We start from the raw sequence: 72,089 nt of genomic DNA, 5'->3' as shown, positions 1-72,089 counted from the left end.
AAAGTCTTTGTATCTTGGTTTTCGCAGATCCAATCAGTGACAGTAACTTAGGAAAGTGGAGAATTCCTGGGTTTGATTACATGAACTATGAATTACGTTGCTGCTTAAAGAAGGTGGCAGCGAATGTTTCCTCACGAGACCTCAGGACTGTGTTGTCTTATCTGCTTGTAGTATAGCTGCTTGTTCTGCTCATCCTGACGCTGCAGCTCATTAGGAAGTAGTGGGCAAACTGGCAGTTTGGCCAGCCTGAATAACTGTTTTGTAAATTCCCTTCACACATACTTACACACACACAAGGGTATTTGACACCTTCCCCTTCTAATTAGCGACCTATCATTACATTTGTCCCAAAAAGCTGTAAAAGTGTCAAGTTATTGCCAGGGTTCCTGTCGCCTAATCAATTTGTCAATCTTTAATCGGTTTTATGAATTGATGCTATGAAATAAATGCAACGCTAGAAGTCCAAGTGCAGCAATGAGATGGCAAATTGAAAAAAAATCCAAACTGAAATCTCAAGTGCAGCAAGTACATGATTTAGACTCCCGTCAGGCGTTTACAATTCTGAAGGCAGCGGGATAGAGAGAGGTCTTAAGAATTGATTGTCCATTTCCCTGACAACTGGCTCTGTTCACTTTAAGTAAGAATACAGTCAGGCTTAATATAGAAAGATTACCAGAAGTCAACATTGTGGCTGCAAACTATATACAAAAGACACAGAGAAAAGCTGCAGCTTGAACATTTTTGAAAAATTCAAAAGGAGCAATCCTGTTATTCGGTTGTATTCTGTCGTACAGCACATCAGCCAAATTCATCCTTTTGCAAAATCTACCACCATCTGTCCCTCTGTGTTCCTATGCTGGATACCAAACCTGTCCATCACTTCTTCATCACCTTCATTGCCTGCCACAATATATCCATTGAAGTCTGCACAAATTACCATTGTCTCACCTCTGGGGGATATTCTGCATACCTCATCTAACTCACTCCTTCACCCTCTCTTCTAACTTACATCCCATCTACAGGGAATAGCCACCAACAACATTGAGACCAGAACATTCCTAAAAAGCTCCTCCTTAAAGATACACTATATGACCAAGAGTATTCACTCACCTGCCTTGACTCACATATGAACTTATGTGACATCCCATTCCTAATCCATAGAGTTCAATATGACGTCGGTCCTCTTTACAGCTATAACCGCTTCAACTCTTCTGGGAAGGCTGTCCACAAGGTTCATGAGTGTGTTGATGGGAATTTTGACCATTCTTCCAGAAGCACATTTGTGAGGTCACACACTGATGTTGGATGAGAAGGCCTGGCTCTCAGTCTCAGGCTCTAATTCATCCCAAAGGTGTTCTATGAGATTGAGGTCAGGACTCTTTGCAGGCCAGTCAAGATCATCCACACCAGACTGCCATCTATGTCTTTATGGACCTTGCTTTGTGCACTAGTGCACAGTCATATTGGAAAAGGAAGGGTCCAGGTCCAAACTGCTCCCACAAAGTCGGGAGCATGGAATTGTCCAAAATGTCTTGGTATGCTAAACCTTTCAGAGTTCCTTTCACTGGAACTAAGGGGCCAAAAACAAGGCCACACCATAAACCCCCCTCCACCAAACTTCACACTTGGCACAATGCAGTCAGACAAGTAGCGTTCTCCTGGCAACCGCCAAACCCAGACTTGTCCATCAGATTGCCAGATGGAGAAGGTTGATTTGTCACTCCAGAGAAGGCGTCTCCTCTGCTCTAGAGTCCATTGGGGCATGCTTTACACAACTGCATCTGATGCTTTGCATTGCACTTGGTGATGTGTGGCTTGGATGCAGCTGCTCATTCTATGCTCATTCATTATACTCATTCTGTGAAGCTCTCTGTGCACTGTTCTTCAGCTAATCTGAAAGCCACATGAGGTTTGGAGGACTGTTGGCGAACTCTTTGCACTATGCGCCTCAGCATCTGCTGACCCCGCTCCATCAGTTTACGTTGCCTACCACTTCATCGCTCAGTTGCTGTCCATCCCAAACACTTCCATGATCTTATAATACAGCTGACAGTTTACTGTGGAATATTTAGGAGCAAGTAAATTTCACGTATGGATTTATTGCACAGGTGGCATCCTGTCACAGTTCCACGCTGGAATTCACTGAGCTCCTGAGTGACCCATTCTTTCACAAATGTTTGTAACACTAGTCTGCAAGCCCAGGTGCTTGATTTTATACACCTGTGGCCATGGAAGTGATTGTAACACCTGATTCCAATTATTTGGATGGGTGGATGCACCTTCTTTTTTGACTCACTGTAGCCAAAGTTCCACGGGTACCCTGTAGGTTATCAGCACCAATGGCGGTCGATGTTAACCCAGGCCTAGATCAACCCAATACGAGTGTTGTAGGTTTGATTTTTTTATTTGGTATCTGCAAAAGTTTTACACCCGATACCCCTCCTGCCGCAACCCTCTGCGTTTATGTGGGCTTGGGAATGGCTCAGAAAGACACTGGCTTGTGCCCCCCTGAGGCTGCAATATCATTATTATTATTTATTTACTCCAGATTGACAAACCTTTAAGGCAAACCATCATGGTGGTGGAAAAGCAGCAGAAGACAGCGATAGTGATGGAAGTAGTGATCCCGAGTGAATGCGACATAAGAAAGAGTATGAGAGAAATAACAGGGTCTGAACTATGAGTAGAAGATGTGGGATGTGAAAGCACAAATGGTTCCAATATATATATGTGTGTGTGTGTAACAGGAAGGGAACTTCAATTTAAGATTATTTTATTCATTTATCTTTGTTTGTTTTTCCACACTCGTGGTCTTCTTATTCATCTTCAAATGCCTCTCCGACGGTTAGCAAGTGTTTGGAATGTATAAGAGGCCTAAAACTACAAAACTATGGGGCAATCACATGGGAAAATTGAATGACATTTGCTGCCAACAATGTCCATGGTAGCAGCTAACATACAATCTTCCTACCTTATATTATCACTTAGGTGAAACTTCCAAGTCCTTGTCAATCCCCATCCAAATGGCAGCCTTTCTGTTTGATCATGCTGTTTGATGTGTTTTTTCTCTGTCTCATCGATGAATCAATTTATCATGTCTTGCCCATGTTACCACAAAGGTTTTTCCCCTGTACATTGAGTAAAAAAACTTTTTTTCGTCAGTTTGAGTGGAACGGGTGGATGAAAGATTGCAACTTTTTATCCAGTTTGCTGGTCAAACTTATTTTCAAAACAAACAAAACTTTAAAAACTTGGTCCAATAAACATGCGGCAACAGATTTTCCAATCCTTTGAAAGTCCTTTGAAAATCCTTTGTAATTCATGAAGTCCTTGAAACATCATGAAGACTGATTTTCTTACCAAGCAAAACATCTTCCATTGGCTACACAAAACCTTGGGGTTGTTAAGGAAGTATCAATGAAGATACTTGAATATTCTCAGCTTGTACAACAGTATGTTAGGAGTGAGTGTAACCCTGAAATACCAAGTTATGGTTGATATTACAGAGCATTTGAATAATCTGAACAAAATGTGACAAGGGTGCAAAAAAATTCTCTGAGTGTTATGAGTACATACGTGCATTCAAATTAAAGCTCACATTATGGGAGAAACAGCTTGCTGTCTGTGAGATGTGTGCGTATCTAGCGTCAGTGCTGAAATGAGACTGTACAAAGACAGGATTGCGAGATTGCTGTGGAAATTTGAGAGATGATTTCAGGTCTTTAGCCAACTCAAGACATAGTTTGTGCTTTTCTCAATCACTATCGCCAATGCTTCTGATTTGCTTCTGATTTGCCCTCCGACATACAACTTGAAAGGATTGATTATTTGCCGATGTGGGCTTAGAAACATTTTTTCGATATCTCCCACCAGGCTATTCTGAATTAACAGCACTGGCTGGTTGTGTGTGTTTGGGACAATCTGCCTTTGTAACCAGGTGGTAAATGGTAATGATTAAATTAAGAAAAACCTTCTGAACTGTCTTAGAATTCCTTTATTGCATTTGCTGCATTTTTTATGTTGGACAGCAGGGGGCGTATTAGCGATGGCGTGATCGTGTTATTGCGGAATTTCGGGGTCAAAATGTAAAGGTTCAGACTAGCCCTGCTGAGACGATAGCCAAGGAACGGAGATGGTGAGACAATTTAATAATCCTGTAAGGGGACTTATTGATACAATATGAACACTTTGTGGTAAAATGTGATGTTGTTTACTGTAAAAAGCCCCTTTCTGTTTGTTAAATTTGGATAGGATTGCTGTTTGTAAAAAACTGTCTGTATGCCCCCAAAGTTGCATACAAAGTCCGTGTGCTAAGTGCCCTGCCGTATGTTCCTTGTTTCCTTGTTCATCCTTATTTTAGTTTTTACATATCTTGTAAATTGTTGTTAGTGTTTTATTTTTATTTTTTTGGGGGGAAATAAGGGACTCACAAAAATTCATTTGAAGTTTCAGTATGCACTTTTCCCCAGCTTCCCAAGTTTCTCAGTAATGAACATAAATAGAACAATGCTGTGCACAAAACTCGCACATAAGCACTTAGCTGACGCTCTGAAATTGTCTGCTACTCAGGACATGATGCCTGATGTTGATGCACTTGTAGAGGCTAAAAGATGCCAAGTTTCAGGAGCATATAAATAACAGGAATGAATCCTGTAAAACTCTGCTTTAAATATTGTTTGCATGAGGAAAAACAGCTGCAGCTAAATGAAAAATTGCTGTAAATTCTGTAGAATTCAGTGTTAGTCAAAAGATTTTGGTTGAGTGGACTACGTTTTCTAATGCATGCCATCCATGTTGTGATTTATATTTTTTACATTTTATAGTTTACTTTCTTAATTGTCTGTACAAAAAAGCTGCTACGCAAGATTTAAATGTGTGTAGAGTTAATTTAGGTTTTCAGAATTGCTTCCCAGATGTGGTAAAAAAAAAAATGTTCTTATGAGTTTAATTTTTTAATTTTTTTTTGCGGGACTATTTTAAGTTCCACTTTTTGCCATTGTACAATCACTGTGATCAGTTGTCTTGTGAAATGCACACAAATAAATGTTAAAGCGAGTGTTTGTGAATGTTACACTGTGTTTTTGAAATTGCACTTATGTTTCTGAATGAATCAAAGATGGTTCGTAATGTATTTTTTAAAGGAACACTTCATGACATATTATTATTATTATATAAATATTTTTGTAATTAACCTGTTCTCCTTTACAGTAAAGGAACAATTTGAACTTAGTTTTACTTCTAGGTTATTAATAATGATAATTTATCCTTTATTAATCCCCTATTATTAATTTGGCCATATGTAGCCCCTGGACGCCAGTTTAGACTATATGCAAGCATTTAACAAAAAAATAAACACACGATGATGACAAAGTATTAAATAATATAACCAATACAGTAGTTAGTGTTTTTACAGTGAAGACAAGCTCTAGACTTTGCCTAGAGCTTGACATTAGACAGCATTAGTTCTCATTTGACATGCACAAACAAAAACAAAAAACCTGTGGGAGGAAAAAAAAACCATTTGATTTTTTTTTGTTTCAACTGCAATTTTGAAATGGAACATCACATGTCACATGCTCATCTATTGAAACCCATAAGATATGACAAAAGATTGCCCAGGTCATTCACCGGCATTTTATACTGTGTCACAATCCAGACAAGCAGGTATGTGCCTGCACTCACTGCCACATACCATTTACACGGACCATCGGCAAGCTTGTCACATTCTTGCATTCCAGGAATGTTCAAGGCGAACCTACCTCTGTGCATTTCCTAGTAATTCTGCTTCTGCCTTAATCCTCTTGAAGTGTCAAGATGAAGGGGAAGGGGGTTCACTGCAGAAGAACATTTCACACACTGTCAGATATGCAGCTAAATTGTGCTGCTTTCCAGCACAGGAGAAAAACATAATGTGCAATTTCAAGTCCTTTCAGTGTTTTGCTCTGCATCCACTATAGTGCCGCCATAGTGCTTCCAGCTGATGAAGCCTTGTGCTTTTTTAATGCCATGTTCACATGATGGGATTTGTCACAAGAATAAGCTAGCAACTGAAAGGAGTGTCTTGTCACTGTCACAGCAGTAATTACAAGCAGGATATGAGCTGTCACTTGGAGTACACAGACTTTTTAACATTTCTGGTGGATGGGAATGTTTACAGTGGTGGCTCACTTGTGCAGCATATTCCCTATGAGGATGTAGCTTGCCAGCAAAGAGTGCCTGAAGTAGATGAGACATAATCCCAGCAGCAGCAGTAGCTGCAGCAGTAGGGAAAGATGGTTGGTTTGACCCTCCTCTGCTCAGTAGTGTGTTGGGATTATTGGATGATGGAGTTTCACTGTCCTTCTCCAGGACACATTAAGTCGCAGTTGAAACAAAAATTCAAATACTTATTTTTTTTTCTTTTGTTTATGCATGTCAAATGAGAACTATTTATATAAGGCAAAGTCTATCATTTAATTCTTTATCATCATGATGTCTTTATTTTTTGATAAAAGCTTGCATATAGTCTAAACCAAGGACAAATTTATATCAGTTATAAGTTTATAAGTGTAAACGTATGGATTACATAAACAGTCATAATTGAATTAGCACTCAACTCTTGATGATAATACAGATCGCAATAAAATACAGATATGTTGTTCTTCTCGGCTGTCTCTCATCAGATTTGTGGATTGCCGTTGTATAGAATTCAGAGTAATCAACAAACTGTCACTAAATTACCATTATATTTATTTGTTTTCTTAAACTGGCATTTCTTGCTTCTGTTAATTAATATATTTAACAATACCAAATTGTTTTTACTCATGGGGCTGATCAAGTGTAATGTACTGATTGGTACACAGTGGAATAGATTATGACATACATTGAATTTTGTATCAGTCTTTGTTTTCAGTCCTCAAATACTGACTACTAAATTCACATCTAATGGGTTATCTACAATAATAATGGAAAAGGAGGTCTCAGAGAAATTGAGACACGTTGTCTTTTACATCCTTTTATCAAGTGTCTGATATTGAAATGTAATGCTCCATTAGGAGCAATTTATGTAATATTCTTCTTTTCATGTTGGCAGGAAATAACTATCTTATATGCTTTCACAATTGAGTGATTCATGTATTATATCCTATTTTTGGAAAGTTGAGATATCAAATATTTTTGCTTGAGTAAAATCAAGCTGGATGCCTCTTGTTTTCGTGTTGCTCTAATTTCATATAAAAAAAATCCAGAGTAGTCTTTCCAGAGAGAATGAGCTTGCTGGTCAAGATCTTGCCATTGCAGTTTGTTGTCAGCAGATAGTATGGGACGTATCTCACACACACCCACACACGCACGCACACACGCACACACACACACACACACACACACACACACACACACACACACACACACACACACACACACACACACACACACACACACACACACACACACACACACGGCCTCAGCCTGGTTTCAAACACCAGTTTTAGACACTGTACCAGGTGCAAACACCCTCACATACAGTACATCGTCAACAACTCAAATGTGTTTAACATGATCTTTTCATATGTTTGCATTATAACAAGACAAGTTTTTATATTCAATTTTGAAAACTTTTTAATAGGCAAATGAAGAGAATGGAGGTATGCCGTTAGGGCGAGAATAATCTGCTTGACATCTAAGAGTGCAAGTTACCAATAGCTTGAAGAAGACTTACGTATACATGACATATACATTTCTTTTGATAAAGTAAACACGGTGGAAATATGAAACATCATAACATATAAATTAACATTTGAAAAAATAAAACAAGGGCAAGGAATTAAGTAAAAAAAAATTCTTGAAAGAAATCCTTTAGCGCTTTACAAGGAATGGTTTAAACTAATATAACAGATGCTCTAAATCTACTCTAATCAATTTATTATCTTTAAATCTGTGGAATTTGAGTAACTGAATCCCTGTATTGTACATTTCATAACTTCCTTCCCTTAAACAATCTATCCTACTGATTACATATAAAAAAAGTAATGAATGAAATGATGTCTGCCTCTGTATCAGGATGTGAAGACAACAAGGTAGTTCACTCTTTTACCTCCTTGGTTAACTAGTATGTTAATCAGCAGTCTTCTCTGATTAGAGGCCCTCTCATTGCATAATGACAGAACTGTGTTGCTATAATTTCCTGCAGTTTTCAGTGGACTAATAGCCATGTAAGTCCATGCGACGTGTCATTAGTTCTATACCCGTTGCCCAATGAGAGGCGGCTCTGTCATCTCAGGCCTAAACCACAGGGCAAGAAGGGTGGCGATCACAGTCTCTCCAGCATTCTGTAGCCCCAGTGTGCCGCCCATCCACCCTTGCCGTGCAACTACCACATGTTGTTTGACAAGGCTCTGAAGGAGGTAACTTGTACCTGGAACTTAATAATAATAATGAACAAAATACTATAAATTTGAAGTTTGCTGGAATCACTGAACAAATTAATTGCACAAAATCAAAGGTAGGAATAAAGGAATTTGAAAAGAAAATACATTTGTATAAAAAAAAAGAACTGAGAATGAAAGACCTGTTAATATCAGTTAATGTATGTACAGTATATATATCTATCTATCCTTCACTCAGGGTTGCGGGGGATGCAGGGTACACCCTGGACTGGTTGCTTGTCAATTGCAGGGCCGCATACATAGACAAATGGTCATTCACTCATTTAGGGGGTATTTTTCTCTTCTTTTTTTTTCTAATTAACCTGCATGTTATTGGACACAAAGACACAGGAAACATGCAAACTCCACACAGAAAGGTCCCCTTGTGAGACTTGAACCAGGGTCCTTCACACTGTGAGGCCGAGACACGAACCACTGCACCACATGTATAGTCAGGTCAATAAGTATTTGGTACCCCTGTGATTTTGCAAGTCCTCCTACTTAGAAATCATGGAGGGGTCTCAAATTTTCATCATTGGTGCATTCCCACTGTGAGAGACAGAATCAAAAAGCAAAATTGGAAATCTCCTTTTATGATTGTTTTGTAGGGTCAAATAAGTATTTGATCCCTTGAATCAACCAATTTTAATATTTGGTACAGAAGCCTTTGTTAACAAGTCCAGAGGTCAAACGGTTCCTGTAGGTCTTCACCAGGTTTGCACATACTGCAGCAGGGGTTCTGGCCCACTCCTCCAAAAAGATCTTCTCCAGATCTCTGAAGTTTCGGGGCAACATGGAGTTTCAGCTCCCACCAAAGACTTTCTCTTGGATTTAGGTGTGGAGACTGGCTGGCCCACTCCAGAACCATGATATGCTTCTTACGGAGCCACTCCTTGGTTTTCCTGGCCGTGTGCTTTGGGTCATTGTCATGTTGTAAGACCCGACCCCAACCCATCTTCAATGCTTTGACTGAGGGAAGGAGTATTATCTCCCAACACATAGCCCCGTTCATTCCCCACTTCATACAGTGCAGTCATCCTGGCGCCTGTGCTGCAAAACACTGGGGGATCACGGGGAGATCAAATACTTCTTGACCCGACTGTATATATGTACGCGTATGACCATTTCCGAGATAAAACTATATATTCAATAAACTTTTAAAATGAAATCAACAAAATGTGAAAAAAAAACATTTAAGAAAAGAATTTTAAAACAGTACATAACTGAAAATTGGTTCTAAATTACTTTGAAAGTAATTGGAAATTGATAAAAACAGGGTAAAATTAGGCAGAAAAGAAATGCTGAAGAATAGTGAGAAAACACTTACATTTGATCAAAACTCTTGAGTCCACTTGATCCAGTAACATGGCGGAATTACTGGGGAAATGGAAACCAAAGGGATGGACTGCGATGTGGGCCGCTGATACCCACATCATTCCATCAGAGTTGTACTCTGAGACACACTGCTCATTCCTGAGCATGATTGGATGATTCATAATTATCAGCAGGATGATTAGCGAGGACAGCATAGCGTATATCAGAGCTCAGGCTAATCTGTTTTGATTATTAGCCTCTAAGCCTCAGTCTCCACGCTGGGCCAGTGATGGGAAATCACACTCATGCTCATGTTTGTATTAATCTATCTGTGCTTACATGTCAAACTGATAATGCATCAGCACTACTTCTCATCAGCACAAGTAGTGCTCAATAATTTGTGCAGTTTCTCTTTAACAAGCGTCAAGTTGCACTTGCATTGACAAGATTTTTATTAATGATGTATTAATTACTAATAGATATTAAATCATGAATTAATTAAATTTATTTATTTTACCATTTTATTCTATTTTATTTATTTTATCTATATTATACATTCATTAATGGGATCAAATGATATCCAAACTAGTTTTCAGGTTTCAAATTATATACATAATTATACTGTACATCACCAATTGGTTTTCGTTAAAATTATAGACACAACAGTTCTAATTTGACAAGGTTTTTCAATGCTGTATTTTTCAAGGGAGAGGGGGACTCAAGCATTTTTCCGTCAGCTACATAATCACTTCTAAAAATTAAATGTTTGTTTGACATCTCTGTAACATGCAATGACCTTTTTTGCACCTAGCTGTTAAGGTGCATCTTAGCATTGGGTTCAAACTGTTTTGACAATGGCATCTTTTGAATGTTTAGATATCAGAATCAATATAGCCTGTATTTGTTATTGCAAGACACAATAAGATTGGAATGCTACTCCTTTTGGTATAAAAAGCAAGGAAAAACACAGCAAATTTGCCTCACAATATAATAGATAATGAGATGAGATGAGTGATGAGAAATTAACCTAATCATCGCAATTCTTCTTCTTCTCCTTTCGGCTTTTCCCTTCAGGGGTCGCCACAGCGAAGCAACCTTCTCCATCCAACCCTATTCTCTGTATCCTCCTCTCTCACACCAACTACCTTCATATTCTCTCTCACTACATCCATAAATTGTGTCTTTGGTCTTCCTCGAGACCTTCTGCCCGGCAGCTCCAACTCCAGCATCCGTCTACCAATATATTCTCTATCCCTCTTCTGTACATGACGGAACCATCTCAGTCTGGCTTCTCTGACCTTCTCTCCAAAACATCAAACATGTGCTGTTCCTATGATGGACTCCTTCCTGATCCTATCCATCCTGGCCAATCCCAAAGAGAACCTCAACATCTTCATCTCTGCAACCTCCAGCTCTGTCTCCTGTCTTTTTGTCATTATAACTGTTTCTAGGGCATACAGCATGGCTGGTCTCATGACTCCCTTGTACACCTTTCCTTTGAATCTGTCTGATAGTCTTCTATTGCATAGTACCGTTGACACTTTTCTCCACCCATTCCAGCCCGCTTGAACCTGTTTCTTCACCTCTTTTCCACACTCTCCGTTGCTCTGTACTGTTGACCCTAATTACCTGCACCACCCGCAGGTGGGTTGTGGTCTACAATAGTCACCTCTTCTACCCTTGCCTCTCTTCCATTTTCCACATTCATCAGCTCTTCAAAGTACTCTTTCCATCTTCCCATCACTCTTCTGGCATCTGTAAATATATTTCCCTCTCTATCCTTAATCACCCGGACCTATTGTTGTCACGGGTCACAGGGGCAGACTCGGGCAGGGAACCACACCTTCAAGGCTGAAATCAGGGTTGAAGCGCTTTATTTAGGTAGACAGGGTGTCTCAGGCAATTCCCTGGCCCCGAGACAGAGTCGCACAAGGCTGGGTCTCACCAGGACGGGCCCCAGGCAGGGTGGCAGGACGGGCCCCAGGCAGAGTGGCAGGACGGGGTCACGGCAGGATCTCGGACAGGGTCCGGTGGTCCACCAGGGGGTCCCGGTCTACACTCAGGGTCCGAAGGTCCAGAGGGGGCTCTCGCAGGGTCGGGGTCCGGTGGTCCACCAGGGGGTCTCACGGGGTCAGGGTCCAAAGGTCCAGAGGGGGCTCTCACAGGGTCAGGATCCGGTGGTCCACTAGGGGGTCCCGGTCTACACTCGGGGTCCGGTGGTCCACCAGGGGGTCTCACGGGGTAGGGTCCAGTGGTCCACCAGGGGGTCCTGGTCTTGACAGGCGTCATGGGGATAAGCATGGCAAAGGGGAAGTCCAGTAACCACGCCTTGGTCCGGCCGTGTCAGGGGTCATGGGGATCCACAGTGGTCAGGGTTGTTGGGCTACCACAATCCCCCGGCGCCAGGCAGAGCGTGCCGCTGCCCTTCATAGGGATCTTGATTAGCGTCCGCTGCTGCAGCTGGCGCCGATTACGAATTGAACCAAGGTGTGAGACCCTGACAGTTGTACATCCTTTCCATCATTATCTCTCTGTTTTGCGAACCTGTAAAGATCATTCTCTCCCTCCTTACTGTCCAACCGAGCATACAAGTCATCGTACACCATTGTTTTCCCTATTCTACCTCTATCTTTACCTTACGTTGCATCTCCCTGTACTCCTATCTGTTCTCTTCAGTCCCCTCAGTGTCTCACTGCTTATTTGCTAACCGCTTTCTCTGTATATACTCCTGCACTTCCTCATTCCACCACCAAGTCTCCTTATCTACTTTCCTTCCAGATGACACACCAAATACCCTCCTACCTGTCTCCCTGACAACATCAGCTGTAGTTGTCCAGTCATCTGGAAGCTCTACCTGACCACCCAGAGTATTTCTTAACTCTTCTCTGAAAACCATACAACACTCCTCCCCTTTCAGCTTCCACCACTTTGTCCTCTGCTCTGCCTTTGTCCTCTTGATCTTCCTTGTCACCAGAGTCATCCTACAAATCACCATCCTATGCTGTCTGGCTACACTCTCACCTACAACTACTCTGCAGTCACAGATCTCTTTCAGGTTACCTCGTCTATACAAGATATAGTTTACCTGCATGCTCCTGCCTCCGCTCTTATAAGTTACCCAATGTTCATGTCTTTTCTGGAAACAATACATATTTCCTGGAGGGGTCTCAAAATTTTAATTGATTATTCTGATGCACAAAATTAATATATTTCTAAGTTCAGACAATTTTGGAAAATTTTAGACAAACATTAGTGGGAGTTGAAGCCCTTTCTGACAGGCATTGTCAACAAACCCTTACAACATGTTTGGGTCTGCCAGGCATGACTAGCATTCTCTCCCACCATTAGAGCCAACTCACGACCAGGTGGTAATCAGTTGACAGCTCCGTCCATCTTGTCCATCTGGAAGTCTGATGACACAACCTTAAAGTCGATCATCGAACTGTGTCCTACATTGTGCTTGTAGCAGGTGCGCATTGGACAACCTTATGCTTGAACATGGTGTTTGTAATTAGTGGTCCATGATGAGCACAGAAGTCCACTCACAAAAAGAAGGACCCATGTTGTGTCTTCTGGCTGGCCCAGCCTGGCTCATTGGGTGCAGGCCCAACCACCAGATGTGCTCTATCGGGCTATTATAAAATTGTATCATAAAATTTGATAATGCAGCCAATTTGAAAATTAAAAAAAAAAAAACACCTCCAAATTCACATGGAAGGAAACCTAATTTGGGCCAAACATTTGAGCAATATTTTCTCATTAGCACAACCTGACTAAATTGAATGTTAGAATGAGTAAAAATAGCAGTGCTTTATTTCCTTGGACTCCTGCTGGGAAAGTGAGCAATTAATGGAAATGTAACCATCCATCCATCCATCCATCCATCCATCCATCCATCCATCCATCCATCCATTATCTACAACTTATCCTGTAGTCAGGATCTAGGGGTTCTGGAGTTTATCGCAGCTGCCATTGGGCAAGACGCGGGTTATACCCTAGACCAGTTGCCAGTCAACCGCAGAGCGCCATATAGAAAAATATGCATGTTTTTGGACTGTGGAAGGAAACCAGAGAACCCGTAAGAAACCACACAGGCACAGAGAATATGCAACCTCCACAAAAGAAAGAGAATCAAATGAAAATGAGTGCTTTGTGGTGTGAGGCAGAGGCAGTAACCGCCGTGCCACCATGCTGCCCAGTTAAACAGTTAAAATCCATTAAAACATTTCCAGTTGAGCGGGGAAAAAAAGCAAATCTTAAAAACTGTATTTTGATATATGTCAGTAATTTAACCATTTGGTAATAGAGGCTTAATGAATCCAGTATGTTAATATAAAATATCAGTGTCAGTTTTACACCTGAAAAAGATTATGCATGTTTTGAATTAAACCTTTACCCATGAAAATGATAGTGTCAAGCAATCTCTTTTTGAAAGGGTCCTTAACCACCAAGGCAATTCTACAAGGTCATGTTGTTTATTTGTGTAAAATACCTGTTATGCTCACTATATAACCTTGCAAAAGCAACATTTGAATCAAACCATGTTAAACCAACTACTCAAAACATCTTAATCCAGATATTATCAACTTTAGGTTGAAAAAAATCATCACAATTTCTGAAATGTACTCTCCATGTAAATGTGATCATTGACAATGGGAGTGTTTTTTTCTGCTCTACAGCGGATATTACCTCATCAAAAACCTGCCTCGGAGTCCCAAATCTGTTTATACATTTACATTTGTGTGATTCAAACTTGCATGTAATAATCATATTAAAGTTTAGAACCTTAATTTTCCAACTAGGGTTCAATAATGCATGGAACTTAACTGTAAATACCTTTACCCTTTTAAATACTTGTTTTTTAAGCATTGAACATCTCACTTTAAATGTCAAATAGCAACAAAAGAAATGTAATAATTCAGTTACAGGCTTCGAACCCTGAGAACAATCAGATGAAGTGTGCAGATCATCAGCGATGACAAAGTGACAGCATCCCATTTGTCACATGTGCTGAGTTGCGCAGCCCAAGGGATGCTGGTCAGACTGGTTCCAGCCCTGCCTCTTTGTGGTCCTGCACAGGTGCTGTTAACTGTATGTGCCATGAAGACTCAGTTTGTGTCCTTTTGTCTTTACACGGCGTATGCTGAGGTGGAAAATTGAAGACTGTGAATCCTAAGTTTGAATACATTTGTTACTGAACGTTGTGTGTTTCGTGTGAGCACACTGACTCCACCACACAATAACACAACTTCTGCACATTTTACAGCTTATTGGTCACAGCGGGCTTTTAATACCAAACACAACTCAAGCCCCCGGCGGCGGAAACTTCATGGGAAATAAGCTGATATATTTAACATTTTTTTTCAGGCCTTCATAAGAAGATAAGAAGTGGATTTTTTTTTTAATCCACGTGAGCCAGATCTTAGTGGAAGCCACGGGGTCGATATCTGAGTCGGTGGAGGGGGGGTGAGCTGATAATTCTGAGTGTGACGGCGTTACACAACATACGCTCGTCTTAACTGGCCACTATGACCTTCTTCTCTGCTGAGATTTGCGTCCAACTAACTTTGCCCTTTAGTTGTGCAAGTTGTGTAAGCAGGAGGGAAGGGGAAAGGGGTTGGGTGGGGGTTGGAGAATACAACGTGAATAACATTGGTATTTGCGCAACAGCCCGTGCTGAGCACAGAGCTAACTGGAGCAGGAGAATGGCACTACTCGGCGAGGTTCACGGCTGTTATTCCTACAGGCCATGAGCGTGAAAGGAGCTAATGCCATCTGACAGTTTTGGAGCAAGAAGAGGAGGGCTGGACCAGGAAAGGAGGAGAAAGAGGAGAGAATGGGGGGGGGGGGGGGGTTGTTCAGAGATAGAGTGGATGGGGGGTGGGGGTGTTGGAAGACAGAAATATTGTGGATGAGCTAGATATATACAAAGTAGGGATGAGGGATACAGGAGGAGATATTGTAAGGGCCACAATTGTTAACTGCTGAAAAAAATTTTCAACTACAGCAATGTATTAAAAGAAGAATATTCCCCAAAATTGAGCAAATGAAATCCATCCATCCATTATCTACTGCTTATCCTGCAGTCAGGGTTGCAGGGATGCTGGAGCCTATCTCAGATGTCATTTGGCAAAAGGCGGGGTACATCCTGGACCGGTCACCAGTCTATTGCAGAGCTATAGACTGACAACTGTTCACTCTCTCATTCAGATATCTGGGCAATTTTTCCGATGTATTCCAGTTAACCAGGGAGAGCTTGCAAACTCCACAAAGATACGCCCCTTGTGGGAATCAAACCCGGGTTCCTCGTACTGCAGGAGGCGCTAACCACAGCACCACTGTGCCGGCCCCGATGGAATTTTTTACTGGTCATTTTCTCAGACAGAAAGGCAGAAGAAGGTGTTGAGCATCTTGGCAGATAGGGAGACAAATGTTAGTTTATGTGAGCTGGGGGCTTACTGTGATTTGACAAGCTTCAGACCAGCTCTGGGTTTTTCTCTGGGCTTCTGCATTGTTTCTGTGAAACCAAGATGAATCTGTCATTACTGACACGCCGAAGAGAGTGAGGTGCTGGGTTTAGTTGATCTCTGAAGATCTTGGAGACTGAGGTCCTTGTTGTATCTGCAGAGAATGAATCAAGACTTGTCAGACCTTTGATCCTCAACACTATTTGTCTGCAAATAACTAATTACAAGGAAATGCATGTGTGCTCAGTCGTTCAGACACGTTATCAAGGTGGCAACCATCTTAGCCAATTCATTAAAAGAAAGATTTTTTTTTTCACTACATCTTTTTGATTCAGATTTTTTGTTTCATTTTTATCTAGAAGCGATACACTAGAATTGACACACTGACACACTAGAAATTTGTTATGCCATTGACCCAAATCGGTGTAGTTTTTAGCATTCAAGCAGAAAATATATTGTTTCTTCTGTGTGTCAATAACTTTTCCTTTTGTCTTTGCAAATGCCTTCATCAGTACCTTGCGAATGCTGTTGCAATTATTCTGTGATCTTCTATGGAAAAGTGCTGTATAGAGTTTTTTGAGCAAAATGCTAACAATGTTCTGATTTTTTTCTCTCTCTGAGACTGACTGATGTTAGATCAATTATCCAATTTTTAAATCACTGCATATTTAGATTTTTCAGATTTTTTTTTTCTCAAAAATTGTCCTTCCGTCTCATGTCCTTTTTTTCTATTTCATTAAATTTGTAGCCCATTTCTTATACCTCTTTCTAGGTATCCCAACTGCTATATTCTTTATTATATTACTATTTATTCTGGCAAAACCATTTGTGTCTCAAGTGTCTTTAATCAATGATTTGTGTTGTGGGAACTATTTGTTCTTTAAAACAAATTTCGAATTGATTTGGGCTAATGACATCACGTAATACTTTTTCTCTGGATCAGTGGTTTGCAACACTTTGGTCCGGGCCCATTTTGAGGGTATATATATATATAGCCTCAAAATACACACACACATTTTAAACTAACTATACTATGCTCATTAGACAGTTTGGAACTTTGCTCTCAGTTGGTTTGGTGTTTCTCCTTGGACTGTAAAAATCGCAGGGGTACTAATAATTATACAAAATAAGGGAAACACTTCCCAAAAAAGACAGATTGCCTAAATGTAATAAATGATTTCAAATTTGATCATAACTTACCAAGATTGAGGGAAAACTGTTTTGTGCACACTACCTGATTTTCTGCCATCTAATATTGGAATCTATAAACACGAGGAGGTATGAGAATCACCCTTCTGTTGCATTTTCAGAACTGAAAAGGAACATGAGGTATTTTATTTTGATGTTACAAACATGTATTATGTTTTGTTAACATTTCAAATACTACAATTGAAGCTGAATAACACTTGAAACGTATTGAGAAATAAATATTCCAGATGAAGGTTGTTTCTTTTTGTAGGAAATAACATTAACAGGTACTTTTAGCTTTGGTTGTTGTAGTATCACAAAATACAGTATGTCATAAGATGTGATTAAATTCAGCAGGAGCAACTCATATGAGCTAACAAAACTCCATTAAACACATTCATTACATTTATTTTGTTCCAAAACAAATGCATGTATGATTATATATGTATATTCGTGTTTAATATTTGTGCATGTTTTGTATTTGCATGGATGTCAATCGGTCTAATTGAAATTTTATATATATATATATATATCCATCTTCTGCCGCTTATCCTGCACCGAGGGTGGTGGACAGGCTAGAGCCCACCCCACCTGTCATTAGGCGAGAGATGGGGTGCACCCTGCATAATAGCATAATTTTGACAGTAATGCTGTATTCAAAACTACAATTTTTAAGATTTGCTTTTCTTTCCACTTAACCTGAAATGTTTTAGTACATTTTTAACTGTTGGGGAGCACAGTGGTGCGGTGTTTAGTGCTTCAGCCTCAAGTATTTCACATCCCACAATGGGCATTTGTGTGGAGTTTACATGTTGTCCCACTGCCTGCATGAGTTTCCTCTGGTTTCTTCAGTTTCCTCCCTAAGTCCAAAAATATGCAGGTGGTTAATTTGAATAAATCCTCTTTCTTGCTGAATGATATCTGGGATAGGCTCCCCAAGCATCCCTGTGACAAAAGGTAGGTAATTGATGGATGGATGAATTGTGCCTGTGTGGGTTCTCACCAAAAATATATAATAAGCTAATTGAAGACTTAAAATTGTCAACATGTAAATGAAAGAGTGAATGGTTAGAAGTCTATTTGTGACCCTGTGTTTGAAAGGTGATGTATGTCACCTCTGGCCCAATGACAGTGCCTGGCATTGCCAAATCCTGACTCTGTTTGGGGGAAGATTTAAAAAAAAGTTCACTAAACCGATCCGCCTGTTGATCTCCCTCGCCATCCTTCCCTCTCTAATGAACAAGACCAGGAGGTAGTTGAACTCCTTGGGGCAGGACCTTGTCCCGGACTGGGAGTAAACACTCCACCCATTTCTGGTTGAGTACCATGGTCTCGGATTTTGAGGTGCAGATTCTCATCCCGGCCACTTCACATTTGGCTGCGAACTGTTCCAGTGAGAGCTGGAGACCATGGCCTGATGAAGCCAACAGAACCACCATCCGGTGGCCACCAAACCAGATCCCCTCAACGCCCTGGCAGCGCCTAGAAATTCTGTCCATAAAAGTTATGAACAGAATCAGTAACAACAGGCAGTCATGATGGCGTCCAACACTCACTCGAAATAAATCTGACTTACAACGAGCAATCTGACACCGGTCATACAAGGACCGAACAGCCCTTATGACGGAGTTTGGTACGCCATATACACAGAACACCCCCCACAGGGTTGCCCACAGGACAAGGTCAAATGGCTTCTCCAGGTCCACAAAACACATGAAGACTGCCCCCTCGAGGACCATGCTGGTCCACTGTTCCACAACCGAGACAAAAACCACACTACTCCTCGGAGATCCAAGGTTCAACAACCCGTGGGACCCTCCTCAGCACCACAGAATAGACCACACCAGGAAGCTGAGAAGTGTAATTCCCCTGTAGTTGGACAGTTTGCAGGACCTCATCCACTCCCGAGGCCCTGCTGCTGAAGAGCTTTTTCACTTCTTCAGCAACTTTAGCAAATAGCCCCCAATTCCCTCAGGACATGGTTGTAGTTCTCCCGGAGGTTGGAGGTGAAACTCCTTCTGACAGGTGACTGACAGACGTTCTCAGCAGATCCTGGCGTTACGTTTGAGTCTTTCAGATCTGACCAGCATCCCTCCCCACTATCCGAGCCAACTCACCACTGGGTGGTGATCAGTTGAGAGCTCGGCCCCTCTCTTCACCCGATGTGTCCAGGACATGCGGCTGCAAGTTCAATGGCACGATCAAGGAGCTGCAGCCTAAGGTGGGTTGGTGCCAAGTGCACATATGGACAGCTTTATTCCAGAACATGATGTTCATTATGGACAATTGGTAACGGCATGAAAGAAGTCCAGTCACAAAACACCGCTCGGATTCAGATCTTGGGGGCCGTTCCTTATACTCACACCCTGCCAGGTCACACTGTCTTTGCCCACGTGAACGTTGAAGTCTCCCAGTAACCCAAGGGAGTCGCCATTGAGAGCACTCTCTAGCAGCCCCTCTGGGGACCCCAAGAAGGGAGGTTAACTGAACTGCTCTTCAATTTACATAGCTGCAAACAACAATCCGAACTCGTCCCCCCGCCTGAAAGCAGAGTGATGCTGATCTCTTGTCCACTGGGTTGAACCCCAATGTACAGGCTGTGAGTCGGGGGGAAATAAGTATGCTTACACCTGTGCGGTGCCTCTCACCGGGAGCAACTCCAGAGTAAGAGAGTCCAGCCCCTCTCAACAGGCCTGGTTCCAGACACCCTGCTGTGTATCAAGGTGAGCCTGACTGTATCTCATCGGAATTTCTCAGCCTCGCACACCAGCTTGGGCTCCTTCCCCACCAGAGAGGTGGCATTCCATGTACCAAGAGCCAACTTCTGCAGCCGAGGGTCAGACCGGCTTACACTGTACCCCTTCCTACACTTGGCCCTTCCTATGGGTGATGAGCCCAGGGAAGAGGGACCCATATTGTCCCTTCGAGCTGTGCAGGCCCGGCCACCAGGCACTCACCATAGAGCCCCAACCTCGGGTCTGGCTCCGGGGGGGGGACTTGCATCCTTCCAAGGGAAAACTGTCATAGGTGGTCATCTAAGCCTCGCTTTGTCTGGTCCCTCACCTGGGACCTGTTTGCCTTGGGTGATCCTTCCAGGGGCATAAAGCCCCCGACTACGTAGCTCCGAGGGTCACTGGGACATGCAAACCCCTCCACCACAATAAGGTGGCAGGTCAAGGAGGGGATCCACAGCTCAATGTAGCTAAAGATATTTAAATGAATGACATCATGGTCAGGCTGTACATGCTAATTCTATGACATATTTCCCTACTGCATCATAAAAGCATGATGCTGACAAGCTTATGGGGTCAAAAAAGTTGATTTGCCTTGAAGGGGCTCTTTTGCAGAAAGCAAACAAGATCAGAGGAAATGGATGCAGATTCGATGATGTTAAGGGATGTTGGGGCGGGGGGGAGGGGCTCAGCCTACTCCCTTAATTAAAGCTGCTGGCCCACGTCTATAGATTATAGTGGCTGCTCTGCTGTCAATCAGATCACAAGCTGCTGTGCTTTGATCAGCCTTGTGTTGGTGTTTGAGCCAACTCATCTTCTTTGTCTGAGCCTCCATATCTGTGTGACGCCGCCCTCTTGTGGACATTAGGGGTATTACATCACTGTACACGTAATACAAGCTCAATTTTCTCAAACAATCATAAAGATGAAACAATATATCCCTGTTCCATAAACAGGAAATGTATGCACACTTTTACACCACAGCTGTACCAGTGGTCTTTACCCAGTTACTTTTTCAGATAATAGCAATTGGACAAACACATGTAATGTAAAAGACTGTATTGGTGTCAAAGCGCAGTGCAGTATAAAAAGCCTAAAACTACAGATTACAGAGATTACAGCTCAGAAAAAAGACCTAACATGAATTTCCAAATGAAAGTGAAAAAAAAGGTTTGTATCATTTCAGCACAGAATATTGACCAAGATTCTAGACCAAGAAATGGAATGAAACAATTTTGCAAATATTGATGACTCCACTTTTACATCAGAACAGAAAGTTATGAAACTAATTAAAAAAATATATTAAATAGTCTTTTACTATTCAAACCTTTTTTAACAGAAACAGTAAAACAGTAAAAAAGCAAAATATGATTTGAATATATTCAGTTGTATGTTAGCAGGCTGAATCCTCTTGTGAGAGTGACACAAAACAATGCAGACATAAGTATTATAGAGAAAATTTTGTGACAGGGAGCCCACACATAATCTTGTGACCAATGCCGAGTGTAGCCTTTGACCTTGCCCCATCCTGACATGATTCACTGTTCTGCCTGGGAATCACACTCAATAGAACTTCCTTTTAAATTAAAGCAACAATAGAAATTTAAGATACGATAAGTAGGATAAGTAATTTTCATGATTATTTCCATGGTACATTTTGTCAAATGACATTAAGTCAACAATTCTGACTTTAAACAGCCTCTTACTGACACATGGATCACTAGGATTATTTTGGGATCCCATATCACTGCATGTGATTTTTTATCAGGTCTATGTTTCTGATAAAAATAAAGTAATATTGACAAAAGCAATACAAATGCAGAAAATCCAGTATTGAACAAGCAATTGACTTAAAACTATGACAAAGCATAATTGCTGCAATATCAATTTAAAAAAAATGTGTTCATTGATCTGCTCTGAAAGATAAAACCTTAAAGAATGTATGCATTTGAATTACCTGGTGAAATCAGGTGAATGAATCTGAAAATTATTCCCAAACCGATACTCAAAATCATCCAATAATTCTCTTATCTTGACAGTAATTTAATAAAAGCTTTATATTGTTTATACTATATTTCCCATCACACCTAACATACAAACTGTTAATCTGAATTAAATAAATTTGCATGTCTTCATACAGATTTCTGTTACATCTGTGCCAGATTTGTTGAGATTGTGTTTCATATTTTTTATCACTTATCTTGTGAAGGCACTCTAAAAAATTATTTGCTTGATGTAAGATCAGACATCCAGGGGTTATCCAGAAAGGTCGAGGCCGCAGTGAAGCGGAGGAGTATTTATTGCCTCCTGTCATGTTTAAAGACAGAAACCATGTAAGCTACAGGTTTTTGATCATGCTGAAAACCTTTAGCACACTGTGTTTGACCATGATGATCGTTGTGTTGTTTTGTTACTTTGTAAACTGGTAAACTGATGTGTTATCCCTCGAACAACGCAGCTACAGTTTGTGTTTTGTCTGTATTTACAATCTTGCAGATTGAAAAATATGAATGACAGTAGCCTTGGGGAACGATGGAGGTGCTGATTGAAGCAGTGACATGAATTCCTAACACTTCATTTCTAAATGGTTACAGACATACAACACGTTAAGTGTGTGTGCATGTGTGTGTGTGTGTGTGTGTGTGTGTGTGTGTGTGTGTGTGTGTGTGTGTGTTTTTGTGTGTGTGTGTGTGTGTGTGTGTGTGTGTGTGTGTGTGTGTGTGTGTGTGTGTGTGTGTGTGTGTGTGTGTGTTGAGGATGTCCCTTAACACTTACAATGTTAAGGATGTCCTTTAACATTTGCCACAGCAGAAATGCTACTGATATCTTATACTCTGCTACTGTGGGGATTCTTAAGAGCACAATATGAAGTTAATATTAACTCAACTCATCACGTGTAGAGAGAAATCAAGGTCAAGTTTAGTAAAATAACATTGGAACCCCTTTCACGTATCTGGAAATGTTTTGCTGCTGTCAAATTTTTAGTCACTGTTAAATACTGTAGTTCCATAAATCTTTTAAAAATGACATAGATATGGTCCTATTTCGAGGTTTTCTACCTCCTGCTGCTGCAGCTGGGATACATTTTAACTGACACCTCCCTACGCTCACATGCACGCTCACACACACCACCACCACTGGGGGTAAGCCAGGCCATTGTGCTTCACTGTTGTCCAGTAGAGCTCAGAATGTTTTTCATTGAATTTAAGGCCAACTGGTTCACACAAGGAAAGGCTGCAGCACCCCTGCAGCCCTGAGTATAGGATAAGAGCCATAGATAATGAATGAATGAATGAATGAATGAATGAAAATGGCATTGAATAAATAAAATGCATTTGTGTGGCGTAGCTGCCATGTAAATGAACAGAACCTAAGTTTTGACATTGATTAAGTTTTCTGAATCATTTGAGTGTTTGTGGGTGTGAAGGATATGTAATTCCAAAATTATTAATGCCATTTTGTGTAACATTTCTGATATTTTATTTAATAAATAACTTGCTTATTTTTTAGCAATTTCTCAGTTCTTTTGCAGTTATTTATTGTTTTTATGCAAGTAAACATTCTCCAGTTTTTAATTCCTTTTCTTTCATTTATCATTTTCATGTTATTGTTTGCACCTTTTAAAATATGGGGAGGAACTGATTTTTTCTGATATGGGATTATTTCTGGTAAATGTATCGAATTATGTGATTATTATAAAGTAAAATAATTCTCTAAATCAATAATTGCATACTTCCCACCCTCGGGAAATATGAATTCATTTGAGGTAAATTGACGAGTTCAACATTTTGATCAGATTATAGCCAGAAACAAACCCAGATTTAAAATAGAAGATTTTGTTTTTTAGATGCATATAATAATTTATGTCAAATTTCATTTTAGCCATCTGAAAAGAAAAAAAAAACCTTTGAATTTGGAAAAAAAAAAAATCAGATTTGTTACACCTAAATGGTGAAAAAAAAAGTCTATTTGATATTTTTCTTCACAGCCAGCATTTGAATGACTGATGACATTAAACTCCCAAGAAAGAAAGACACCCTTGTAGAGTTCTTCTACAGGGGATTTTTACTTAATATATTGGAAGGAGAAATAAGGTGACATTTTCCAAGGAGATGCAGTGCTTGAGCCAATTTTATCCTGCCAGATGAGATCGAAGAAATGCTTTACGGTCTTTACGATGCCACTCAGTAAAACACGGCAGAGAAACATGGACAGCAATAATGGACTAGAATTTGTTTTCTAAATGTTGGCCTATGATACTTGGGAAACAGATTCATGTTATGACAAAATACAGGAACGTTTACAAGGGAAGACGAGCAAGCCAGAACAATTCCTGTTTATCTTGCAGCTCTTTTTGCAACGAGGGGGATTCAACCTCAGAGGGGGGAGGGGAGCGCACACAAAAGGAATGGCCTTTGTCACACTCATGTTTAAGGAAATGCAGAAAACAAGCTGCAAAACTGCCTATTCATTCTGGCTGACATTGAAGCAGAATTAGCATTTCGGCTAACAACTTATCCTTGCATGAAAGGGTTTTAGTTTGTGCGTGTGTGTGTGTGTTGCGTGTGTGTGTGTGTGTGTGCGTGTGCTTGTGCGTGTACGTCTATGTGTGTATCCAATATTTGCACCCACAGACAAGCTTCTTTAAGATCATATTCTACTCAAATGCACGTTTCGAATTGAAAGACCTCAACAAAACACTGCTGATTTTTTGGTTAGAATTGGTTAGAATTTTGGTTAGAAATTTTTTTGTTAGAATTAGTTATTAGGTCAACATCTTAAATCTCATTAGTTTGGTATGGTTGTGCCATGGAATGGAATGTAAGCCTCATCAAATATATGAACTAAATACTTGCAATAAGATAATTTGTAAATTGCTCCTGGCTAATGTTCAGTAATCAAATAGTCAAGCAATCATTGAGCATAGGTGTTTTTTTGTTTTGTTTTGTTTTTTAACATAATTTATTAATTATCTCATAGCCTTTTTTCTTTGCGGGCCTTTGTTTCTCTTACCGCTGGCATCTTCAACGCAGCTTTTCAATCTAATGTATTCATTTTTGATTATCTCAATGACTTGTTCTTGAGCGTCCTGCTGACCTGCTGCTTTCTGTGTCACCCCTCAATCGTAAAAAACATATCAATACATGAATGAAGATTCAAGGATTGTTGAGGTCATCTGTAAAAATTGTTTAGTTTTAATACACTGACACAGGTCATAGTTTTTCATTATGGATAACTTACAAGGATGTGCTTGTATATAACATGGAGTCAGTGTAGTATTATAATTGATCTCTTATATTGTCAGTGCGCTTACCTCTCTTTTTTGAGTGCTTCAAGAATGCACTTTTACGATTTCAGTCAGCTTATTTCTGGCTAACACGTCATTTTTAAATGCACACAGAAATTATCCGAGACTTTTTTTTGTGTGTTTTTTTTAAAAGTCAGGAAACATCGTCATATTCAGGTTTGGTGTGGTCACATGTAGTACATCCCAAAAAATAGAAAACCAGTCAAACCTAGAGTATTTAGTATTTGGTGTCACATTTACTCAATTTTGCGTATTTGGTAATATGTTTGGCAAGAATTGTAATCCGATTTTTTTGGTTGTGGAACCTTTGTACTTCTGTTTTCTGTCAGGTTAAGCTACATTTGACATGTACTTTTACCCAAGTAGAGAGGCTTGAAGGAAATCGACAGTCAAGTAATGGAGAGATCAGTCCTGACTTGTTTTATTGAATTTACTTTCATGATACTGGCAGCAATATGATGTATGTAAAGTTCTGACTCCTCCAGACAAGTAAAAGATGAAATACATGTTTTGGAGTCAGTCCATTTACCGTCACTTTACCATGCATATCATATCGGCCAGTGGTTCGCAGCAGCCCCCCTGGTCCAGGGGGGTCATTCTCGGGTTGTGTCCTCTTTCCGCATGACAGCAGATAAGCGGTCCGGCACTGTTGTGCCTTGGCCTGACTTCAAGGTTAAAGGCAACATAGCTGATTATGTTGTTCATCTCTGCCACATGGGAGGGAAGGTTTTAAGGCCAAGGGTGACATATGGCAACCCCCCCCCACCTCACCCTGAATAGCTCAGGTTTGATTTCCTATTAGTATCGACCAGCAGGGGTTGCCAAATATGTCAACAAAGACAAACACGGCAGTTATTTATCATCAATCCAAACTTCTTCTCCTGCTCTCATGAACCGAAGGTCCTCTCTTGAAATCACCGTTAATATACTTGATCAACAAATACATTCAAATTTGCAGTGTATTTTTGTAAGTCTGTTAATTCCCATATACTGTACACCTTACTTTTTTTAATATATATTATATACCTGAAACTTGTAAGTACAGTATATTAATCATGATAGATTCTTATATATGCATATTTTGAAACCTGTATAATTTGGTTAACAATATTTGAAACTGAAAATCTTGCATATGTTGTGTAAAATGATCTTCTAAGGCGAATACACAATATAAGGCATTGTCAGAAACAAATTATCCGAAAAAAAGGCAAACTTTTATTCATACATATAAGGTTAGTCATATATATATTAGTGCACACACATATGTATACGTGTGTGTGTGTGTGTGTGTGTGTATACATATATATATATATATATATATATATATATATATATATATATATATATATATATATGTGTGTGTGTGTGTGTATATATATATAAAACCAAAGATTTGTCTCTGGAAGGTATAGATTGATATGTTCCCATTTATATGTTATATCATATGTCAATATAAGTTCCTAGGGAACTATATACTAAGTATTAATGCTGTAATTGCATTGTTAAGCTATATCCAGTTACAATACCAAGACCATATCCCTCTAAGACACACAATACAGTGACATATGGCTCTTCTGGCATTAGTGTTACGTAAACGCTGACATGGCGAGACTGCCTTTTAAGGCAGAAGCAGGTTACACATGTCCTCGTTTTTCTTCCCTTCCTAGTTTGGCTGCTTTTTACCTGCTACAATGTTCTCTCTTTCTATCTATCTCCTTCTCTCTGCCCCTCCCTCCCTCACCCCCTCTCTCTTTCGCGTTTGAATGCGAAAAGCTTCTTATACATGGTTTAGTGCAGTCAGGTCATTAGCATTCACATTGAGGAGGAAGGGGATGGGGGGGTTGCAGAACCACTGCGAGATTGAACAAGTGCTGTTAGCAGGGTGGAGCTGTGAGGTGGGTGGGCTTGCAAACTGGCAAGAGGATCAGGACTGTCCACTTTCAGAGAAAAAACCTACAGGGAACTCAACACTTGGTTGGGCAGAAGAGTTTGGGTTCAAGGGTGGCAGTCTGGTGGGTAAGACACTGGACGCTTCGCATTATGGTTCCCTGGGCCTGCCATTGGAGGGGATGAATGAAGACAATTCACTGGATGGTAAGATCTCTGTGACTCAGGCTCACTGAAACTAAATGCCCTTAAGATATATATTATCTAAAAAAAAAAGGATGCATATGTTCAAGTCAGTTAAACCAGTGTGTTTCTTAAGTCTAAGATCCTCATTGCTGGAATGCAAGTGTCACTTGCTTGATTTCATCTGCAGCCCTGGTCCCAAATGTTATGTATCAACATTCATACAGTTTATTTTGTTTCTCTACAACACAAGGAGAAAGATCTTGAAGACATGCAGACTATTATTCCCTCATAAACCTGAACTGAGGGCAATGTTTTGACGAGAATGTTTTAAAGAGAAAAAATGTATTCTTGTTTCTGGCGCATGAACCAAAATGCATTAAAATGTCAAGTTTCAAAGCTGTAGCAATCAATTCTTGACAGTTTTTAAATGAACTAGCTTTTTTTCAGAATTGTAGGCCACTCGAGTTATGTTGTGAAGATGTTAGTAAGTATCCCCATTGCATATTTGAGCATTTCTAGCTTTAGATTTGAAGCTAGAAATGATCAGCTATTGAATTATGACCAACACCTCGCTCCTTCATCTTTCTCTTAAGATATCATTCTGGGTCTTAAAACACCATTGACATTTTCACCACTTTCAGGGCCTTTTAGCTCGATCGACAAACCTAATAGATTCAGAAAACCACAGACATTGCTCAGTCATGAAAACAAGCATATGTTGTTATTTTGCCAACTATATGGGAAAGAAAAAAAAAGGAAAAACTCAAATGGTGTGAATTTTTGCTTGTAATGACTATAATGATCATCCAGTACAGCCAGCCATATTGACTTTCTTGAAATGATGGTATATATATATGTAATGTGTATGTGGGGGAGGGGGGGGGATTCTGTCTTGCATCATGTGAAATGAGCCCTTTTACTAGTAATTATTCTAATTTGCTAATTTATAATAGCATTATGGAGTTTATCAAACTGCCCAGCACTTTTAAGACACAAAAGTTCATAAACCGCTCACCATAAGTCTCATTTTATTTAATTAAGGTTCTTGAAATGTCTTCATCCTAAATATTGCTTGGTAAGTCTGCCTCTTAAAGAACAGTTATTGGCATTTCATTTGTAATTTGCGTTTCATGGTCAACTCATTCAATTCGAACATTGTTTCATTTGAAATCCCAACATTTTGACCCTACCGTTAGCAACCATTCCTCCTTGTGATTTGCCAGATAATATGGCTTCTTAGCCTGTTGTAAACCTTTAATAACAATGTTTTATGACTTGTCAGGACTGTTGTTAGCATCTGGTCTGGTTCAGCCCAAAAACTCTTGTTAAAGATGATGTTGCAGTTTTAATAAGGCATCTTTGTTTTGTTTTTTAAAAATTGCCTGAAGTTACACTGCTCCTGTTACAGAGTGGTCTTTGATTAAACAATGTAAGGTCACCACTTGCAATCGAAACTGTAAAACAAATAGCCGCCTCCCTTTACTAAGTCTGGTGTCTTGTTGCTCCATCTATTTACCGCAACTCCCACATATCACATCCCACACATCTCCCCATGTCAATTTACCACTACTTCCAATAATTATTTTGACATGTTGATTTTTTTCTTTGGGAACTCTGTTTGCAAAACATTAGCCTGGTGTAGAACTAAAGCAAAGCAGATTTCAAATGTGAATTTAGCTACTACTGTCAATTGGTTAAAAACTAAGGAAATTGGTTTTAAAGCCAGGGCTTCTTTCCTGCAATGTGTTACCTAATTATCTTTAAATCTTAAATGAGCAAATCAAGCACCATTTTATATTGTGTCCATTTAAACAGGTCCCCTGGGGTTTAAACCCGGTGTCTTTCAACTTCTTTTTGTTTTTACAATCAGGCGTCTATGCCGATTATAAGACACTGTCATTTTAGCTACAGAATTGATCCGTTGAACCAGCGTTGCATTGTCTTGTTGTCTTATCAGCTCCCCTTGCTTCCATCTCCTCTCAACTCATAACCAAGCAAGCGGTTAAACTTAAGCATCAGCGGTCGTCCTTATACTACTGGCTGTTTCAATTACTTAATGTTGGTGTGCTTTGTCAGCTTGAGCCTGTGTTTATGCTTGGACATGCACTTTGGTCTTCCTCACAAGTGCCAGAGGCATGCTGGAGGGGAGGGGAGGCTAATTTGGTCAAAAGGGGAACTTTGGGAGTGGTGATGTGAAGGGGCAGTATTGTTGAACGGCAGTGAAAATAGGACTATCAGTTCCACTCAGATAACCCCTTGCTGTCATTGGACCTCAACCCAAGCTGTGACCCCAGGGGCTTGAACTCTGCAGTCATGTGACCAGGCTGTAAAGTGACCAGTGGTGGAGTTGAGCTGTGGTTGTGGTCAGAGAGGGGCAGGCCGTCGAGGAAAGCGGTTTGCTGGAGGGAGAGAGAAAGAAAAAGGGAGTCATGAGGGGAACAGGCCCAGTGGCATTTCTCTAGCTGACTCCATGCTTGAATGGGTTCCAGGCAGACTGGGAGAAGCATGAAATGGATACATGGGAAGGTAAGGACGCTATTATTCTCTTCATGAAGCTTAGCTTTATATTGAATAATTACATGTTAGTGAAGTACTGGTGCACAGTTCAGCTCAAAAGCTGATTAGGATTTGGTGACAAACACAGGTTCTTACTTAAACCGCCCCGAAATGATATTGGCTATTTAGTAGGAGCAAGGCATCTCAAAAAGTATGACGGTGTCTTCACAGTCACGCAAAAATCCACTGGGATCAGCCCCCTATTTTAAGATCCGGCTAATTAGCACAGAGATGTACAGTCTTTTTTCGCCGCATTCTTTCCGATCATTGTCTTAAAGCGCTTTGTTTATGTGTGTGTTTTTGACGTATCCCAGCATGGCATTGAATTGCAAAGCAGCCCCTCATGCATATTGATATTCGGTATGGTGTTTTGTTATTTTCTACCTAGTCAGCACAGTTGATATGATGATGGAGCAGGAGCTTCCTGTTAACTTCTAACTTGTAATTCTTCTTTAGACAAAGAAGCATTTTTCTGGAAATGCAACAAAGTTCAAAATTTTTCCTTTAACTTGGTTAACAATGGCTTTTGCCATTGCCCTTTTTCGCTTCCTTCAGTTTTTTTTTCTTTTTTTCTTTTTTTAGGTTTTTCGATTGCGAATAGTGGTAATAATGGTCATTATAATATAACCTTCTTTTGGCACTTCCCAGCCTGAGCCACTCACCCACACCCCACCCTCCCTTACCCCTGTTGTAGGCAAGAATTTGGAATGTGGTCCTTTCTGTTATTGCAGATACAATTCACACAGCAAAGCAAAAGTGAGTAAGCAATTGGCTGCTCATCAGTGCCGGCACACGACAGCAAATTCATTCTGGAACGATTATCAATTGTATGGTGAAACCTTTGAGAAAAGCTGCCGAGGGATAATTTATGTTTCTCGTCGGTCCTGTCTTTTCTGTCCTCTGCTTTGTATCTTGCCTCAAGGACTTTTAGTGAAGCATGTGGAGGAACCATTCTACTGTATTCGTCCCCTCCCCCCACATGTTAATCCCCCCTACCCAGCCAGCAGCCATGATGGTTGTGCCCTAGCTGAGGCACACACTTTTAATGCCACACTTTTACTGCTGTACTTACAGCACCATAGAACTGCAAGACACATGTTTGATTTTTTTTAACGTTATGTGTTCTTATTATGGAAGCCAAATAAAGAGCACATTTTCGCGGGAGTGGAAAAAACCACGGGAGGTTGTTTATGTGATGCAGATGCATGAGCTGTGAGGAGATCAATAGTAACTGTGGGGGAGGTCAGGGGCCCTTGTGACTGTATTGCCTGCCTATAAATAACTAATGACAAAGGATGCTTGCTCACATTTTCCTAATTTTGGTCAAAATTGATCCATCATCTTGGCATCTGCCTTCTGCCTTGTCAAACTGAACTATCAAGTCCATCATGGTCCGAATCTTAGTCTTACAAGGCTTTGCTATTCCACTGCCCTGAACCCTTCCCCCCAGCACACGCGCGTGTGCGCACACACACACACACACACACACACACACACACACACACACACACACACACGCAGGCACGCACGCACAGACACACACACACACATAAACACACACGCACACACACAGAATTTAGGCCAACTGATGTATCACAAATGTAATTTTTATCTATTTTTCCATCACACTTTGTGAAACAAATCCTGTCAGGTTTTTTTTTTAATGTGTTTTACAGTAAATCAAGGGATTTGTTTTTGAGGCATGGGAACATTATGCTGCTTTTGGTCTTTTGAAAGTCCCTCCTTCCTCCATGTTAATAACGATGATATTCAGCATTAATTAGCAGCACTTTCGTATTATTTTAAAATACCTTGATTCATAAAATTTGGCCTGAAATTACAGAAGAATCTCCAAAAACCTCCTATGAGTTTACCTATGAGCATGGGGTAGGATCAAATACTAAGTTTTACTTATCTTATTTAGATTTTTCAATGCACACAATGAACAGTGTTTCATCTGCATGCAGGTCAAGTACGTAAAATTGATTGTGGGTAAATATCCGTATTTACCCTTAATAAATTAACTTTTTAGCAATAAAGTGACTTCTTATCAGCAGCATCTTTTAGAAATCGTGGAAAATATGGCCAATAATTTAAACAAAAAGCAAGCGGAAAAATACTTTCAAAAAGCCAAAACCTGTGCTGTGACACCCTAGTGATATCTATAATTTAGGGTGAACAACAGTGGTGACCCATTGTTCATCCAATATATGAAGCCAATATTCATAGTTTCACTTTATAACATAAACATAGCTTGTTCAAAGGTTACTGTTATTATTATCTGTGTTTGTAATTATAATAATTAGCCAATTAATTATCAAGTAAAAATAAGGCGATTCCCCCCTTAAAAACATAAAAACACGTGTCAAAAGTAGCCGCAATGGCTAATTACATTTAAATATTTGTGAATGAAAAAAGTAAGCTATAAACAGTAATCTTATTTATAGTATATTTGGTACTCTGAAAATATGGTGTTATACTACAAGGTGTTGTATCTGTTTTCTCAGTCTATTTTTCTCCTTGAATCTTTATTTCATGTAATACCTACATTCAAGACGGAAGAAAAAAAAAGCCTTTTTAATATTTTTTTTCCTAATAAAATGAATCTCACAGTTGATTTATAATCCAAGTTGTTTACTATATTTTTATTTCAAATACATCCGGGGCAACTTTGTTTTTCATTTCACTAAAATTGTTAATTTTGTATAAACATGCAGATTCTTCAAAGCTGACACAAATTTGACCAGTGGTATAAGAGCCATGTGATTAGACAAATAACTTGGACTAATAACTGTAAAATTATACCCCACCAACACATTTTTTCCAAGCATGAATAGCCATTCTTCTCAGTAAACACCTTAAATAAAACAAAACATGCAAAACTCAGGAGAAATGGTGGAGCAGTAGCCTTTTTTTCCCCTACATTATTTGGCACAGTTGAATCACATATGGCTGCTATTAGCATTACTTTAACATGGAGACGCTCCTCAGACTCAGTTTGACTCAATGCTAATGAGTTTAGCCTATAAACCCGGGTGTATTTCATCAAGACTGCAATGTCAACAGGTCACCATTGTTTCATGGTGGAGCCAATCTACCACTGTGTCCACACAACTTTAAAGATTAGCATCACCGTGTGGCCTGCAAGGAATTCTGGATCCCAGAGGCTCCTCAGATGCCTTAAACCTCTGTTAGATGTGTGTCCATGTCTTGCACATACCAGTCATTCCATTCATCCCCAGGTACGGGAGATAAGTTTAAGATAGGAGAGTTAAGGGTGGAAAGGAAGGGCGGAGGAGCGGAAAAGTACAGCAGGTTTCTCCAACCCCCGCTCCCACTCTCAGCTTGGCATGATTGTGATGGAAAGGCCGAGACAAAACCTTCAGAGAACACCACCCCCCCTTCAGCAGCAGGCCTTGTTGCTTGGTCAGCCTCTCAAAGGACTGCTTTACACTATACATTGGCTTTTGTGTGCCACAAAGGGGAGATTTAGCCAAGATACCTCTGTGTTCACAGCATGATTCGTTGTAGAAAGGCTGGAGGAGACGGCAGAACCGAGCTGCTCTTACCAGCTTCTTATGTGAAACAGTAAATAACGTGATTTGCATATGGACTGGATGATATGCTGTTAATTTTTTTTCAAACTGTACCTTATTTTATACTTAATTCATTCTTTCTTTTTTAAAAATAAAATAAATATGCTATTCATAACTTTTTGGTCCCCTTGACAATTATACAATTTTGAAAACTTGAATTTTATAAAAAAAAAAAAAATGATATAGACACTAATCAACGAATTACAAAAAAAATCAGTTCTATTTTATACATTAAATCAGTTGCTTTGTGTCAGTATAGTATCGATGAAATGCTTGCGTAAGGAAAATCCAATAAAAAAGATTGATCACAATATCAGTGTAAACACAATTTATCAGCGAAACTGAAGAAGATGGCGGCTAATGAAAACATCTGAATTGGTTGACATAATTCAGCCCTATGAGCTGAATTGCTCTTTGGTTTCTGAAGGCACATGATAATGTTGGGCCTTAAAAGACAGCTGCTATTTTGATGCTTGGACCGGAGAGGCGAGCACGCTACGAATGATGTACATTTCGGTCAGCCGTCCTAAAGCCACTCGACCGATATGCTGGGAAATAAGATCAGAGTTCTTCCTTGCCAATGCCAGGGGGTTAACCTACCCAACTTCCATTTCCTGGTTTGAGTTAAAACTCTGGAATGAAACTCAGGTTGACCCCTGGGAAACAATGCAGCCTTTAATGGACCCTGGGGGCCGGCGTGTGTGTGTGTGTGTGTGTGTGTGTGTGTTTGTGTGTGTGTGTGTGTGTGTGTGTGTGTGTGTGTGTGTGTGTGTGTGTGTGTGTGTGTGTGTGTGTGTGTGTGTGTGTGGAGGGGTGACACACGAAAACATCAGGGCACCAGCACAAGTCCCTGCCTCAGTGGTTTTACAACTCTTCATGTCTCCTTTAATGACCTTATGAGAACTTCACTGCGGTTTTCTTTTATTTCCCACCAAATCCAATTTAATCCATCTCTGTGTGAATGAAAACTGCATTTTAATTTGTACCAAGACCTGGGTTTTTTTTTTTTTGGAAACAAGCATGCAACTTATTTGAAAAATTTATTTTAAGCCAACTGTTCTTAGATGAGAGGGTTTGGAAATTATCGAATGAGTCTTCATGTAATCAAGAAATTGAACACTTTTGCCCGTTTAAATGCAAAATGTGTATTTTCAAAGTATGTTGAAAACACACCAACTGATTTTGCCAAATATTACCTGAGAATTCTCCCACAAGGTTTAACACAGCTAAAGTTAAGCATAAAGCTGTGGAGAAATATTTCATATGCTTCAGTAGACTACTTCAGTAGATATGTCAAGGAGGTCACTAGAAATACTAAAAACATGAATAAAAAGATGACAAAAGACGATATAAGGGTATCTACTAGTATTATTTATTTTTTTCAACATTGATATAATGTTGCATTTATTGGTTGCAGATAACTGTCTTCATAAAATAATCGTCTTAAGTTATTTTGTCAGGTTTATCAGAAAACAAACAAAAAAAATTAACCGTATGCTGATTTAGTTGAGTTAGGAAAAAGTCATTCTTGTCAAAAATGGCGGGCAATTTCTATTTTAAGACAGTAATGATGTCTTAATCTGAAGCATAAGAAAATTACTGATATTCTCGTAAAATGTATAAAGATAGATAGATAGATAGATAGATAGATAGATAGATAGATAGATATTTTCTGGATTCATTGATTCAGTTTGTTGAAAGCCACAAATTATGAGGTCTGATGATTAGCTCATAAATGGGTAAAAATTCTTGATAAGTGTTTCAACACTCTAGAATGCTCAATTCAGTTTCTTAAAATGTGAATTTTTTACCTGTCTGAAATTTGTGGATTTGTGTCAAAACTATTTCATTTACTTATATTTATTTTTCATTTCAGTATTGAAGGTTTGCTCTCACATCTGCTTGTCTTTGACTTTTTAAGGAGAAAAAGATACATTAGTCTCTTCATACCTGCACCGTGGCCAAGTACTGACCCCCACGACTGAGTGCAAGGGATTTGATGGTTGGTTGAAAACTCATTAATTACACTGATGCATTCCAAGCTGTGACATTTCTATCTGTCCCAGTCGATGAGGAAAGGAATCTTGAAAATGCAACACCAGTTTGTCTGTCCAAGTACCCTGTCTGCTTTATTCAGCCTCTTTACCCCTTTGAACGGTTTATCTGGACTCCTGTTGGTTTTGCAGGGTTTATTATATCTGGAAAGACATATTGCTGTTAGGTGTCATTTTTCCACATGAAGGAAATGCCATGCAGTGCCATTTCCTGGTGTGACAGTATTGCATATTTCTTTTTCCAAACCACTAGAGGTGGTAGGTTTTTACCTTATGTGAATACAAAATTAACTCCTGACAAAGGTGACCCTATACTAATTTGGTAAGTTGCACATATTTACCCCCGACTTCTGCTGGATGAAATGGAGCTTTGAGGAGGAGGATGCCATGAATATTTAACTGTGATCTGTGTGGAAGGAGTAGGAGGAGTCCGAGGACATGACACGCAGAGATCAAGTGTGTGAAGGTGCGACCTGGCCTGTTTATATGGTGGCCATGCACTTGAAAGACAGGGTGATAGATTTGGCAAATAAGCTTGAGTGAAGGCAACTAATGGCCTTTGTTTTTTGCCTCACTGAAGGAAGTCAAGCGTTTCACGACGGGTGGCCATTGACCACACTGCACTGTTTGAATATGTGTTTATGAACGGGCACATGGGCCAACAAATGGCCGGTCGCCAGGGTGAGGATCTATACTGTCATTCATTTGATCTCCAAACCCTCTGTGAGCTCATGTTTAGCTTTAATTAACTGTAAAATGTACCCCAGGGTGATGGCTCGCAGCCTTGAGATTAGAAGATGATTTCGGAAAGAACCCTAATTCGAGAAAATATACAGCTAAGACTCGAGATAGTCTTGCTGGTGATGATTGTAAAAATTATTGTTATTATTATGATTATTATTATGCTGATGCTGATGCTTATGTTTGTGCATATGATTATTATTGTATTTTTCCTTTTTTAAAAGTCAAAAAGGAACTTTCCTCATGATTTTATCAGTGATGACGACTTCATGGAGATCCCTTTATTTCTTAGCATACTCGGTATCATTTCAAAGAGTGAGACAAAAATAGTTTGCATAGAAGATATTGTGTTAAGAGTTTTTCTTGCCTGGTTATGTGTGCAAAAGCATTTGCTTGCTTTGACCTATTGTAGCTAGAGTTGGGGTCTCAAGTCTTATGTACTTTTATTCCAGAGAGTGAGAACCTCAAAAGTTCAAGTAACTACCCAAAGAAGAGAGGTCAAACACTTTTCCAGGTCGATTTTACAGTATAAGTTATACTGTATAATAAGATGACTTCATTAGCATACCCTTTCAACATTAAATTGGATGTTTTATTTTTATATATATACATATATTTACATATATATATACACACACATACGTATAGACACACACACATATATATATATACACTGCTCAAAAAAATAAAGGGAACACTTAAAAAACACATCCTAGATCTAAATGAATGAAATATTCTTATGAAATACTTTGCTCTTTACACAGTTGAATGTGCTGACAACAAAATCACACAAAAATGATCAATGGAAATCAATTGTATCAACCTATGGAGGTCTGGATAAGAATCACACTCAAAATTAAAGTGTAAAAACAAACTCCAGGCTGATCCAACTTTGATGTAATGTCCTTAAAACAAGTCAAAATGCATCTGTGTTGCTTCCTGAGTGGACACTATGATTTCACAGAAGTGTGATTGACTTGGAGTTACATTGTGTTGTTCAAGTGTTCCCTTTATTTTTTTGAGCAGTACATATATATATATATATATATATATAAAGTATCTGAGGATAGAATGGCCAGTTTGGAACATGCATAAGTCATGAGTATGAGGATGTTCCCCCAACTGGAAGGGTCTCCTCTTGGAGTCAACTGAACCTTCCATTGTGCAATTCACAGTTACATTTTAATCTGTTGAGGGGGCTCCCAGTTTAATGACTCTTTGTCTGTGTACAGTATGGCTGCAAACTTAAACCTCACACAATTTAAATAGTAATCTGTCTTGGGGCTTTTAGAAGTCACCTATTCACCAATCATTATCAGGGAGAGGCTTTATGCCCTCCAACCCATTGAAGGAAAAAACAACCTGAAGCCCCCTTCTGATTACCTCCAGTACACGAACTTTACAGGATGCTACTAAGCCACAAAGCCTGAGCTGGGTCACATGACTCTTAAAGAGCTACCCCGCTCAATTATAAGCACACAAAGGCTAAATCCTGCTCATTTGAATGTTAAAGATGCTGCTTCTTTGGCCTCTGTATTGGCACCATTTTCAGAACTTAATCAGTGATTTGTGACCAGGTTAGCTATTGACCGCAGCCATCAGGTTCCCACAGTGCGTGTGTGCGCGAGTCCACGGGAACAACTCGTTTAACAGGTTCAAGATTCACTTTCTTTCTTGAGATGGGATCCTTCTTATTTTCTATTTTTTATTCCTTTTTTTCCTTCCCATTATGAAATTTCTAACATCATCACTTCGGGATAAAGAAGTGATGGCTGTTTGAAATTTCGTAATCCACTACGGGAGTTCGTATCCGAGTCGGCACAATGAAACATCCGCCGTTAAGGCTGGTGCTGATTAGGCCACTGATGAGTCAACAGAAAATGAATTTTCATCAATTTAGAGTCAATAAAATCACCAGGGTCTGCTCATCGATGAAAATAATGTAATAGATTGAAATAAAACTAGGAGTTCTTTAAGCTTGAGGATTTCAGGTAATTTTTAAACTCACTCCTCTTGCTAGTTTCTGATCTGATTAGGAGCCAAGGTAGCTACATGGGTCTGAATAGTAACTTTTAACATTAATTGTCTTTGTTGAGTCAATCCCGAAAAACAGATTGAGAATTGTCCTTCTCCACTTTCATTGTTGTGTAAGTAGTACTAACTAGCCCTGTTTGAGGGGTCTTAGTCACGCGTGTGAGTTCAGAGAGCAAACGAGTGACCCAGTGATGATAGCATCACTCCTGGATCAATGCAAATGATCAGACAGATCATAAAGAAAGAGAAAAGATATTTACCAGCTGCAAAGTTTCAGGGAGTGAACAGTCAGGTCAAGTAAGATTTTATTCATATGGCATCAAATCATAAGTAGATCTGGACCACATTTATAAATATCCTTTATTAATCCCTGTGGAGAATTGGATCTCTGCAATGAAGCCATCATGGATGAACCGTGAGCGGTCAGGCTCCAGGGGAGCAGTTAGGGGTTCAACACACTAGGAGGAGCTGGGAATCCAACCGGGACTGTTGGGTGTCAAAGACAATCACTCGACCTCCTGCGCCAAGCTGCCCCTCTTCACTCTCTTTCTTGCATTTGACAGTTAAATTCTTTATGAGAATAAGTTATCATCCCTTAAAGTGTAGAGGTGTGGTAAAATATTTTACCAGGAGTTTTGAGTAAGGGAACCAATTCGAACCATTAGTATCATGTGGTCCGGGCATCAATGCTTATCAGAGGGAAGCCCGGTCTCAGTAAATTTGCCTGCTCTTATCAGCTGACAAGGATACATTTCACTAAACCTGTAGGTAACTGACTCAACACAAGGCTCAGAGAAAATGTGCCCGTCAGTCACATTATCAGCCTTCTAACCTCAAAATCCCTAAGGAGGGTAAAGGTCCAGGCAACATGCGTGGCCGTTTCACACATTACACAAGAGTCTTACATTAATCAGACATACAGGTTAATCTGTGGCTCAGCAGGCTGTATTAACCCGCTGGACAGTAACAACAGACATGTTATATATGTGTTTGTATGTCCTTTTGTGTATTTGTGTGTTTTCTTCCATAAACATTCAGTTCACATCTTAAAATCTACAACCATCATGGCGCTCACTATGTCAACTATGCTAACAGTGATGTTCAGAACTTCAGTTTTAAACACAGGAGCATTTTTTTCAACACTTTATTCATCCCTAGTGGGAAATTGCTTAATGCATTTCACCCAGCATCATTATCTCGATCAACAACACTCAGGCAAGACAAGGAATTCGGGAATCAAACCAGGAATGTTCAATTCAAAGATGACTGCCCGAACTATCTGAGACATGCTGACAAAAGAACTAAGGTTTAATTTAAGGAATCTGGAATCTGTAAAATCATTACGTTATAACTGTATAGTGTAAAACCTTATATTCAGCACTTTCAAAAGTTTCAAGAAACTTAAACTTTGAAAACATATGCCATTTTGGCAAAATATGTTGGAAAAATAAAACATGGATTTTTTAAAGATGTTAGTGCTCAGTTAAAGCAGAACCGAAGCAAATGACCAAATGTGAAAAATTTCTGGAACACATTGGAACATCTTTTTGACGTGTGATCATCAAAAAGATCCATCATATTGATCACATCAGGATACTCTTGACCAGCAGCACATTTACAGTATATATATAATATCCATTCCTAGCATGTCAGTTGAAGCCACATTCATGCTGTAGCCTTGTCTTGTGTGCGTGCGTGCGTGCGTGCGTGCGTGCGTGCATGCGTGCGAGTGTGCGTGCGTGTGTTTGTGTGTGGTGGAGAATGTGCGAGGCGACTTAATTCAGGGCTTCCTCATTGAATTCGATAATGCTGCCTGGAGGTAGGTTGAGATTAAGAGGAGATTCTCTGCAGCTTTCTCCAGTTGCTGTCTTACCAGTTTCAGAGCACCTTGGAGATTAGTGAAAGGGATGTTCTCAACAGTACCACAATTGCATTGATCCTGCAGTGTCTTGTCACTCCCTCTGTTGTGGAAAAACTAAATGTTATGACATTCAAAAGTATCTTTTTACTATTGATATCACTCAGACTAAATGTTATATCCACGTAATATCTTTGAGTCATATCCTGTAATATTTTTCAATTATTTTTGATATTAGGTTTTTTAAGGGCTGGTGGAAGTTGTTGGTGAGGTTCAGGTTACTTTGTACTTATTTTCAGGTGACCTATATTGTAATATTGATGTGTTTCTTCATAATTTTGTAGGATATAATTTATAAGCCATGTCATACATTCGTGGCATGAAACAAATGTTTTTAAACTATCTACATGACTCTTCTTAAAGCAAATAATACTAGGATCATTTACTCAACATATTGTATATCAAAGAAAAAACTAAATGTAATACTTTGTGTACTTTGTAGGGAAAAGAGGTACAATAAACACATTGGTTTCAGCCTGCCGCTTCCTCCCGTCGTAGCTCCTCAATAAAACGTCCGTGAGACATCGCAGCTCTCTCTCTCTCTCTCTCTCTCTCTCTCTCTCTCTCTCTCTCTCTCTCTCTCTCTCTCTCTCTCTCTCTCTCTCTCTCTCTCTCTCTCTCTCTCTCTGTCTCTCTCTCCCTCTGCATTGCCTGTTACACTTCCACTTTCCCAAAATGATAGTTAGAGTTTAAGAAGCCCCAGCTTAGTCAGTGCATGTCTGAGGCTTAAGCTCAAACCACCCCCATGATCTCAATTAAAAAATTGTGCCTTCAAGGAGGTTTTTGCTCCCACTTTTTTGATGATCTTGTGGTAAAAATCTCTCAGATTAAAAGTGGGCTGACACCAGTCTATTTTATTTTCACAGATGATCCGGCTGACCAGCGCACTTGTCTTATCTGTGGAGACAGAGCCACAGGCCTGCACTATGGCATCATCTCCTGTGAGGGGTGCAAGGGCTTCTTCAAACGCAGCATCTGCAACAAGCGGGTTTACCGATGCAGCCGTGACAAGAACTGCGAGATGTCACGCAAACAACGCAACCGCTGCCAGTACTGCCGCCTGCTCAAGTGTCTGCAGATGGGGATGAACCGTAAAGGTAACACTATTACTTCCTGCTCAACTGATAGTGAGGTGTCAGACCAGTTTGAAAGTCGTCCTGCAAAGAGCGTTTAAACTGCACTAGTTATCTTGTTTTACATAAAAATAATACTTAGGATATATTGTTTGAATAAGTAGTGTATTCTCCAACTAGGGCCCTGTAATTAGATTTAACTGTAGATAAACAAGTGCAAGTAACGTCAAGTTTTTTCAAAGTAATCACATTGCTTTTGTCTTTTTACTATTCTATAATCACATGTAAATGAATGTATTAAATTCCTTTTTTGGTATAAAAATAGATTATCAAGAAACACCAATACTCTAACATTGATAGACTTTTTTTCCCCAGGTTTTCAGCTTGACCTGGGCTTGTTTCCACCTGAATTTAGTATCATTCCTTACAGGAACACACACAAAATACATATTTGTCATTCTAATTCTACACTGCCACCTTGTGGATGTCCCTTTTCAGTCCTGGTGGTTTCCGTCTTTGATTATACAAAGCTTGTCTTATGCACATGAACCTGAATTATATCCTTCCAAATGTTTAATATATATATATTGTCCTAGAGGCATCCTTCATGCATCACAAAACAAATCCTTCTGCCAACAAAGCAGGTCTTCTTCAGCTTCTTAGCTTAGGCAGAAGGGAGTTAAGACCCCATGTGGTGAAATTCGACTTGATGTTGATTATGAGTTCTTTTAGCCACTAGGTAGAGCCATTATACTAAGCTTTGCTTTGCAGCTGCTGGAACAGAAGTCATGTGTGTGTGTGTGTGTGTGTGTGTGTGTGTGTGTGTGTGTGTGTGTGTGTGTATGTGTGTGTGTGTGTGTGTGTGTGTGTGTGTGTGTGTGTGTGTGTGTGTGTGTGTGTGTGTGTGTGTGTGTGTGTGTGTGTGTTTGTTTGCTTGTTTGTTTGATTGTCCTGCAGCAATCAGGGAGGATGGAATGCCAGGAGGGAGGAACAAAAGCATCGGGCCAGTTCAGGTATCATGCCATCGATTACACTTTATGTTGTTTCTGTGACCTCCTGCTAAAGGAAGTTTGTGTACATTCAGAACACAAACCATTCGCCAACACTCAAAAAAACATTTACTAATTTGGTGGGGGAAGTAATGAAAGTGAGCCTTGGCCTTATTATATTATCGCTGTGTTATTATCATTATAATGGACTCAAGTCAGTGCTGTATTGTTAAGTCACTGTTACATGAGAATGTATTGGGAGATATGAGCTACTACTCAAGCAAGCGTTGCGGTCAGTTCATTTCAGTTTAATACAGTAATCTAAAGGGGAACAAAATAGAAGATATACTTACACTGATTAAAAGGCTGTAATTAATTTGGGCTGGATTGCTTTTCGGATTCATATGCTGAAATGAAAGTGACTTGAACTGCAGGCCAAAGTTGCAAGGCATTAAAATTTCCATCATGCTAATGTTATTAAATGGCTTTTTGTCTAATTTCTCATTGCCTCATCCTGGATGCTTTTAATTAGCTGTTTGTACAAAATCAATCTCACATACACACACGCACACCGGTTTCTTTCTTTGCTGTCTCTTTGTCAAACAGTGTCCTTGCTCTCAAATCCGAAGTGAAAAGCTGCAGTTCCAGTTCCATTGATCATTTGAACTCACATGCGCAGTGATTATAGGGTCCCTTGAGTGCACGCTGTGAAACGTGTGTTTTCAGATCACAGAGGAGGAGATAGAGCGGATCATGTCAGGACAGGAGTTCAAAGAGGATGCTCCTGAACACACCTGGGGCAACAATGGCGACAGTGACCACAGCTCCCCGAGCAACGGTGCCTCAGAGGGCAACCAGCCGTCACCCGCCTCCACGCTCTCATCCAAGTGAGTCAATGCTACTTGGGCTATGATTGTGATTATGAGGCAGTCCTGACAGTCTCATCCCTCATCCCTGTCTCAAACAGACATTTCGCTAAAGAATTCAAAGCTTGAATATGCTACTCCTTGTGCTTCACTGATGACATCAAACACAAAGAACTCGCTGCACTATCTGGAGCGATGCAATGTCTATCTGCACTCGGCAAGGACAAATAATGTCTAGGTACATGCACAGTCAAATTTTATTTTAATTTTTGGCCCCGTACAAACAGTAGGTTTATCTGCTCACCATTCAGTGGGCTGCTTAGTTTATCAAGTCCAATCTGAGGCAGAGTGAGCAGTGATAAGAAAATGGCTGAGTAAGCGGGATACAGGTACACAATTATCTGCCTTGCTCCATTTGGAACGATGAGGCTCCTTCAGAGATAAAGGTCAAAGGGTATGGAGCAATGAGCAGGCTTTGTCAACAATGGTATTATGATCTGATATGCGTCTTTGGAGGGAAAAAAAAGCACAAAACAACTCAAACAGCTTTGATCCAGGGTTTGCCGGGAGGAAGAAAAGGAATTAAATGAGAGCAAAGATGTGACATCTGAGTTCTCCGAAATTCTCATAAGTGAACTCTGCAGCAGTCAAAAGTCTTCCACAAGGAGTCCCTGAACCCTAGACGGTCCGCGGAGGTATTTTAAAAAAATGTTTTCTTCCTCATCTGTCCCACAAATTTCAATGTGTTTATATACGCATTGCCATGGATCCAGCATATAACAGTGAATGTATAACGGGAGGCCACATATGTTGTTTTTCAGTCAGCCGCACACAGGAGCTCTCCCAAGTTGGGCGCCAGTTGACTCATAGCATCACAGTAGCTTCAAAAGAAATAAATCTGCCAATTATGTTCATGTTGTATGCAAAATAACAAGTTTGTTTATGCATGCAGTTGGCGGTCTTCATTTATGTTGAGCATTATTACGATGCAATCAAGTTTTGAAAATCTGTAGGGTGCACGCCGTGCCAGTAGGTGGTGGTGCAGCTTTGAGCAGGCCAACACCATAGAACAAAACCGCTCATGCTGTCCTCACCGACTGAGGTGACACAATCCCATGTAAATTCCAGCAACACCAACTGAAATAGCAGTTAACTTTTGTAATCAGGATTAAAATGTAATGTATTTTCTTTTTAGCAATCATCATAGTATGTGAAACAGGATTCATTTGTTTTCTTGCTTCATAAATCAAAAACTATCAGAGAAACGTAGTTTTTATTAAAAGCATGATAGGATTTGGATATATTGTGCTTATGAACTATTTTTGTGGAGATTTTACACCTAATGAATGTTGTTCTGTAACTGGTGGATGTTTGAACCCTAAAAATGACCTGATAAGTAATTGGCTGCAGTGACTGAACATTTTTAGAAGCTATTGCCGAGGGTCAACTGTTAATGATTTCATGTTATTATTTCTTATTGTGTTAGTGATTTCATGTGATTATACGGTGTCTTTGAGTGGCAAGAACGGCGCCTTCAAATAAAATGCATTATTATTATTATAATCAGAAACAGTTATATTGAAATATGGCTTATAATGTTTAAATATTCAGTAATTAATTAATCAAATCATCAGTCCATCCATTGATGCATTCATTCCTTGTCTAATCTACCCATCCCGCATTAACAGTTGCAGTTTGGCTGCAGCCTGTCCGCACTGTCATGTAGCAAAAGGCAGGGTATATACTCGACTGCGCTCATCTAGGTCATTGGCCGTTGCATTTGACCAACCATTCTTAAATCACACGCTTTAGCATGGATGTGCAGCGTGTGTCTGTGGTTAGACCAAGGTTTTTATATGATATGTAGGCAATAAAGCAATTCTACAGGGGACTCTTCAGTGAGTAAATCTATTTCTCCGTGTCGGCAGAATTGTAACCTTTGACTTGTTTGCAGTCGCTCCGTGGAGATGAACGGATATACAGCGGCCCTCAGGGACCAGTACATCAACACCTCCATGTCAACACACTACCAGCTCCTGCCTCACCTGTTCAGCTATGCCGCCCAGTCCGGCCTACTGCCCCCCCAGCCCCGCAGTCTCTACCCACAGTCCCACCCGCTGGTATTGCAGCTGGTGGCTGCTGAAGACCTGGCGCCCCTGGCCACCCCCATGCTTATAGAGGATGGGTGAGTCAACACCAACTTCGTAAAAACTTCAGAATAAGGCATTGCTTATTTTTTCCTCTGTTTTGAAAGTGATAAGACACCTTGCTTGTTTTTATAGATTATTTTATATGTTTACCTCTTTTAGTTTTCTGCACCATGTTTGTTTGATTTGACCCTGAAAAGAGAAACAAAACAAACTGAACTATCAAACCATTTTAGATTTTTAATTAATAACAGTTATAAAGTCTATTAATTTACTGAATTCAAGTTTACCAGTGCCAGTTATCCTGGAATGGCATCTGAATACAGTTGTTACCCTCCAGTCTGTTTGTCCTTCGCAGGTACAAAGTGACGCAGGTTGAGCTGTTTGCCCTGTTGTGTCGCTTGGCCGATGAGCTGCTTTTCCGCCAGATCTCCTGGATAAAAAAGCTGCCGTTTTTCTGCGAGTTGTCCATTGAGGACTATACCTGCTTGCTCAGCTCCACCTGGCAGGAGCTCATCTTGCTCTCTTGCCTTACTATCTACAGTGCGCAGATCTTTGGAGACCTGGCTGATGTCACTGCCAAGTACACGCCGTCTGATGATGAGCTGCAAGGGTGAGTGGATTATCCAGGGCTGTGAATGGATAATTCTAGATAAAAGAAAAAACAGGATTGGATTTGATGAAAATATTTCTAATGTCCAAAGTGTGTGAATTAAAGCAAGGCATGTATCATTTGTCTACCTAGAGGAAGTCTGGAGTAGCAGAGAAGTATGTTAGACTGGTGTAGGACATCTATGCTAGCTGTGAGACAGTGGCACGGTGGGTAAAAGAGAAGTTTAAGGTGGAGGTAGGACTGCATCAGGGATCAGCTCTGAGCTACTTTGCAGTGGTGATGGACAGGCTGACAGATGTTAGACAGGAATCTCCATGGACCATGATGTTTGCAGATGACATTTTGATCTGATGTGAGTGCAGAGAAGAAGTTGAGGAAAATCTAGAGGGGTGGAGGTATGCGCTGGAAAGGAGAGGATGGAAAGTTAGTCGCAGCAAGACAGAGTATGTGTGTGAATGAGAGGAACCCGAGTGGAACAGCGAGACTACAGGGAGTGGGGATCAAGAAGTTGGAGAATTTCCGGGACTTGGGGTCAACGGTCCAGAGCAGCGGAAAGTGTGGAAAAGAGAGGAGGAGACCGTTTCAAGCAGGTCGGAATGGGTGGAGAAAAGTGTCAGGGGCACTATGAAATAGAAGACTATCAGCCAGAATAAAAGGGAAGGTGGACAAGACAGTGGTGAGCCCAGTGATGCCGTATGACCCAGAAACAGTTACAATGACGAAAAGACAGGAGGCAGAACTAGAGGTTGCAGAGATGAAGATGCTGAGGTTTTCTTTGGGAGTGACCAGGATGGATAGGATCAGGAATGAGTCCATCAGAGGAACAGCATGTCAGGTGTTTTGGAGAGAAGGTCAGAGAAGCCAGACTGATATGGTTCGGTCATGCACAGAGGAGGGAGAGTGAATATATTGATAGACGGACGGTGGAATTGGAGCTGGCAGGCAGGAGGTGTCAATGAAGACCAAAGATAAGATTTATGGACGCAGTGAGAGAGGATATGAAGGTCGATGATGTGAGAGAGGAGGATCCAGAGAATAGGCTTAGATGGAGAAAGTTGATTCGCTGTGGCGACCCCTGAAGGGAAAAGCTGAAAGGAGAAGAAGAAGATGCATCATTTGACTTGATAGACTTACATTGACAAAGAAGCTGGTGTACGATAATTGATATGTTTTTTTTAAGAGTTAAAACTCATAAATTGTCCCATATAACCAATATAGTTTCCAGAGGATTTCTTTATCTGACAGTCTTGGGATCCCATTTATTCTCTTGTTGTGATGTGTAAACTACTGATTTTAGAGCAGAAATATGAAAATAGAATGTAGAAAATAAAATGCAGAAACCCTTTATTTTTCACACCCAACTTGTTGTCTCATCACGCAGCTGTTTTTTCAGTGTTTTATATTTCTGAAAAATATATACAGAAATATATACATTTGATGATTTGGCCAGCCCTTTTCAAACTGTCCTCACAAAATAAGACCAATGCAGGAACTTACATTTTTCCACACTTAATCAGTGACTTTGGTCATCTGTTATGCTTGTAGAGTAATCAGTGATGTGCTGAAAAACTGAATGAAGTTTTACAAAAAAAAAACATCATCAGCATTGATGTCACTATAACTCTCAGTTTGAACTTATTAACTGTGCAGCACCTACGAATTTTATGTTATTTTATGTTATTTTAGTTTAGTTTTTCAATCAAGGCCTATTATTCCAAAACTGAAGAAAGTCTGCATTGTACAACTCACATGGACCTCAAATAAGCAATGTGAAATTAATGAGTCAGCGTTTATTAATGATACCTTTTTTAAGCTAATTCTATATCTTTTCAGCCAAATTCACAAAGACTATAAACACAGCCTGAAACCTAAGACAAATGTTAAAAGTCAACTGTTGGTTAACACATCCCTCAGCCAACAGATATAAAACAGTCGACATGACAATGATGTAGCCCACACTATATTTGTGTTTCTGAATCACTTATCAAAGCAAATATGAGAAGAAATGACCCTCCTTCGTGCGGTTGGCCATTCCTCACCTCCTAGATGTCTCATCAACCAATACAAGATATTGCATGTGTAGCTTTAGATTTTACTTCCTGAAATATGGCAGAGGTGGATATCAGGATTTCAAGTTCTTTACAAAGCCCAGACGTTCCACACTGTGAGCCCAGTGTCTCCTGAAAGGTTTATTACGTTCCCTGTCTTCCAGTTAGGACGGCACTACTGGATGGGTGCCAGTGAAGTGGTCCATGACCAGAGGAATTCCTCTAGGCAGAGCTGTGGCTAGCACCGCCTGTCTGGCGCTATAGGTAGTAAAAGACGTGTGGGGGTTGTGTTCAGTGTAAATCAGAGTGGAATTATCTGACCCCATAACAGACATCCCACCCAATACAGTATATGACACCACTGTGGTCAGTTTACGTGAAGTTCAGTTGTGTTAGGAGTGGATTGCTGATTTACAGTGGTAGCTCTTTAATTCTGTAATGTTCCACTATGAAGGAGATGACAGGTGTGAAAGGTGTTTTTCTTAGACCTTGCTAAAGCTAGATCATGCACATGATGTCTCAGTTTAATCCATGCCTATTCAGATTCAAATGTGCCTGCAAACTGACCAGAATTCAATTCTGTGGGTATTAAAGCTATTTAAAACAGTCAATAATCCAGGGCATGCAATTGTTCCCTATTTTTCAAAATTGTTGCACAATTATTCACATATTTCTCTGTCCAAAGTACAGACATTTCAAAAAGGAAATAAAGCTAATAGTAAGGAAAGTATGTTCTTAAATGCTTTGCATAAGTGTTGAATATTGTCAAAAAAAATAAATGAAAGAAAAAAAAAACACTTCAAAACCATTTTGAATTACATATTCACACACATACACATATGTACATGTGAATGTGTATACGAGTCCAGCAACCTGAGGCTGTACGCGAAGTGGAAAACAGGACGCTATGGACTACACTGCCCAGGAACAAAATGTTGGCCCCCCTTACAATACATCAGGACAATGTCCCCCATTGATGATACGTTAAGTGGTTGCCTCGAGCAATCCTCAAGCTGGGGGGCTGTCATGGAAAGACAACCCCCCTGCATGGCACGTACCTTTGTCAAGGTGAAGAAGTAGCTAGCATCCTGAAAACAAATCAGGGGCTGTTAAAGGCTTGACTGAAAGACAGCTGAGAGGTCATGGCTGCAAGCAAGAGCAATCATTGAACACAAAATCACTGAAGACCAGGATCTACTACATCAGATAAACAATCAAGATGCTGGCTGGAAAGGCATAAATGGAGCATCATAACCATGTTTCTAGCATCGTACACAGGAACAACTGTGCTGGGCTGGAGGTCCCAGGAGTCCTGTGAGACTTCCAGTTCCATCTGAAGGCAAACTAGTAATTACATTGGTGGACAAGAAGCATTGTTTCTATACATATATATATATATTAGATAAATTCTCCCAATTCACCATACTTTTTATGGTTGGAGATGAGTTTTACTTTTGCTTTGTGGTAGAGGAACGGTTAATACAAAGTTGTATACTGTCAGAATTTTTAGTCTCAATGTTTCAGTGTTTATTTTTTATGGATTGTGCTTTCCCAGTTGAGCGGGAGCTCATCCACCTCATGCTCAGCCTGGCTAAATGTTTCTGTTAAATATAATTAAAGGCTAATTCTGTCTTCCTGTAATGTATTTATTTAATTTTATTCTCAAGATTCAAATTGCTCACTGTTGATCTAATATGCATTTGTAAGACACATGAAGGGAAGAGTTCGAAACTGAGAATTTGTTGAGTTAAACGTTGCACTTTTCGGATTCTCAAAATGGAGCCGTTCTATCTGATCCCTCAGCTTCAGCGAGGATGGGATGGAGGTAATGGAGAGGTTGATATACCTGTTCCGTAAGTTCCACCAGTTGAAGATCAGCAACGAGGAATACGCTTGCATGAAAGCAATCAACTTCCTTAACCAAGGTAACGATAGAAACCTCAACGTTTGCCCAACTCCCACCGTTACCGCCACTGACCCTATCCTTTGTTTGATGCCGCTGTAGATATTAGAGGACTATCCAACATCTCACAGCTGGAGCAACTAAACAAGCGTTATTGGTACGTTTGTCAGGACTACACAGAATACAAGTACCCACATCAGCCCAAGCGCTTCCCTGAGATAATGATGTGTCTGCCGGAGATCCGCTGCATCGCAGGTATTTTACAGAAAGCAAGTGATGAACAGAATCTTACTTAATGTATGTTTGCATATAGATGCACGTCAAGTCTCTCAAGGCAATGAAAAGTAGATGTCATAAAATGATAACAGATTCAAGAGCTTGAAAAATATTTTCAGTTATGATAACGGCTGTGTTTGCATTTACAAACCAACTGACAAATAAGTGTCACGATGAGTTCAAGTTATTTCATGGTCGTGTAGCTGCGGCTGTTCAGATCCCAACATGCATTGTAAAAGTTCTGCTTGTCTCCTTGTAAACATAGCTTTCTAAAATATTTCTAAAATGCCGGCTGAGTTTAAACAGCAGTGTTTTTTTGTGTGAGTTTGTCACATATGTATGAAAAGATGCTGTCAAGTAATTCACCTGTATTTTACAAAATACAAGTTAACATGCAGGATCCACAAGCGTGACTATGAATAAGAGATCCATATTGACGTCAGAGATTCTTATCGCTATAGATATTTTAGTTCAGACCTGCAAAAATTGAATAAATATGATCCAGGATCACTGATCTGTCCCTGAAACGTTTTGTTTTACTTTAAGCATATTATGCAATTAAAGACTTGACATCGTCAATTATTTGCTGACCACATGTTTTTGGGTATAGCCCCTCTAAATTCACAATTTCCTGTCAAAACATCTAGAAAGTGTTGCATGCATCATGTAATGAACACCAAGCATAAATAATGTCAGAATTCCTAACGTATTTATTCAAAATGATGATAACATAATGAACAAAACAGCTCCATCTGTGCCCTGACTAGATATCCAAGCATCTAACTTGTAGTGTTTTGTGCTGTTTAAACGCGCCGTAAACGGAGGTTGCACAAATTCCCCAAGGCATCGACTCACCGGCCCCGTTGTTGTCACTCCCGTGTGATTGACGCTGTTCTCAGCTCACTCCTTTGTGTGTTTGTGTAGGGAAGCTAGTGAACGTACCTTTGGAGCAGCTCCCCCTCTTGTTCAAAGCAGTCTTGCACTCTTGCAAATCAAGCCTGACCAGCTACAGGGCCGGCCCGTCGCCGTGTGTGACCGCCACCTCCGGAAATTAGACCCCTCCCCGATCAACCCCCTATGAGGCGAGGGATCGCTCAAGTGAATGTGACAAGCAGCTACTTTTTTTTGTTGTTGTTTTGAAACTTTTTTCTTTATATATTTATTACACGACAGAGCTGAATGTATGCTGATTTACACTGTGCACATGCTTCTGTACAAAACAAATGCTCATAGATGCATTGGTATTTGGAGGTTTACAAGTTTGTATCCTGTATGCTCAATGTGTCAGTGTTGCCATTGTTAGAGCTAGACTTTAAAAGAGTTTTTATTCAGATGGGGGCAGATAGACACATGCGATGAGTGTTTTGAGACTACCTCAGGAAGACAATGTTGCTATTTTCAGGTACCTTTTCATGGTGTTAAATGAAGAGTTGCCCAGTCTAAAACCAAATCCCTGTGGATGCTTTGACACCTCAGTTAGAGGCTGATTGTTCAAAGGAGCTGCGTAAATCAAACAGTGTGTTGTTACACTGAAAATGCAAAATGAGTTAGAAAAATTTTGCTACTTTATCTGCATGGACTCTCAGACATCCTGCTTATTGGAGGCAGTCTTGTCAATTTAACATTCCATGAGCTAAGGTGACAGTTTTTTGTGTGGGATCTTCAGTGATAAAGGAGGATACGGGTATTTTTTTACAATCATAGACTGGGGATGTAAGGCTTTATTGCAGGGGAAGGGGAGGATAGCTGGGTTCGCTTTTACCTCTATTGTATTTTGTTTTTTCGTTTATTTTTTTCTTCATGTGTGTTTCATTTTTTTTTTTTTGACCAAAGTGTTATGCAATGATTTTTCACCCATTGATGGGTTTGGAGCTGATAGCTCAACAGACAAAATCAATTTCTTATCAACGAAGGATCAGGATAAGGAATGAATCAATCTGTGTCAGAGGCGAAACCCTCTACTGGACAGACGAGCACATAGCCGGAGTTCATCCTAAATGCTGCTAAACCTGTGCATGTTCTCGTAGTTGAGAATGCGCATCGCCTTTGTGGTTCTGCTTCTCATTTTGTGACCTTCCACATTTACTGAAAGCCGTAGTGTCGCGTTCGTGAAACATCCATTGGCTATGGTCTACTTCCACAGCTGAAGCTGTTCAGGGGCTTCGATGCCACTAGAATCAACTAGCTGAGAAGTTTGCATGAGCAAATTATCTAGCAAGCCAAAACTTTACACCAGCTACCTCTTGGCTGGAACTGTGCAACGTGTTCTAGCTTTCTTTGCTAAAACAGTTATTCCAATCAACATGTCCACCATCAGCCAAGACCTGTCAGAATGGCATGCTCATGCCATAGCAGATTTCTGATGGGTCAACTAGAGATCCCCGAACAGGTTGCTTTGGCTATCAGGTCTGTGTGGTCCAATCAAATTTTGCACAGTCCCAAGACGACCACGAGTGATTCAAGTTTGTTCAGAGCTAGACTGATTCAAGGACGCAAGTTTTGGGGAAGGATTATTTGATATTAAAAACCAAATGCCTTGTTGATGCCTGTTGCTGTAACAGGAGTGAGCAGATCTTTGATGAAACTGTTTCTCAGTGAGTCCAGGATTAGTTCAATTTAGTTGAGTTCCTCCGGCTTGCCTGCCATCTGACAGATATGCACATAGTTAAAAAAAAAAAAAAAAAAGAAAAGAAAAAGCCATAGAAAAAAAGGTCTTTATTTTTGAAGTATGAGATGGTCATTTCAAACTGCTTGATGTGTCTTCTTCAATTCGTCCTTTTTTTGCATTTTTTTGGCCGTTTTGTGATGTGCAAACCATTTGAAATGCAGGCAAAATGCAGTCCCTGCAAACGACTCTTTTTTTTGCACACAACGGTGAGATTCCGAGACCTTGACCCTTGACCTCGCCCACCGCCCACCTGGTGTGTTCCTCTCTCAGGTCCCTGCTGACCTGGATCTAAACAGGGTAAAGTGGGTGTTATGTATTTCATTCAGGAGTTCTTCAGTGACCATACTGATGTTGTATTAGTAGATGTAGGTTCCAGGACATAGTAGGTCCTCTTTAGAAAAGTGTTTCTCTTCCACCTTATTTCCTCCAGTGTCCTCCCACCCTCTCATTCAGAGTGTCGTCTAAAGGCAAGAGGCGCTGGGGCTGATTTTTTTTTTTGCGCAATGAACAGAGTGAGGCGAGAGCGTCTCCATGACACCTTTGGTCCAACGCAGTGTTACTCGTTCCAAGGTTAGCCTATTCCCTCTTTTGATTTTTATAACTTTTTCGTGTACCTTTTGTAGTTATCGTAATATTTTGGGCTTTTGTTTTTTTTTTTTTCATGTATTCAGTGTTTTGGAGTGAAGACAACCCCTCAATTTCTGAACTTCGAATTCTTTACTTTTTGTGATGTGAATTTAAATAGAAAACCATTCCCTTGTGCACATTTTATGAGAAGTATTACTCAGGCAATGACAGTTTTTACATATCTTACTGATATCTTGGAGCCTTTTATGAATCCTTCAAATAATTTAAACTACAACTACATTTTTTTTTCTTAGCCTTCTCCGGGTTTACTCTTAGAATGGAATGTCAGAATAGCTGAGATGGGTGTGTGGAGAATATATTTGCAGACACATCAGTCATCCCTCGGGTTTTTGAGGCTCAGGGTTAAAGGGTTGTTCATTTAAATTACTAACAAATGTTCTCCATTCATCACCTTTATGTTTGTCGGTATTGCGCTGTCATTCAATAGATTTGATTTCAGAGCTACACCAGAAAATCAAAATGATTTTAAAGCCCAAGTCGTTTGTGATTGAATATAGGAGAAAGTTATCAGAAATTCTGATTTTCTTAAACAAAGTGAAAGGCGGTGGTGCAATGGTAACTGTTGCTGTCTCGAAGCACGTTCCTGCGATCAACTGGCAACGAATCGGGGGTGAACCCTTTTTCCTCTGCCAGTTACATCTTGGATTGGATTGAGCTCCCCCACAAGCGGCAGATGCGCAGTATAGACAATGAATAAATGATCAAATTTCGGCAGGCGGAATTATTTCAGACAAGCCTGTATTTGCAGAGTCAATTGAATAGAATTTCTTGACTTGCATTAATACTTTTTAATTACAAATGTGTTAACGATGCCACCAAGCACTGAATGGACTGCAGTTTCAATAACTGTCTCTCAAATTTCTAAATGTGTGTGCCTTTAGCTGCATAGTAAAGCACACAAGGCACTCGATTTTATGTGGTTTAATCTTGCCAGAGTGCGAATGTATGTTCTGTGTGTACGTGTTAATTTGCAGACAAAATAACAAGAAAATAAGAAATGAATCGACGATATACCACGAAGGTGGTTGAAATTGTCCAAAAATAAAGACGTGCCGTGGATTGAGAATGTCTTTGTAAACAGCTCTGACCAGAATAAAAGACTTGTTAGTGATTTGGCTAAATCAACCCTTTAACCCTCTAAATCTCAAGGAACTGTACCAAACACTAGCGTTGGTGATGGCCCGTATCATGTTAAAGGAAAAATACCCCTAAATGCTAACCTTGTGTCATGACTCAGTATTTCACCAAACCCCCAAACAGTCTGAGAAATGTAGGATTACTGACATACAGACATTCCGGGTGGCCAAAACAAACTCTTCATCTCAAAGTAACTCCAGGAATGCAGTGAACATCAGAGGATTGAGATCTGGCCATGGAAAAGGATCTGAGGGTGGATTTCTTTTAACGTCAATGAAAATAATAAAAGTAACTAACTCTGTTAACAGCCCAAAAGAAAGTTCTCCAAGGCGACCTTACGACTGCCTCTGCCACTTCTGGCCTATATACTGAGGAAAGCTTTCATTTTTATTATCTGTCTTTTTTCTAAGACAGGGAAAATGTCATTTGCAATTTCTGTGCTGAAACTACCTCTTTGTCATCATTTTGCTTATCTACATTTATTGTCCTATTTATTGGTTTCATTGCACCAATGTTCTGTTATTTTTTGTCTCTTATTTCACTCAGTGACCTCTCAGACTTCGAACAAAAATACGTTTCTTCTTTTTTTTGTCCTTCAATACTTTAAAATGTTGCCTCATCATATCTTTCTCTACCTCAGACCACTGCCCATCGCTGTTGGCAGTTTTTTTTTTTGAATTTGTATTGTTATTATTTCCATTTTTTTCCATGACCTCCAACTGTTACACACCAGGCCCTCTTAATCTTTCCCTTCAGGGAACTTCTTCCTCCTCCCCTTTTTGTTTCATGCTAAATTAGCGTCATCTTTATTTCACTCATCCCCTTTTATCATGAATTCATAACCAAAGATGAAAGAATGTCAATGACAATGTCAGCGGACTGATTACAGGTTCACGTGATGCAGCTTTATTTTGCTGTGTTGACCTCTCCTGAATCTGTCTTGTTATCTTGTGAATGGCTGTTTGCTGTGTACACTTTATTCGCTCCATCAATGATATACCAGTGTTATTTTTTCCCATTGAACTCCATGATTGCCGTTTGTCAGTTAGGCACCTCAAGGTAACACTGTTTCTAACCACGGGGCTGCTATCATATCTGTCAATGCTGCTTTTGATCGATTATCAATCGGAGAATGTATCTGTGGTCACGCTGACATCTCCTCATGTTTACATGTTTCTGCTCACTCGTGCGACCCTGGTGCTGCAGCACGCGACCACAGGCAGACTGTTACAGCGTCATCACAGGGCCTGGGCTCACTCACACTAGAAGATAATCATCTGGACCTTTAAACACATGTCTGATATCCCCAGTCGGCCATTCGGTTCTGTGATGTTGCATTTACTGCCCTGGAAGTTCAAATTTGTTTCTTTTTAAACAAACAATTATTGTTTTGTGTCCTAGATTTTGAGTCATTTAAAGGTGTAACTCAAATCATCCTGAAAAACTTGGCTCATGCTCTTGAAAAAACAAGAACATGATACCGTCATCATTATATCACGACAAAGTTAGGCTGTTATCTCAGGAAAACCACTGATGTGATTTGAAGATAATGATACAGAGAAATTGAGATCTCAAGGAAAATCTACTAAATGATTATAAGTAGGTTCTGCTTTAAAGAAATGCCAACATCATAGTTACCCTATGCGCTTTAGAGAATAAACACAGGAAGCCAATGTCATTTTTTCAAGGTAATGCTAAAAATCAATGCAAAATTGACATACGTTTTAGAACTACATGCTGTCTAAAACACACTGTTCTTTCTGTCACTTGCTGTCAGGAAAGGCAAGAACAGGCAACATTTTCTCTTGAAAGAAATAAGAGTTTAAGCCACATGCAAAGCAACATTTGTCAAATGCCAGCCATCTTCGCTGCCTGCAGCCTGCTGCACAGGAGCACAAGGTGAGAAGAGTTTTGGGGATGTAGCATAGAAAACGAATGACATATCTCAGGGAAAGAACTAGACTCCGATGCTGTCATCACCTGCGAACAGACAATTGAAACATTTTCATGTGTCTCTCTTCAGAAATCACTTGTCTGCTCTTGTTACTTTAACTACCTGTGAAGAATGTGATCCATTACGTGTTAAAAGCATGTTTAGAATGTGTTAGGACTTTAAAAACCAAATAAATGTGAACGTTATGCAAGTGTAACAAGTTGTCCTTGATATATTGGTCCATTGTATTGAATTTCCTTTCAAAGTGAAGCTGATGAGATGATGTTCTATTCAGCTGGTGATACCGAGCTTTATGAGATGGATCTAAACACAGTGTATAGAGCTGAGTGGAACAGGTTTTGGATGCGTTTGGCCTTGACCCGCTGCGTGGCACACTCCAGCATGCCTTTCATTCAGATAGATTGTAAAAAGGAGTCAAAAAACTATGACACACAAGTCATGGCAAGATGGGGATGGAAAATATATAGATTTTTAGTCTTTCTTTTTTCAATATAATAGTCAAACTGTTATAACTCGATAGTGCTTTGTACGAGCGTTCATTCACTCTCACAGCCATACAAAAAGAGCCAGAAGGTCACCTGATAGTCACCTCACCTCACCTAAAGCTCAAACAGAAGAGAAATTAGGTTGAACCCTTTTTTTTTTTTCCCTTATTTTTAACACTCAATATTGACTTAAAATCTGGAATTGCGAAAATGACAAATTAGCGTCATCCAGTCCATCCTGCCACAATATTGGTTCCTTACAGCACATCCAATAATGGTTGCGTATTTATATTCACCAGTGAATCAACTTTTAATTGACACATATCAATATGTAATCACTACTATTTGCCAATCCTTTTCATACTTCATAGACAATTACAAACTTGATACCAAGGGCACAAAACATTTATAGTCTTCACAAATACCTTTTGCAAACCAATCTTCAGGTGTCCAAGGTCTCGATGTACAAGACATTCTACCTGGCTCTAAAAATAGTATCACAATTTTCCAAGAAAACGTATAATAAATAGGGATAGGGCAACAATACTTCTTGAATCATCCAGAATGGTCCAGAATACAAAGTCTGAAGGTGTTCCATAGGGTCACTTCCCAGTGGGACATGAGGGAAATGTCCAGGATTCATCCTGGCCAGATACCCGCGCAACCTTTGGCAGATTTTGGCACTGAATCTCATCCAAACCACTTTATATTAGGCAGCAAGGCACTCCATTTAGAGCTGGAGCTCGCGATCAGCCAACAAAACCACATCATCTGCAAAAAGCAGACCCCCAATCCTGAGACCAATAAACAAGAACACCTCAATGCCCCAACTCCACAGAGAAATTCTGTACATTAAGGTAAAGACAGAATTGTTTACAAAAGACAGCACTCTCCAACTATTGATGGAAATGAATCCACTCTCTGATAGACATGGTCAGACGCCTTCTACAAGTCTGAAAAGAACATTAAAATGGATGGGCAAACTCCCACACACCCTGATGGACCCTGCTGAGCGTGTAGAGCTGTGCCACTCCCCCGTGCAGCAACCAGAGGGTAAACTGCACTGCTCCTCCTGAGTCCGAGGTTCAGCTATCTAAAGGACTCTCCTCTCCAGGACCCCCGAACAGACCTTACCAGGGAAAATGAGCAATGTGATCCATCTGTAGTTTGAACACACCCTCCTCCTCTTTAAGGAGGGGGACCAACAACCCAGTGTGCCAGACGAGCGGTGCTCAACATAAATGCAATGTTGAAGAGAGCCCTACCAGTATGGAGCTTTTTCATCCACCTCAGCAACTTTAGCCCACCTCCAAGTCCCCAGACTCTGCTTTGGAAGGTGTGTATGTGGGATTGAGGATAACTTCAAAGTTTTCCCTCCACCAATCAACAACCTCTTGAGTTGAGCAGCACCCCATCTCCTCTGTACACATGACTGAATGCAATGCATTGTCATGCACTGCGTTCTCCTTCGAACATGCTGGATGGTCGGCCAGATATCGCTGAGCAGGTGCAGGCTGTCTCATCCTACATCTCCTTCTGCATCAAAAATGTCACACCCTCTTTAGTCACCATGTTTGCTAACAACAAACCCCTGGGTGACTAAAGAGCTAAAGAAGATTCTTAATAAGAAAAAAAGAATCTTCTTCACCAGCCCTGAGGCTTAGGGGAAGGCGGTAAAACAGGGGGTCAAACAAGCCATACAAACTGCCAAGCTGAGTTATAAGAAGAGGGTGGAGCAAACTTTGCACAAGGGGACCTAGGAAAACTGGAGTTTTCCATCTGATTTTCCAGAACTCCTTGTCCTGTAGCACAATGCCCCAGGTGTAGAAACACTCAACAGTGATTCCCTTCCCAAAAAAGGGGACCTTGGATGTCCTCAGGCCAGTGGCTCTCACCTCACTGGTGATAAAGGTCTTTAAGAGAATTGTAAAAACTCACATCATTGGAGTAACTGAGCCCGTGGTTGATCATCTCCAATTTGTCTATAAGGCTTGCAGAGGAGTGGATGATGCCAAGATCTTCCTCCCCGACTCCCTGGAAACCCTGCAGAGGAGTGGATGATGCCAAGATCTTCCTCCCCGACTCCCTGGAAACCCCCAACAACACAACCAGGCTCCTTTTTGCTGACTTCTCCTCAGCTTTTAACACCCTGTAACTGTACATACTGGCAGAGAGGCTGATGATCCGTTTCAACATCAACCACCAGGTCATCCCGTAGATCATCAGCTTCCTCACCAACAGAACCCAGAAGGTGCTGGCAAACAATGTCCTCTAGGACACCCCCTTTACCCCCACCGGCTCACCTCAAGGCTCACCTCCTGTCTTCCCACTCTTCATCCTCAACATTTACAACTGCAGGTCCACACAGCGGGACTGCCACCAGGTGAAGTTTGCAGACAACACTGTCCTCCTGTCCCAATTGTCTGGTCCTTCTCTCAACCATGGTTCAACCCTCCAGGACTTTGTACTCTGGTGTGAAGCCTCCTGACTGAAGCTGGATGTTAGCAAGAGTAAGGTCATCAGATTCTACAGTAGGCAGATGAAACTGGCAGAGGCGATCACCACCACCATACAAGGGGAGCCAGGTATCTGAAGGAGTTCAGATACCTGGGCACTGTCTTTGACATCCTCTCGAAGTTCTCCTCTAACACTGAGGAACTCATCGGGAAATGTCACCACCAGCAGTACTTGCTCAGGGAGCTGAAGTCATTTGAGGTTACCAGCATAATCCTAACCATGTTATGTTCATTGTGACGTAATGACCTTCTCCGTCACCTGCTGGTTCCATTCCATCAACAGGAACAGGACAGCAATCCCCTGGAGCGCACCACCTTGGTCTGCTCCAAAATAACAGTCCAACCCCTCAGACCCACTTCCATAACATTCAAATATTAAATACAGCCAAAAAAAATCCTCACAGATCAGTCCAGCATCTTGCAACCGGCCTTCAAGTGGCCCCCCTCTGGTCGCAGACTCTGCTGCCCCACTTGCAAAACCCAGAGGAGAAGATTAACCTTTATTCCAAGAACCATCTAACTCCTCAGTTCTCAGCAACCCTGCAAATCCCTCACTGCTTTACCACCCCCCCCCCCCCCCCGCATAAATATATAAAATTCATTTATTTTATTCTTTGATGTTCACAATTTGATGCCACTACCCCATGTAACCCCCCAATTGCCCCTTGGGGACGAATGAAATTTGATCTGTATATTTTTCTTGTATTATTCTCCATATAAGTTCAAGGTGGAGGTGGGACTCAATCAGGGATCAGCTCTGAGCGCCTTCTTGTTTGCAGTGGTGATGGACAGGCTGACCGATGAGGTTAGACAGGAATCTCTGGGGCAGATGACATTGTGATCTGATGTGAGTGCAGGGAACAGGTTGAGGAATAGCTAGAGAGGTGGAGGTATGCTCTGGGGAGGAGAGGAATGACGGTTAGTCACAGCAAGATAGAGTATATGTGTGTGATTGAGAGGAACCCGGGTGGAACTGTGAGGCTACGGGGAGTGGAGATCAAGAAGTTGGAGGATTTCAGGGACTTGGGGTCAATGGTCCAGAGTAATGGAGAAAGTGGAAAAGAGGTGATTGGTTCAAGCAAGTTGGAGTGGGTGGAGCAAAGTGTCAGGGGTACAATGCAAAGACTATCAGCCAGAATGAAAGGAAAGGTGTACAAGAGAGTGGTGAGACCAGCGATGCATGGCTTAGAAACAGTTACAATGATGAAAAGACAGGACGCAGAGCTGGAGGTCACCGAAATGAAGATGTTGAGGTTCCCTTTGGGAGTGACGAGGATGGATAGAATCAGGAAGGAGTCCATCAGAGGGACAGCACCTGTTAGATGTTTTGGAGAGAAGGTCAGAGAAGCCAGACTGAGATGGTTGGGTCATGTACAGAGGAGGGAGACTGAATATATTGTCAGATGGATGCTGGAATTGGAGGTCTTGAGGAAGACCAAAGAGACAATTTATGGATTTAGTGAGAGAGGAAGATACACAGAATAGGGTTAGATGGGGAAGGTTGATTCACTTTGGTGATCCCTGAAGGGAGAAGCCCAAACGAGAAGAAAAAGAAGAAAATCACCTGTCAGGTAGGGTCAGTAAGGGTCATTTGCAGATTCAGGACAAGACCAGGAGATCACCATGAATGCCAGGCACATGGACATGTTCGCTGACCGAGCGAGCTTAAACTCAAATTTAATTGAAAAAAATGGCCTCAACAGATAAGGGCTCCGCAAATGGAAAAAAGGTGTAATAGAAAAAGAGCATAAACAGTCATGGTTTGGATGAAATCTGATCTAATAAGGTAAGTACATGGCCTCTACTAGCATAAAATGATTGTGTGTACTCCATCAAAATTATTAAAAACTATTGGGGGGCCTAAAACTCATTATCAAAATAGAGATTCCATTATGAAATGATCTTAAATCAAACAATCAAACTTAAGAGTTTCTTTGTTTATTCTTTATTATTAAACTTAAGATTTTCTTTATTTCTTGCTATGAGATTTCAAATTTTAAAGTCATGGGTTACCTGTAATTTTAATTTCACTGAGTTGATGAAAAGCCCATTCCTTAAGAGTATCTGTGGAAACCATCAGAAATGTTCATTTTTGTACTAAAAAAAGTTGTTCATTGATTTTCGTCAACTATCTAGCTGTGGTTACCCTGATTATAATTCAGTTTAAACAGAAAATGTTAATACTACATAGATTATCACATTTAAGATGATAGTAGTTCACAACAATGAGAGAGGTAACACAAGTGTAGTTGTAATTGAAGCCCTGATATTAAAATCAAGGTACCCAATGGTGCCCTGTAGAATAATATGCACGGAAAACTGAGGATACATTCTCTTGAATAAAGGGTTAATTTCCAGCATTGCTCCATACTGTTTTAGCTGCTCTGGTGGTTTAATGTCCTTTAAGTGGCATTGTTGCCAGGTCGGGTCTACAGATGGAGCCTGAGGACTTATGCTAACATTCCAGAAATAATGGTCTGCACGTTCAACAGAATGTTTGCAAAAATGACTCAACAGTCTAAGGTTAAATGTATCCAACCCCCAGCCAGCACACACACACACACACACACACACGCACACACACACACACACACACACACACACACACACACACACACACACACACACACAGAGGTTGTCAGTGAGTGATGGATGTCAGGAGGTCTGCTGATTGCATCATGAGTACAGAGCAGACTTGAGGTCCAGGAGCCATCCCTTTATCTCCTCAAGGCTGACAGCGCAGCTTTTGACAGGCTGTCCTACAGCCCATTCCACCACATCCCTCCTACTAAGCCACCCCTCCCACCCTACAAGCTTCTAATCAGATCATAGCCAGTCAAGGCTGTGGATCCCCCTGGGCATAACAACACTCTTGATGGGCAGGGGTTGGCAGTCAGAGACTGGATTTCGTCCCCGATCGTGTGTTAAGTTAAAGACCCGAGCCTCGCTTTCAGTTGGACAATCGCCATTTTGCATGGAAGAGCAACACAAATTTTTATGTGCTTGCTGTAGTGGTGTTTCTGGTCTCACCTTGGCACATGGCATCAGGTGCTGCCCTTCACAAGTGACAACCTCTGTGATTGTGTTATCTGTACCAAATGTCCAACATCCTATTTCGCTGTGTTTAAGCACAGTGATGCCTCCTAAACTGTGATACGACAATGTTGTGTCCGATTTGCTGTGGGACCATTGCCTTGATCAACAACATACGTAGTTACAACAAGGAATGCGTGACCAAAAGATTAATATTCTATTAAATATTATAAAAATGTATGCATATTTCATCCACACCACCCTCCCAGGTTTTTGGACAATCGCAAAGTCAAACTATCACAATATGCCGATTACTAGATCACATAAATCAATAAAATGCATTGAAGAAAAGATATAGGGGTTTCCAAAATGATACTAATTTACCTTTGCAAAAAATTGTATAAATTGGATTCTGATAAAGTAGTGAGCTGTTGCATCTTAGTTACACATTTTTGTTTTATTTTCACTGCTTTAAATCACAATTTGGATCACTAGGAATCGGGCGTAAAGTCATAATTCAAAATGTGCATGTGAATACAAGTGTAGTCCTTTGTCAGCTTGCAGAATATTTTTTTTCTTTTTACTTTTGGGAAAGATATTGATATTATACATACATTTATTGTTCTCTCTATAGATATATAATGAGAGAGTAAACAAAGGTACGTCTCAAGAAATTCAAATGTCATAAAAAAGTTAAATATTTTTTGTCATTCATTTCAGAAAGGAAACCCTAAATTACTTGGAGAGGGGCATTTTTTTAAGCCATGACTTCAATGACTATGAATTGCAAGTGATGAAAAACAAAATTCTGTGTCTCAGATAATGAGACTATTAAATAAGTTCAATTAAACAAGGATATTTTAGACAGAAATGTCAGGCTTCTGAAAAATATATTCATTTCTATGCACTCGATACTTGGTTGGGCCTCCTTTTACATGAATAATTGAATCAATGCAGCTTGGCATGGAGACAGCATGACACTGCTCAGGTTAAATGGAAGCCTAAGTTGCTTTGATAGCAGCCTTCAGGTCAACTGCATTGATGGTTCTGGCGTCTTTCATTTTCCACTTGATAATACCGCTAGAGAATCTGTGGGGTTCAGGTCAGGCAAGTTTACTGCCTGATCAAGTACACGAACACCTGTCACTGAACCGGCTGTTGGTGCCTTTGACAGTGTGGGCAGGCATTTGTACAAGAGTCATTTATGCATTTGATGCGCATTTGATGCACATTTGATGCACATTTGATGCGCTGACTCAGTCCAATCCTTGTGACTCTATCAAAACTTGAATGGATTCTTGAATGACAAGAGAACACAGAGGCTTTTCAAGTCCAGTGGTAGAACCAGAGACAGAGAGGTTGGACTCCAGGAAGTCAAAGAGGAGACCACTAGGAGGTCTCCCGTGGCAAGTGAGCTACTTGTCCACTGGGAAGGGAAAAACAGCCTTTGCAACTACTAATGAGACTAGAACTGAAGCCTCTAAATCAGCACTGACCGTCTGACATGGACAGCAGCCATATGTCCAGGTGGGCCGAATCAGCTGTCAAGGTAGAAGCAACGGAAAAGGAACATAACCCTCACCATCAAGTGATGGCCCCTAATGTCCCCCCAAAAAATTCAAGGTGGGCGAAGGGACGAAAACTGGAAGGTGGGCTAAATTTGCTGAGCCCGAGAACCGAATAAAGGTCGTGAGTCATGGAGCGGGAGGAATCAGAACTGGGGACTCAGGATAAAATGTCAGAATCAAAACAGAGCTAGGACCCTGGGAGCAGGCACAAAGTAATGCCTGCTCAGACTTCTTATTTTCACCACAGGTAAACATAATACCCGAAATACAATACTAAACATCTCAGATGGGTCCAACATGTCTGCACCAGGCCATTGTGATCCGTTGCACTAGTATCTTTGAGTCTTCCAGGCAGCTGGAGCAGGACTACAGTCTGGTCGGTCAACAGCCGTAATCATTAACACGGAAGACATGCAACCGAGGGGGCCTCAAGGATGCTGGTAAAGGGTCTTTTCGGGATACCCGGCATTGAGGGTGAATTGGTTAGACCTGGAAGGGAAATGGTGTGAGAGTATATCTCCTTGCAGATGGGAGCTTGTGGAGAAGAGTGTTGCTGGGTCCATTTGTGGCCGGGTTTCACTGTCACAGGTGGGGTATGGACCCAACCGCAACTATAACAACAACTCCGAAAAGACAGGGCAGGTCTTCAACACTTTACTGAGAGTTGGTAGCAGGAGAACAATTCTTGGGAACAGGCAGAGCGAGGACGATGAGAGTTGTGCTCTGTTGTTGATATATTCATTGTCCATGGAACAGAATATTATGTGGGTCCAAAAACCACAAAGTACTATTAGGTGGTGAAATATTAGCAAAAGTTAACCAGAAAATAGGCTGTTGTCAGGGGAGGGCAGCATAAGATGCCTGCTAAATTTTAATGGATGCATTGTATGTATCTAATTATTGTGGTATGGTATAAGTAACATTCATTACTAAACAGGACAAGATGTTTCTATCCTGTGTGCCAAAATCCAAGACAAAACACATCAAGAAGCCCAACTCAGATTGTAAAAAATCTAACCAGCACTACGACAAATAACAGGCACACTACCAACAAGCTAACACCAATATCACCAATTGCCTACCCTAGCCAACCGTAGTCTGTAGCATGTCATTGGGGTTTCCAAGTGGGCACCTTCCTCCAATGATGTTTTGTTACGTAACCCTCACAATACCTCAAGAAGGCTTCCTGGTAACAGCCCCCTCTGTGCCACATGGCCGATATACAAGCAAACAATCCTATCTTAGCTGCCTCCCCTGCAACCATGTTTTCTCCTTAACAACAACCATTCACTTGCTCGTTCTGCTACCAGAGACATGTCGCCGACCGCAAGTTCCAGGCTCGGTCTGTGAATGCTCAAGTCAGTTGGCATGGCGATGACAGACTTTGCCACAAAACCACGGCAGCCCACCTTTATGGGCCGCATCCAAGCCTCCCAACCTCACATCCTGACTTCTGCTGCCATCTCAGCATACCTAGCTCTCTTACGTTCACTAGCCTCCTCAACTCAATTCTCCCAGGGGACTGTGAATAAATAAAGCAAATAAATAAAATAGACTATCCTCTCTAATCTAATCTAATCTAATCTAATCTAATCTAATCTAATCTAATCTAATCTAATCTAACCTAATCTAATCTAATCTGATAATAGTCCAGAAAAATTACAAGATTTTATTTTTATTTCCAGATCGATCTGGATGATCGCTTGGAAGTTTGTTCTGTGGGTGCACAATATCGAAGACAGCACCTGGGTGTCACTCCAGTACATCTAGTATCCTTTTTCACAGAAGTGAGCAGAGAATACACCTCAGACACTGCATCTTGTTCCAGTATACATCCACAGTTTTACTGAGAAAGATATAAAGTCAGCTCTTCCTCTTCTTCTTCTTCTCCTTTGAGCTTTTCCCTTCAGGGGTCGCCACAGTGAATCAACCTTCTCCATTTAACCCTATTCTTTGGATCCTCCTCTCACACCAACAACCTCCATATCCTCTCTCACAATGTCCATAAATGTTCTTGAGGTAAAAGTCAGTATAAAGACTAATTTAAGTCCAGTTGATTATTATACTAAGGCTAAGGCCTTTTAATTCTTTTTAAAATAGAACCCTGGTAGATCACCTGAATATCACAAGTCTGATTTGACCTCTGCAGTGAATGTCGTGATAATTGAAGGTTAATGATATTAGAACCTTGGTCATACATTTGATAAACATTGATATAAATCTGTGTTGTATCCATCATCGAAGCCAGCAACTGAACCTCCGTCATACAAACACATGATTGTTTGGTTTTGTCCCACTGTATTAACGTCAATCGAGCCCCGTCAAGGCCAGGACTGGTGGCGTAGCTCTGGCTAAACTCTTCCCCTGGGCTTCTACTGACTAACATTCGCAGGAGCGCGTGCTCCACCACACTCCGGGAGCGTGCCTTCACCAGGTGTGGTCCTCCCCCCTTCCTGCCCCCCTTGACTTTTCTGCTCCTCCTCCATCTCCTCTCCCTCTCATCTCATTCCCCTTGACCCTGACACACAGAGACCCAGATGCTGATAACAGCACAGCAGGCCTGCCATTGCGCACCCCTTGCCAACTGACACACTTCCAGCTGAGGGGACGACCTTGTTCCCTCACATTTCTCTGATGCCTCTGCTCCCATTTCCTCCTTGCTCTTTCCCTCTTATTCTCTCTGCCTGCTTCCACTCAGTTTTGATTTCCAATTAATGACAAATCTATACAACTTTATGTCCACTTTGCAATTGTCACCTGCTTATATATGGCTGTTGAGACTCAGCATGTAAATCCATGCTCTCTTGAAAGAATTCAAGAATCACATTTCACTCCAACGGCAGTCAAGGTCAGTGTTATGTGGTGTCTGATTTCTGACCTGTGATGTTTTCATTCAGACACAAAGAATTCACATATACATCTGGCCATATGGAATTAAACAAAATCGTTGCGCGAATGGTGAAATGATCGACAGCCTCGACCTTTGTCACTGTTCTAAACAACTTATTGCCTCATGTGGTAAGCATTTCACAAAGCAAACCTTCACAAAGATAGGAATGTGGCTGAAGTATGGGGGATGAATTGGGAGAATTTATCAGCAATATCATAAATGCATTTGAAAACTACAAAGAAAAAATAAAACAAACAAAAAAAAATCCAAGATGCACAAGTTCCCAAAATGTACTGATATACTGTATATTGAAAGACGTTTTCAGTTAGACTGTAAGTCCAGCTGGAGTAAATAGATCCAGGAAACTGTTCATTAGACATCAGATGAAAACTGGATACATAGCAATACAATGGAGTCACTTTTTTGTTCAGTCATTTTTAAAATGTTGTTAATGTGTAATTAGCCCACAGCAGAGCCCAACTTTAATATTTTGTTTACCATTTTTGGAATAGATGAAAAATTAATTCAATAGGATTGGGAGGAGGATGGTACTTGACGAAAAATCAAAAACATGACCCAGGAATAGCTAAACTGCAACAACCACTAGAAAATTATGCCACTTTTTAGTCCAAGTCACTTGAACCATAGTTACATTGATGAGCACTCAACATTCAACTTAAAACCAACAGAACAGCAACTTAGAAAAATGTCAAAAAATAATACAGGAGAAATGCTGATTTTTAAACATAAAATTGCTGTCAGATCATCTGTGAACCTGCTGTCAGTAAAGGTATGAAATATTAGATAAAACACAAATGAGGGTTTGCAAGGAAATGATTACATTAACTTTCAATGTACTGAAAAATAACATTAGCGTTGAAGGTCATACAAGTAAAACTTTTAATATGATCAGCAAAATACACTGAAATGTTATGGTAAGCACTGTGTAGCAAATGTTTTATATTAAAAATAAGATATTTTTGGATTTATGCATTACCTTTTGCAGTCCCTGATTTGAAAGGCTGTCAGTGAATGAATTAGTGATTTTCACCGCACAAACAGTAAGCAGAAATGACTATTGTCAGTAAAACATACACAGCTGATGAAAAGCAGCAATATTTTCTTTTAGTTATTCTTCAGATTGGTTCATAGGTAAAGAACTTTACTAAATTTAGTGAGTTACATTTCACCATTTTATAATTGAAAAGAAAATGTATACAAATAAATTACATTTCTATGTGTTGAGTAAGGCAACTGAATCCCTACTGAGGCAGTAGTTTCTTTCCTTAGCTGACCCTGATGTGCCTGATGTGTGATCATATTTGTACACCAACATGAGCTGTATCTTAAAATTTCCATGAATTCCCCCAGAGCCACTTGAAGTAAATTTCCTGATGTATCCATGCATTCAAGGACACTGCTGGCCGGATATACTTCAGAACATGCAGTTCAGTTCATGCATTCCGACTTTTGTCTGCATGTGTGGCTGATAAGAGAGCAAACTAGACCCGTTTCGGTTTTACATGCTTTCTTTATATTCAAGTATACATAACTTCATTGTTATTTTGGTTGTCAAGGCTATCACTGTACACATACACACACGAACACACTGGCATGAAACACACAACTCCTCAACAAATGCAAAACTCACACATTCCTACAGCATTTAATACATAAAGCAGAGAAAAGGCTAACTAACAAAGAAATGGTTTGAGTTCCTCAATAGGAAATGCAATGTAGGTGTCTAAACAAATCTAAATCTGGAAGTTGGAAGTTTAAATGCAATACAAATACAACCCTTGATAGGTGATTAAATAATTTGGTGTCTCAAAACAAGGAATGCTCAATAAAATAAGTAAAAATATCAAAATTTAGAAGGTAAAATCGTACATTGCTGTAACCAGTGGTGTTTATTTTGCCAGATGACAGGCGATCAAACAGTTCTCGGCAAGTGGGAGAAGGCCTTTATGGTGTGTGTGTGTGTCTGTGTGTGTGTGTGTGTCTGTGTGTTCGGGGGGGTGTTTTCTTTTTGTATCTACCTGACTCCGATGATCCTCTCAGTAAGTTTCACAATTAGCTGCAGGGTCTTTCGGTTGGATGCACTACAACTGTGTAGAAATGTTGTTGCTTTTCAAGACACTTAAACAAAGGGAAAGTGAATCCTCTCGTGAGGGAATCAAAAGATATCTGAGTTAGACATGAGGAGTTTTTTGAAGCAGTCTCTTTTATCTACCCTTGGTCCCTCCGTGTGTGTGTGTGTGTGTGTGTTTGTGTGTGTGTGTGTGTGTGTGTGTGTGTGTGTGTGTGTGTGTGTGCGTGTTCAAACACAGAATACCAGATGACTGGTATTTCTCTTAGTGTTGGTAAATCCAGTACCAAGCTAATTTCAGACTGACTGTAGCGGTAGAGGTCAGCCAACTACATGTTGTATTTTCAGCATTTTTGCATCTTTGCACTTACTTCTTCCTGTTCACCAAAAGTTTCTGGGAGGCCTCATGGATGACATTCTCTTCTTTCAAAGACAGTCTTATTCTTCAGATGTGTAGTTGTTGGTGAAAAAAATATTTCATCATCATCATCAACATAGAAAAACACTTTTCAGTTTTTTAGCTCACCATATCCAGAGCAAACTCCTGGAAAACACAGTTCTGCTGCCAGTCTCAGCGCTTTTATAATCAAGGCTGAACAAGTTTCCTGCAGCCTTATATTGAACAAACTTGAGGAACACTAACATCATGCACCATCTTCATGTTTTACAGCTTCCATTTCAGTCTTTTGAGCTAGTTATTTGTCGCAAAAATCAATGGCCTTCTTTCTTGTGCATTGGGATCCAAGGCTAGGGCTCTGGGCACCTTCGGCTGATCAGGCCCCGTCTAGTGGAGGATAAGTGGAGCCTGATTGTTGGTTTTTCTTCATCCCTGCATTCTATGTCTTGCTTCTTGCCAGCTCCTAGTTCCTGAGGCTCCCATGACATGCCCCAAGAAACAAGCTCAAGAAACATGCCCCAGCACAGCTCTCCATGCACTTTCCTTAGGATGACCTCCTGTGTGTCCTTGTTTGGGTCAGGAACAACTTCCTTAAACACGACAGAAAAACCTGGCCATTCTGATCCAGTGGACACTCCTCAGAGAGCCGCTGCTGAATGCCGTTCCCTTGTCCACTCTCATGATGCTGTTCTCAGGTGCCTCAAACCACAACAAGAGACACTAACAGCACTTGGATCAACTGACTCAGCTACTCCTGAGTCCCCAGCCTAGTCCTCCTCCTCCTCCCAAAGAGGTCCCCACTGCTCCGCCAGTCTCTCATGCCCTCGCCACCTCCCGAAAGGTTAGCTCAGCCGTGCCAGAGAAGTTAAGCTGTTCTTCGACAGTGCACCCTGGCCTTCAATCATTCCACGCTTTGCTTTCCCCATGATGACACCAAGATTTCATTTATCCTGGGCCCCCTTCCCGGAAAGGCCCTGAGATGGGATGAGGGCCGATTCCATGACCCATCCAGTTTTGGCTGCACCTTTAAAGGAATTAATTCAAGAACTTAAATTTTTTTCATGCCCTCAATGACTCCTTGAATTGGCTCCCTTGGATGAACCCGAAACCCTGGATGGACTGATATCTTTGGCTGTCCGCCTTGATAATTGTTGGAGGGAGTGAAACAAGGAAAAGCAGACGACTGCTAATGCACAGTACTAACCAACCCTCTTCTCTCAGGCCTTCCCCCTTCCATGACACAGGTCCCTCTGTGCGTCAGACTCAGGTCACCCACCCCGATCCAGAGCCAATGTGGGCCAGTCAGGCCAGCATGTCCCAGAGGAATGGCAGCTGCGAATACGTTCCAACCAATGCGTCTACTGCGGCTCCTCTGGTCATTTTGTAGCACCTGTCCCATTCAGCCAAGGAGCGAGGGTCTGCCAGAAGATGCAGGAAGGCTGGTAGCTCATCTCAGACCAGGTTTCCTGTCTGGAAAGGGGGGCCATGAAGAAGTATATCCACGAATCACTCTGCTGCAGGTATTATCCACCACTAATCTCCCCTGGGGGCAGGGTTTTTTTTTCTTAGTAAGGACAGCTCACTCAGTCCTTGTATTGACTACATAGGACTGAATCCGATCACAACAAGAACAAGTATCCCGTACCCCTCCTTATGTCCACCTTGGAACCCGCTCAACGAGCAAGTGTTTTTTCCATGCTTGCCCTCCGCAGCGCCTACCATCTCGTTTGGACCTGCCAGGTAGATGAATGGAAGACCGCCTTTAAGACCCTCATTGGAAACTTCGAATACTCAGAAATGTCTTTTGGGTTTTACAATGCCCCAGCGGTGTCTCAAGCCTTGGTGAACAATGCGCTCCGCAATTTCTTGAACAGCTTTGAAAAGGCGAATGTCATCCAGATAGACTGTCTCTCTCGGACCACAATCAGCATGTACGAATGGTCCTGTAGTGACTGCTGAGGAACTGCCTCTATGTCAAGGCAGAGAAATGTGAGTCTCATGTTCCCTCAATTGCCTGTCTCGGTTACATTCTAGAGGGGGAACAGCTTTGTACAGACCCAGCAAAAATGAAAGCAGTCCTAGACAATTCCACAACCACTCCAGAGGTTCCTTGGGTTTGCTAAATTGTACCACTTCAAATGGAATTACAGAATAGAATACAATCATTTGGACAACACTTTTATCCAAAGCAACTTACAGGGGAAATGCCGGAGACTGAATCCAGAACCTCATACATGCAAAGAATGCGCTCTGCCACTGAGCTACATGTTCATTGCAGTCAAACAGCTTCTGCACTTACTACCCACACCTCCACAAAGCCCACCTTCTCATGGACTTCTGAAGCAGAGGTTCTCCCAAGCACCTGTCCTTGTCCAGCCACTTCTCCACGAACAACTGTATAAAAAT

General features: G+C 40.7%; 1 protein-coding gene across 1 annotated transcript; it reads left to right on the top strand.

Annotated features, from left to right (window-relative positions):
- Nucleotides 1-18,697: 18,697 nt before the first annotated feature.
- On the top strand, nucleotides 18,698-56,891 carry nr6a1a (nuclear receptor subfamily 6, group A, member 1a). The gene is made up of 14 exons (XM_086169229.1): nucleotides 18,698-18,764; nucleotides 19,459-19,592; nucleotides 19,778-19,850; nucleotides 19,968-20,035; nucleotides 20,129-20,347; nucleotides 20,468-20,543; nucleotides 41,250-41,480; nucleotides 42,414-42,469; nucleotides 43,172-43,332; nucleotides 45,266-45,496; nucleotides 45,817-46,071; nucleotides 49,923-50,044; nucleotides 50,125-50,277; nucleotides 51,223-56,891. The coding sequence occupies exons 1-14, from the start codon at nucleotides 18,698-18,700 to the stop codon at nucleotides 51,351-51,353; spliced, it is 1,977 nt and encodes a 658-aa protein (XP_086025355.1). The 3' UTR covers nucleotides 51,354-56,891.
- The last annotated feature ends 15,198 nt before the right edge of the window (nucleotides 56,892-72,089 follow it).

Source organism: Fistularia commersonii, chromosome 22 (assembly GCF_037954325.1).
Source record: "Fistularia commersonii isolate RoL2024-O1a breed Wild chromosome 22, RoL_Fcom_v1.0, whole genome shotgun sequence".
In the NCBI taxonomy this organism is placed as follows: Eukaryota; Metazoa; Chordata; class Actinopteri; order Syngnathiformes; family Fistulariidae; genus Fistularia; species Fistularia commersonii.
Note: the sequence above shows the minus strand (reverse complement) of the source record. Positions and strands in the feature narration are given on the sequence as shown.

Excerpts from the sequence above, each read along its gene's own strand:
- nr6a1a (XM_086169229.1), top strand. The coding sequence starts at position 18,698 with ATGGTCTCGGATTTTGAGGTGCAGATTCTCATCCCGGCCACTTCACAT. Across the intron at positions 18,765-19,458 it reads TTTGGCTGCGAACTGTTCCA|CATCCCTCCCCACTATCCGA; the intron begins GTGAGAGCTGGA and ends AGATCTGACCAG. Across the intron at positions 45,497-45,816 it reads CCCATGCTTATAGAGGATGG|GTACAAAGTGACGCAGGTTG; the intron begins GTGAGTCAACAC and ends TGTCCTTCGCAG.